Source organism: Trichoplusia ni, chromosome 14 (genome assembly GCF_003590095.1).
Source record: "Trichoplusia ni isolate ovarian cell line Hi5 chromosome 14, tn1, whole genome shotgun sequence".
In the NCBI taxonomy this organism is placed as follows: Eukaryota; Metazoa; Arthropoda; class Insecta; order Lepidoptera; family Noctuidae; genus Trichoplusia; species Trichoplusia ni.
In genome coordinates this window covers 7,587,012-7,659,100 of record NC_039491.1, presented here as the reverse complement: position 1 = coordinate 7,659,100, position 72,089 = coordinate 7,587,012, and the positions used below count along the sequence as shown (strand labels likewise).

General features: G+C 33.1%; 1 protein-coding gene across 1 annotated transcript; it reads left to right on the top strand.

The window, feature by feature from the left end:
* The first annotated feature begins 14,851 nt into the window (after positions 1–14,851).
* Positions 14,852–50,320, top strand: LOC113500577 (lachesin-like). The gene is made up of 10 exons (XM_026881427.1): positions 14,852–15,527; positions 32,101–32,198; positions 34,943–35,150; positions 37,449–37,607; positions 37,906–38,034; positions 38,391–38,528; positions 45,313–45,462; positions 46,520–46,552; positions 46,902–46,964; positions 47,529–50,320. Exons 1-10 carry the CDS (start codon positions 15,425–15,427, stop codon positions 47,630–47,632), a joined length of 1,185 nt encoding a protein of 394 aa, XP_026737228.1. The 5' UTR covers positions 14,852–15,424; the 3' UTR covers positions 47,633–50,320.
* The last annotated feature ends 21,769 nt before the right edge of the window (positions 50,321–72,089 follow it).

The following is a 72,089-nucleotide window of genomic DNA, read 5'->3' as shown; positions in this document are numbered from 1 at the left end:
AGTGCAATGGAAATAATTTATTTTCAAATACATACTCGTATGTCGAATTGAAACTTAAATACAATACTTTTGAATAGGAGACGGGTGATACTACATACATAGACTGGCTATAAAAATGATACTGGGTTAAATTCACTCATTTTATCAAATTCAAAATTCAATTGTTTTATGTTACCAAAATATTGAAGCTTCAATATAACTTGTAGTTTTTACGTGGATTTTAAAGATGCCTTTGCTCAATTGTCTTTCTCCCTTTTGTCTGCTCTTTTGAGGTAAGCTTGCTGTGATCCAGCAAATGTTGAAGCACGGCTTTAGACGGTCGTTATTCTGTAAAGAATTCAGAGTTTCAGAAAATATAAGTACTGAGACAATTTTGCATTTTTCTGCTAATATAAGCTTGTGAACGTTTTGTTTATACTGGATTATTGTAACTATCTTCAATTGTTTTTTCACTGACATTTTCAATCGATACGATGGGAATTTTATCGCCTGAAACAGTTCATGATAGAATTAAGTCAAGAGTGTCTTTATTAGTCTGAATTTTTTAATCAACAGCAATATAGTATAAAATATTTAAATGAATAAAAGAAGCTTTTTGTGTACGTAGTCATGTTTTCTCTACACTATTACGGTCAGGCGTCCAATCTGCGTGGACTCTATAAAAGTGGAATAATACATGAATACACATTTACAGATTTCAAAATCTCGATATTTTTTCTGGGAAAACTATGTAACAAGCTCAGTTTTCAGTTTTTAAGGATTATTTTTAATATTAACTGAGGCATTCAGAAAAGTTCACTTCGTATTATACAGTAGATATATATTTTTTAATATACTTAGTTCGATAGCTAAGCTTTAATCTAATTTCTATTTGTATAAAAAATACTAGTAAAACATCCTGCGAAAACTATTTACGTAAGTGATGATAAAACTCTTAAATAAAAACACAAACTCAACATTTCTTTACAACTTTTCATGAAAACTGCTCCTTAAATGGCAATAAAAAGTATCTGGCTCAATCCGGTTGCAGTTTGCTTTTACCGGTAAAGTGTACTTTATAATATTATCCTGCGAGTCCTTCTGACTGCATTTTTCACCGGATCCCGGGAAAGGAGTAAAAATGAACAGCGGCCTTAACTCTGCCCGGGGACTGTAGATAAAAGTCCCGGCCTCTTATTTGAGTTATGGGACTTTGACCGAGCCACATCACTTTAATATGCTCGCTTTAATCGGCTGCTTTGCCAACCGATGCTAAATATAGCCAGTTAGTGTATCGATTCAGATATAGCCCGCAAATAGCAATTAGTTTTTCGGAAATGGAGTCCTTTATATTCACAAACGTTAACGTATCTCTTGATAAACTATCACCGTGATTTTTTATTTTTAGACGCTCGTAAAGGAATAAAGTCTAAACAATTCCAAAGAAACCTAGACAACTTCTATAAACTCAAAGTTATCTTCCTCTCGAAATAATAAGATACGCAGTTTACGACACGAGAACCATTCGCGAGTCAATCTCCACTTGTTCCGCGGATATGGTAACATTTGGATGCAGTTACGACTAAATTGGGCGTTTCCTACGTTTTGTAGAAGTTCCACCGTCGTATCGCTCTGTGAAATATAATCAAGCTGGAAACGTTAAATAAGTTTGATAAACGACTTCGGAAAGTAGTCGAGCGTCTGTTACTTAGGTTTATTTTTATTCGTCTCGGCTTGGATTTATACTAGATTTTGTTTAACCAGTCTTCCTTTTTATCAGAGTGCACATTGTTGTTTTATAATTTACGTTTTTAAGCTTCACGGGAAAAGAACTTTGTATATTTAACGTGTGTTTTTTGTGTTAGTGCAGCTTTTTAATATGTGAACCTATTTAGATAACAAAAATATTTGAGAAAGAGTTTGACGTTTGCAACGTGTATTATGTATTTGTATATTTTTAAGTATTTTCAGGATTGTTGTTTTTAATTCTAATAAAAGTGTAGTCAACGTTTAATGGGACATAAATCGATTTTATATTGGATTAGTTTTTTGGTTATGATATTATTCTGTTCATTTTCATTTAAAAAAATAGTATTTATTTCATAAAGCTGTCATAATATTGTATTGTGTTAAGCCAGTATAGCCTGTTGTGGGTCAAACAGTATATAAGTTATACGAAGTTATTTTATACTTGTTTAAAATAACCGTTAATACAGAGCGAGTGGGTTTAATATTTTTTGCTATATAACTATTCTCTTTATTATAAAAAATACTTACATATTTTTTACTGGCCACTTACAAACAAGACCTTACCAGACAAAGGCAAAGGATATTCCTTCTTAATAAAATACAGAAAAAAAATAACCCTTCAAATGTCGTGGGTTGTCACATCCAGGTAGTTTATACCGAAGCTTCGGGTATAGTGTGCGTTGCCTGTGAAATATTTTACGATTCGTGAGCCATAAGCCTGCGAGGCAGGGTTAAACATACCCGTATTTGTCCCTCCTCGCCGATTTGCGTAGGAGCCGACAAGATATTCTATTTCAAATCTTTGCAATACCTATATGTTTTTTGCATCTTTTAAAATGTTGTTGTAAATATATTTTTTTGTTTATACGGAATATATTTTTATTATTTAGCAAAAATAATAATAATGTTAAATAATAATAAAAATATAATGTAAAAATAATAAACGTACAATAATGTTTCCAATAATAATTCTTTAATTTCTTCAGAATAAATGTTCATTAATTGACTTCAGAGTTATGAGTAGCGAGAATATAGTGCTGTATTATCTTTAAGTAGATTAAATGAACACGTAGTACATACCACACAAAGATTTTTCATAGATTCTTATTTTTAATTAATACAGACGTGAGATAAATTAATAAGCAAGTTTACTTTATACGTTTATAGTTTTTGTGCTCTAGAACTTAATAAGTGAGTGAATTCATTTTGACGACCTCCGTGGTCGAGTGGCGTACGCACCGGTTTCAAGGTGTCGCTAGCTCTGAGGTCCCGGGTTCGATCTCCGGTCGGGTCAATGTAAAATTAACATTTCTACATTGTCTCGGGTCTGGGTGTTTGTGGTACCTTCGTTGTATCTGAATTCCATAACACAAGTGCTTCAGCAACTTACTTTGGGTTCAGAACAATGTATGTGATGTTGTCCGCATTCATTTATTCATTTAATTCAACTTTAAATTGAAATGAATAAGTAATACTTTTTATTTCCACATTTTCTCTTACAGATAGATTGCCAAGGTTAACATTCAGGTGAATTTCAAATAATTTGCTTTTACGGAGACTGATTTTAGATGGAAAGAGTGTAATCAATAAAAAGTAAAGGTGTTGTGTTATTTATTATAAATTAATTATTGCTTTCCATTAAAAATACTTTCGCCAAGTCTAAAAAACCAACCATTTTACTTTCTCTGGGCCATTTTAAGCGTATATTTAAAAAGGTCTGAGTTGACCATTTTTCAACCCAAGGCCTTTTGAGAGACCACCAAAATCTCTCACCCAGATATGACAGTATATTATAGTAATGTCCAAAGACAGGTCAGGAGTTAACCGCACTTGCATTCCATCCCTCGTAAACTGCTCAATCATGTTTACCGACTACTGAAGCGGTCTAATTAATCCCTTTGTAATGTGGCCGCCTTGCATAGTATGGGTCTACTGGACCATATACTTGGGTAGAATGTGTTCACGTATTAGGAAAACGTCATATTGTTAGCGTTCTACAGGTATTCTAGGCAATTGATTTAATTAGTTAACTGTAACAGTATTGTCAAAATTATTGGGACAGTTTGTTAGATAGATTCATGAGTAATATTAGATACCTACGTATTTTGCCCGCAATTATTAAAAAAAAAATGGCATATGCTAGTATTATGTTGTTGATCTATTGTGTAAATATAGCCGTAAGCTCCCTAAATAAAATAAAATGAACAAGATACGGAGAGTGACGAAACTATTTGCCAATATTTTGGACGTAACTACATACGTCAGCTTCATACCTAATTTTCAAAGCACTTTAATAATTTTACTGCATAGATAATGGCAAAAATACTTTCTTACTTTTTATAACCACTCAACAGCGCCGTTGCATAAATTTTACCTCACATAAGTTTTTGCCCTTGCTACCTATGGTATTTTTCCTTATCTTGTTTACTTGTGTATAAACACTGCCAGGCAAAGCGCCGCGGAGCTTTTCTCTCTTCTTCTGCTAAGCCTTTTTTCCTAACTTTGTTGGGTATGACCGGTTCTTAGCACTGCCGCAGTCACAATAAATATGCAACTTTTGTATGTACATTTTAATGTTATACGTACGTGTAAAGTAATTAGTGAGTTGAAAGTAAGTAACGTTTTTCATGCCGCTGCGCTGTCGTTCGTTTCGTAGTAATATTCCTCACATACTTGTCAATATTTCACATTTACTGTCATCCGGGATCTGATAATTATCGAAGATAATAAGGTAGTAAATAAGTGCAGAAATATGGTATGATCAGTCACAAATGAACATATAATACTTAATATTTAAACAATTTGTAAGTAAGTAAACTACGATGTTTCTTAAACTTTTTATCTACTTAAAAATTCGAGGTCATTAAGACATTGAATTTGTAAAACCGTGTTATATTAGTCATTTATGGGTATTTTATCAACGCAAAAGGAAAGACAAAAACTAATATTTAATTCACCAAATAATATTACAGGATACATACACTCCCGCCTTGGGGAGAAACGGACAAATTGAGGTAGCAAACGTAAAAAATAATAACTATCAAAGGTTCCCTCTTTAACATTTACTTAAGTGGAGGCAGGGAAATAAATTGTTAGACATTTTTGAGTGAATTATTTTACCCGCGGGTGCATAGCACCGCGCCCTTTACAGTAATAAATATTTCCCCCAAAGTGCTTATTCCGTGTAGTTTTTACATACGGAACAGGTTATCAAGGGATACATATTAAACGAACTATTGCTTGATCTCCAATTTTCTTTTAGTCAGAACTAACTTACTTTCAGAAGATCGTAAGTGGCTCGAGACTCAATTGAATTCAACATCGGTGTAGGAAAACAGAAACCGAGATTAAATTCCAGATATAAAATGGCTCCTCCCATTAAAGTAATTGATTCGATAAGACATGGGAAAAGTTTTTATTGACAAGGGACCAGGCTGTATGAGTAACGTGGAATCCAGGAAAATTGAAAAGGGAAATAGATTTACACAGAGTTTATTTTACAAAATAATAGGAGGATTTGATGGTTTTCGTTGTAAATAAATCCGAGATTCCATAGAAATAAAACAGGTGTCCTTTGTATTTTTACCTCCACTTTATAGGTCTTTGCAGTAAAAGCGAAGCGCCAGTTTGCTTATAATAAAGTTTGTATGACTTAGACTAGAAGTAAAAATATACAAGGGGCTTTGTTTATGAAATGGAATAACCCATGGAAAAAACTCCTTTGTGTTGTATATTTTCTAATTACGTTTTTAAAAGATTCCCGCACTGAAGAATTTAATCCTTCTTTCACAAACATTCAAGTCGCTTGCAAAATGACATTCAGCTCAGAACTAGCATTTGTGAACCACACAAATGTTTGTCCTCATCGGGGTCATACCCGCGACTCAACCCGTTTTTGGCGTGGTGGGCACTGGCGGAATTACACTAACTTTTAAACACTACAAATTTCAATTATGGTTTCTGAGAGATAGAGCTAAAACATTTTTTGTTCGCCTAGCATTCTTACATTATCATTTGAGCTAATTTACTTTTTATTATTATTCAATTCATCAAGTTAAATGAACGATCTAAGAGAATGGAAGTACATTTGCCAACACATGAAATCAGTAGCGACAGTTATTTCAGTTAAAAGTTGTTATAAAAATGACAAATATCACGTCAAACCGAAAAACAGCGACAAAATAAAAACATTGGTAACATTAGCAGAATAAAAGAGTAAACTAACTAGAACTACAAAACGTGTGTGTTTTGAACGTATCTACTTTTGTTTTACGGCCGACAAACACTACCCTTTTGCGGAGCTGTACAGAAATGCAGTGAAAATATAAAAATATTGTCCGTAGTGAGATGCGAGTTGCATCGGCTCCCTCCGGGCACGATTTGGATGATGCACGCACTGGGCGGATAAACTGTCGCGTTTGACAGTACTGGTACGTACCTGATTCGTCACAATAATAAAAACTTGAGCAAAGAGTAATGGCAATAGAAACAAATGAGTGACGTCTTTGTATAGATTTCGAATAGTTTGGATTCAGAATAAAATAATTAAAATTAAAGTAATTTTTATGATTGTGTTTTGCCTTAAACGTTGACGCGGTTTGTAGGTCCGTTGTATTCTTTATTGGTGGTTGACGATAGGTAGGTGGTATTTTTGTTTCCACTTTATTTAAATGCTATACAGATATACTACTAAATAGGCACTATCGAATTGATTTGTAAAATTAGGAATATATTTTGTGAACCTCTATTACTATTCACTTTATTGCTGTTGTAAATTTATTAGAATATATAATTTGTTTTGTAAATACCAACAGTTGGTTATGAATGTTAATAATTAATTAATTAATAAATGGTAATTGATTTAGTTTGTAGCCAAAATCAGATTTATAGATAAACAATGCAATGCATGTTTCTATTCGCGTGTTTTAGCAATTAAAATGACTGTAACATTTCTCTGAAATTGTTAACATTGGAATTTGTAGTTAATGTAGTAATTTACGAACCAATGTAATCACTTAAATTAAAATTTGTAAAAGAACAAACCATTTAATACAAAAACACCTTAAAAAAAAAATCGAACGTTCTTATTTAATCTATATGAAACGGTAGCCAACGACTCCGATTTTCAATAACTAAAAGTTACTCAATGAACCCGCGTCGGGTGCCCGTCATAGTGCGTATTAGATATAGTCGGCCCAATGCGGCCGTAACTTCACGCGCGGCCGCCGACGGTAACGAGCAGCCACATAAAACAAAATGCCAGAGAGAAGGGATCCTCTAAATTTGCTTAAATGCCAAATAAACTGCGAATTGCTTCGCCATTTATGAAAAAAAAGACCCTAGATTTGGCCTATTTCACTGCCAAGTGATCTTGTTTCATAAAATTATCGCGATAACTTTACTCGGAGGACATAAAACCTTAACAATCTCAGATATTTAGATGTTAAATGTTTTGTAGTCTGGAGAAAAATGGTAAAGGAAAGTGAACGTGGGGGAATAAATAAAAGTATTTTATTACATGAAGGTAAGCAAACTACGTGTGCTAGGTTAAATAGGATATTTAGGTATAATTTTGAACTAAGATAAACGTTAATCGCGGCGTAGGGGTAATTAAAACGTGAACGGTTTCATTTGCCTGTGGTTATTTTCCAAGACTTGTGAAGGTTATTTTTATATAGATTGCGTGCTATATACCTAAAACTGGGTGGGTAAATTAGTGGCAGCACATAAGCGGCAATAAAGCGAAAATAGACGTATCGTAAATACAAAGCGTTTTATAACGCCCTTCCCGCGTGAACGGTGAACCTGCCCCGCGATTTGTAGCACAGATAACGAAAAACTTGAGCGGACTAAATACAGAATGAAGTTTGCCAATCTGAAAACTGGAATATCAGGTTTTCAATTATTTGAAGTCTCGTAATTGTTCTCCATTTCGATATCAATACTTTTTCTTAGAAATTTGCGAAATAGTTTCTTAATTAAAATTTTATTCTTCACCATGATGCGATATTTTAAAATAAATTTACCGTGTGGTCATAAAAACACGAGCATAATTTTATGTGCCCTAAACAGGTAATAATTTTATGTATGAGTTGATTTTTTTAAACATAAAGTACAAAATTATTTTCTATTTTCAATAGATGTAAACAATATGCAGCTATAGCTACTTGATACTGCTTCGATGTAAGAAACAAAAACCCTGTTATCATTTCATAACCCAAACAATATGGCTTTTCGGTATCGTAATCGGATTACACTGCGATTATTTTTAGCACACACATAGTTCACCCCTATTCACCATCGAGGTTAAAGGAGAAAAGGTTTTAATGTTAACTGTGAATACAATGCACGACAGAAATGTTTTTATTTAATATCGAAACTACTGCACTGTAGTACTGAGTCTGTCACTATTACCTTTTGTATGTTTTTATTTGATAATATCTTATAGAATAATGTTTGCTATGAGGGCTTAACTCAGGATTCAATCATAAACAGTTTTGATTCATGGGATGGGTGAACAAAGGTACTAAATAGGAAATTAGTGCAGAAACCATTCGTAGTACTCGTAGCATCGACATTTGTAGCGACGTAGTATTAGTAGCAAATATATTATTCGTAGTTAACGCGCTTTTCGTAGCAAATTGGCATTCGTTGGCAATATGTCCAATGATTTAATGGGCAAAAAATATTTATCACAAAAAATATTTGTTTAACCATTCCAAAAATACTGCTTATTTATATCATAAAGTACATTATTATTCACTTAAAGGAAACATCAGGAAATTGCAGACGGCATTTCACTGTGACAGAGAAATGCAACTGTTAATACGTCTATTTTTATATGATACAGCTGAGTAAGAGTACATAAATCATATGGCATAGTTTAATAACGCTTGACAGATTCGAGAGCGCAGCAGATTCAAGCAATATGTCACATATTCAGGACGTGAGGCACTTCTCTATCTACAACTGCGAGCTACGAAAACACTTGATATTATATCGAGTAATATTAAAACTCGAATTGCAATCGTTCGAATTCAACTCAAGTTGTCGGTTCATTTAATTGAAACTCTTTTATCAAAGTTTTATAGGTTTCTCTATTCGAGGATAAAACGTAATTAGAAACTGTTAATGAATGCAACGTGTCTTATTTCATTGGTTCGTGAAGAAGTCTTATTAAACTTGTATTTTTGTTTTGCTAGTTTTATTAGTACCTATAGCCAATTGTCTTAAAAATAAACTTGTTCTATGATAAATTCTAATATTTCATGTTCGTAAGCTGAGAAAAAAAAAAACAAAAACAATTCAACATACTTCTTTATTTAAGCCTCAAATTCTTTTCAAGGGGCTACTAACATCACAATATCACAGAGCCTATAATCCGCATAGACCCGGCACAAAGTTAAGCCGTTCTATGAGCCGTGACGAGTACTGTGTTACCTCTGATAAAGGAACGACAATCATTCAAAGGATGACAGCCTACAGAATGTGCAGAGAAGCATGTGCGTCTTCCTACTAATCGATGGAATCGAGATCAAGTGGGTCTTTAATCAATTTCGTGTTGCATTATTATAATGGACTAGAAATTTGATTATTACTATTTTTCTATAACAGGACATGGAGAATTTTATATGCTAAAAAGTTCGAAATACTATTCTTTATTTGTGTATATGTCTTAATCTTCTTTTTTTGTTAAGTTAAAAATATTATTAAATACTTACATAAGATTTTTCTGTATTTTTCACAAAAAAATCCCCTCGCTCTTTTGTTCTCTCTTGGAGTGTAAAAAAACCCTAGTTATAAGTTTTATGAAAAACAGTGTTTTTCTATTTTATTATATCAGTTTAGATTTTTAAACACTTATCCTGATTTCTTACATTCCTAAAGAATACATTAGTTAATAACAAGCATATTTATTATAATCTCAGTACAACTCCATTTAATTTGTAGTTTCTTGGATGAGAACAGTACAGTCAGCAGATGTGTCACATTCTACTGAGCACAATCTAGATATTTAGATATTATTAACAGTTAGACTGAACGTAATTACGTTTTAATTTGTAATTTTAGATATGGAATACGCGGATTTGATTTTGTTTTTGTTAACTTTTTAATTTGTTGTTTCCGATTTTAAACTAAGAGTCGATTTCAGTTTTTGTGGGATAATATTTATTAATAAAAATGAATCATTATTTAATAAAATACATGCCAACGTGTCATACATGTATATGTAAATACATTTACGACCCCAAACAAAACCTTTGACATTTATAATTAATTAATAACGTAGTTCTCTCTCTAAATATTAATTCAAAATATATTTACTATTGAAGATTATTACATGTCATTGTTCTAGACTTCTCGATAATTGGTATTGTTAACAGTCAATATTATATTCCAGATATTCTACGAACGGGGGACTTACCATCGTATCACTGACCAGGGCCGTTGCCGTTGTACGAGGGAGATAGCGCTCTACATTGCGTATAGCGGTGTCTTGTTCTACAGTTGAAACGGTCCTGGTTAAAGATGTAGGCTGTTACTTCATGCTCTTCTAGAATCTCGAATAAGAACCGCATTGTACACCTTATTTTGAAATATGTGCAATAATAGATATTAAAATATTGTAAGCGTTGTTTAAACAGAATCTTGGAATGAAACTTTAAAATTAATCGGATAACGTGTTTGAATTATTATGTGATTATCTTGATATTTTTAGTCTAAAATCAATTTCTGTTCATAAAATACTATGTTTATAAACTTATTTGTTCATGTTATTAATAAACCCTTACCAAATAAACTGATTTCTTTCCGAATTTGCGGAGCTTAAAACAACGATTATTTTTTAATTTGAGAAACAAAAAAAAGAACGTTATAAGATCTAGTAACGCTCAAGAAAAAACTAACTATTAAAAAACAGGCTTCAACATGCACGTTAAAAACGACTTACAGAAATTCCTTGATCCTCATACAATATTATTACAAGTACATACAAGTCACGCGGCGTACAATTTCTGGTGTTATGTGACACGCATGTATTGCGGGGTTGGGTTTGAATCAAAGCTGCTAGATGATAGTATTGTTAATCAAGTACATTGTTTAATGTTGCGTGCCCTCAAGTGAAGCTCTCAGAGATTTGCTTACAACTCCAAGGGTTACTCACTTTCTAATTACATGCTAATTCTTGGTTTTAATGTGAGAGAAATAAGATACTCGTACTTTACTTCTATCTACTTGAAGATTGAGTCTTCAAAATCTTGAAATTTAGTCACTAAGTAGGATTGAGGAACTCTACAATAGTTATACACTATTGTGATTTTTCTTATTAACGTAGTTTTTGTGAGTGTTTCTAAGTGTTTCATTAAAATCAAATCTTGTGAAAAATCTTTGATGCAAAACAAGACTGAATGAAAATAGTAGTAGTTAATTTGTCTACTTTAATATTTATTTCGGTTTATTATTTATTTATGCAGTTTAATGTAACATAGGTACTTGTTCATCGGTACTGAATCTCAGATATAGAAAAACATAATTAGCTATAATAGAATAAAAACTCGATCAAGAATCCGCTGAAGTGTATAACTTGACACAGGAAAGCTACAATCAATTTTGATTGCGTTTTCGTGCATAATTAGCACCAAATACCGAACACCAAAAAATGTTATAGAGAACGTCAACACATCGAAATCTATGTACCTATGTATCGTCATTTATTCGTTTTCAAGATTCCACACAATGTTAAATATACTAACCAAAGATATACTTTATGCAAACAAAAAAATATTGTTCAAGAAACAAACCAGGGTTCATTATAAATTTAATGACATCTGACGTAACGTTATAAATATTTATTTTTTAAGTAATTGGAATCGAATTTCGTATGACCGCATAACGTGGCCTCTTTTAAAGATAATGGCGGCTCTGCTGATCTAAATATTCGTTAGCAAAAATGGCAACAGTAATATGTTTTATTTTAGTATCATTAAGGTCTTAAAGTACTTGCGGAGGTCAAATAAAGTATTGAGTTAAATATGCGATTTAAGGCAAAAAATTGCTAAGCGTACGAAAATAACTTTAGAATGGATTACGTTTTTCTTTTTTTTTAATCAACTTCCGCAATAAGGATTTGAATCTTTGTATCGACGGAGGATTTAACAGGGTCAAACATTCAAGAGATATAGACGAAAAAAGCCAGTCTTAGAGCCAGATTTAGGCAAAAAGTGGCTTGCTTTGCCTACAATAGTTTCTTAAAAAAATAACATTTTAATTTCATATAAATAATTAGTATAACATTCAACTGTTCTAAGAATCGAGTACAATATTAGGTTAAAAAATAAACAGACACACAGAACATTTATTTGTTTCTATTGTCAATAGAAATGGGAACGGTACTTTGTCGCCTTGTTATGACTTCTGACATTCGTAGGGCTTCATCCATATTTTCTACTATTGTCACGACGTTATGTGTTTGCACGTCTACTACAAATTGAAAGAAATGGTAAAGTATTTTACTAGCTCATGTTTTAGTAATATGGACTATAAGTTCATTAACATAAGATGACTTCTTGTTTACTCTTTTTTACTTATTGGCGATGGTTTTCAAATCAGACTGACCTAAATTGATTGCTCTTTGATTAACTTTTTAAGACTTCAGGTGTCCGTTATAACTTCTCGTGTTTATCACTTTTGGTTAAAACCGACCTCAATTTGCGAGTCGGATTTGCACTAAGGTTGCAAAGGAAAAACTTGGCAACAATAAAAATGGTCACCCATCAAATTCATGACCGCACAAACCGTTACTTAACCTGGATGATTATTTTCATTATCTTATTGTTAGCTTTCGTGTTATGAGATACAGCTTGGTTACAGGACAGCGGTTAACTCTAATCAAGATCTTTCTACCTTAAATTAAACTTGTTTTAAATAGCACTGAAAATAGCGTTATTTGTTGTATTGTTAAATTGTTTGAATATTGTTATGCAGTCCATGTTGAGGGCCGGTTTATTTTGTGTCTGTACTCCGTCAAACAATAACAACCTTATGATAATATCTCAAAACTCCTTAAAATTACATAAATCAATAATTGAATAAATTTCACGGGTCGAAGAACAGTCCGTTTGTTCGCTTGCAGGCCGCTGTGTTTACTTTGTCATGAATTTTATTTCTCAACTTTCATTATAAAAATGCCTTATGATGACAACAGCAAAAGAACTATTTAACAAATTACAAGATGGTTAGTTCGCTCTACTTTTCAAAAAAGCTAGAGCCAACATTTTTTTTTCATAGTCTTATAAGGCCAAGATATAAATAAGCAAGAGGCACCATATGTATTGATATTGTCGGTATTGAGCCAGCATGACGTATATGGTAAATATTAATGAGTTTCCTAAGGCCACTGAGTACTGAGCAAGGGGAACTGCAAGGAAATGCCCGCCGTTCGCAGAACTCAATTCTGTGGCGCCGCCTCGTCGGACATTATTTACTAGGAAACAAAATAAATAATAGGCACGTTTTTAGAATCCATTTCTACATACAACGAATGAGTTTTTTTTCCTTGAAAATAAGAAAAATAACGTCGCCTTTCGTACGACAGTGGTAAGTCTCAGCTTTAATATTCAACAGAGAAACGGCTTACTGATTATTGTGAAATGTGAAACCTACACGAGGCACTATCAGATTGCTTAAGTATTATACATGCTCCGTTCGTTCACATTATATCCTTAAACATAACAAATATCTACTAAGACGTCGCGATATGATCTTATGTGGTCCTGATTTTATATTATCGTTATTTGTATTACAGATTTCTCGACTTCAACATATTCTACATGTAATTCTATATGCGTATTTTTGCCAGGGTCGTAAAGCGGATTTACAATCAGTATTGACCAAATGCTGGTGTAAATGCTCATGACAAGCAACAGCGCGATACTTTAAACAGCAAAAGAACAAATGAAGATCTCGCTCCAAAACGTGAGTTGAGGTCTGCATCCTTCGTCAACGTCGTCGCCAAACCTTTCCTCTACAGACAACTTGGACAAAACATAAAATCATTTTTTGGAAAGTTCTGTCATTTTTCACTTTTACAATCTGTACCTACTCAACACACACTCTTAACTTGCTAATATTCTAATCATACACAAAAGTACTTAAAGTATAATAAATACGTACGAGTTACTACATGTAGCAGTACTTGTAACCACTAAAGTTCATAAGTGTGGGTGGTAAATTATTATTAAAAAATCAATGTTCGAACTCAAGCATTTGAATGGTTTCCCGATGTGGTCGCGGTTCAAGTCTAATGAAATATTATTCGTCGATGGATGTTATCGAATTACTAACCACGGGCAACACCACACGAAACCTTTGGAAATCTTAAAAGTGGTGACCATTGAATGTTATTGTTTAAACTGTTCCGATATAGATGTAGTCCAATTTTATGACCGGATAAATATGACCCACACTGAGGGTTTTCTAAAAATAGGCTCAAGAAAAAAAATCTTATACTTATTTGTCACTCATCAGCAAATTTATGACCGTAACAAGTTTTAAGTAACAGCTGTGGCTTATATATATAATAGCGACAAGTAGGTATATCTGTTAAATTCTAACTGTTACGATAGTTTAACGGTTCGTAAGTTAGCCAGGTGGCGGACTGACAGCGGAACCTCAGTAATTTATGCTTTGGATATGGAACCTTATAAATGAATAATATATTTGCAAGAGCATCTTTATGGATACAATAGAAACAATTATGTATAAGCAGATATGTTTTCCAGTCAAACGAAATTTTAAGTTTTGTGGAAACATGTCACAACGCCATAACTTGTTCACGACTGCGTAACAAATCCTTAAGCGTTAGGATTGGAACTTTCCCGTCAGCACCTGGCTCGCAAGACCTTTCGCCCACTGACTTCTAGTTAGTGGAAACATCACTGTAGGTTTGCTATGAATAATATAATCTTCTAATTTGAAACTAAAACTACATCCTCGATATTCGTAATAATGAGGCAAAGCTATAAATTAATTCAGTAAAACATAACTTTTTAGTCGAGTTCTGTTTCGTTCCCATTTGATTTTTTTACTAAAGCGACGAATTTTCATCCAAATAACAACGCTACATTTGTGATTGACAGTTGATTTACTCGGATTGGTATACAATACGCGAGCGAGTTAACCAATAAACTCCGCACTTTGACTGTATTATGAAAGCAAATGTCAGTATCAGAAGGTTAAAGCCAAAGCTGTTTTATGAATTGTGCGCGTACCTATTTGTGGGAAAGAGATGGCGATAAGGAGGAGGTGTCGCGTTCCGCGAGCACCAGTACGACGCGGTTGCAACAGTTATCTTTGAGACTCCAGCGGCGGCGGTCGCATGCCAGCCGCGCTCCGAATCTCTCGTAACAAACTTTTCACGGGATTTCGGGAAACTATTACACGCTCTCCGAGTTGACCGCCCCCTTAATCACTTTTTTGCGTGTGTCCTATGCAATCTGAGGGATTTCTTTCCGTATGTTTTACGGTATAGGCAGTTTGTTGTGATTTTTATTTCCGAAAAAATAATCCGGTTCTATGAAAAAACTGTATTTAAACTTGATACGTGACGTGTCGACTGATAATTGAATCTTGATTGGAATAACTTTTCTTGGCGCCCGACGTGGGACTTCACAGAACTTTTCAAAATCGCATTGTAATAATGCTATTATTATATAGACTGTGTTTATGGAAAAGTGGAAAACTGTTATTGGCGCTGTTCTTATTGGATTGGCTGTTCGCAGTATCAACAGACGCAACAACTCGTAAGTATGATTTATTTATAATAATTGTAATTACACGATAAAGAATCAGTTTTACTTGTAGGGCCCTTAATAGTATAAGTTTTGTTATAATGATACTGTCGACATAGAAGTCGTGAAAAAAGTCTTGAAAGAAATGACCTATAGAGTACTTTATTATTCATACTATGATTTACTTACATTTTTTGAGACAAAACCTTTACAGTTATTTTTTTATTAATTTACGTTACCTTATCAGAAATATTTCTATTACCTGAATAAAGTAGCATCGTTTTTCAAAAGCTCTTAATTGTAAATATTTTTCATAGCAACAAATAAATACGCCCATGTCTTAATTTATTGAAATTATGCTTTTCAAAAATTTCTTTTTTCTTTTTAATCATATTATTTATGAGCCAGTATCCTATGGAAAAGTTGAAGACAGAGCATACTACATCATACCATTAGAACTCATATAACGAATGTCACACTGTAATAATACTTAAATAAAAATTTTTTGTTTGTTTAAATTCGTATTTACATGTTTGTTGTTACTAGATGTTTACAAATCAGCTGACACGTATTGCTTTTATACTAGACACCTTGTAACATTTTTCCTAACTGTTTAAGAATTGAAATAATCAGTCAAATGATTAGTTTCGTTAATTAATTGACAATTAAATTTTTAACATTATGCCAATAACATTTTTTCAACTACAAACATTTTTAATTAATTTTCGCTGTTCAATATAATTTACGAACTATGTTATAAATTTTAGATGTATCGATAAATATAATAAAGTTTTTATCAAGTCAAGGACACATTAATAATTAATAGTAATCTATTTGAAAACAAAAACAGAGGATCCATCGGGTCAATAATACAAAATGGACAGTCATGATCACCATCAATTGTAAAAAGTGGTTAAGTACGAGTCGGACTCGCGGTACTCACAGTTCCTGCTGAATAATATGATTTACAAAAAAAATGGACGTCCATTAGTTTTTGATTGTATCAATAATTGTTGATTACCACTTTTTTATTTTTGTTATAGATTATGTAAGTTGTTATAGCGAGTTATACACGTCACAATACATTATCTGTGAAAATGACAACTATTTTGCTATTATGGTTTATGAACCATAAGGTACAGCCTGATCACGGATGGACAAAGGGTCAGATATTTGAGCCTTAGTTCGTATATCCATTTATGTGTGAAACCTCTAAAAAGCCCTATTTTAATCAAATAATATTGGGGCAATAACATTTTTCCACAAAAATATTTTTACAACATCAGCACACAATCGTTAATTGTCATTCGAACAACTTTCTGTTGTCCAGTGATTTTTAATCACTCTATTAACAAATGTTATTCATTAAGATCTCGATGGGCTAGATCTAACTAGATGTGTAGAGCGCAGTCAGCTCGTTAGACTGATTGTCTAATCGTCTTGACTATACACTATACATTGCTTGCACAGTACACCAGAATCCTGAATGTCATTGAACTTAACAAGCAGTGTATTCATTCATTAAGTCAAAAGCAAATCGAACAAAAGTTCGTGAATTTCGAATTTAGGAGGACAAAAAGGTTTTTCTCTTTATCTGTTATACTAATAATAATTCTCCACAACGTTCACACAACTCCTTTTAGTCTCAAAGTAAGCAAAGCTTGTATTATGACTACTATAGAACTGATTAACATATATATATTTCTAAATATATTATTACACATTCACACACATTTGTCCTGGGTTGGAATCCAACCCACGACCTGCGGTAAAGCAGTCAGAGCCACCATCCACTTCACCAGCACCGCTATATACCCATCAATTAAAATGAAATAAATGTAGATACTATCAGTCGTTTTTTGTTTATCCAGTGATCAAATGACGTAATGTAGGTAGTATTGCTGTAGTAAATATACCCACTTGACACAACATTGATTGTCGATTACACAGAAAAATGTTTATCAACAGTTTTGTGAACCATTAGTTGAAACCCTATTTTTATTTATTTACTAACTAACCCCGCAAACGTTGTTTAGCCATTAGAAATAGTTCTAGCTAATAAAAAAAAAAAATATATACATACTAGCTGTTTCCCGCGACTTCGTCCGCGTGGTTAGGAGATATAAGTTATGAATTATATCTGCCCTGCTTTTTCCACATTTTCCATTGTATCTTCGCTCCTATTAGTCGCAGCGTGATGGTTCATGGCTTAAAACCTTCTTCGATGAATGGTCTATTCAACACAAATAATTTTTCAATTTGAACCAGTAGTTCCTGAGATGAGCGCGTTTAAACAAACAAATAAACTCTTCAGCTTTGTATTAGTATAATTATAGAAGTATAGATAAGATGAATCGTTATCAGATCACTCGCTTACTGCTCGTTTTTAAACAGGTACCCTAGCTACTAATCAAATTTTAACCGTCCAGGGAGCGAACCAAAGCCAGACAAAAAAAAATCCAGCTGTTTAGAAGTTAAATGGCATACACTCTTGAATTATAATATAACGAATTATGTAATTTAATAACGAATCATATACCATAAATATATGTGAATAACATAATAATAACGGGCCTGCTGGAAGAAATTTCTGTTGAAATAAGCGGTGCCTATGTACATGAACTATTAAATAAATAAATAAATAAATAATGTATCCGATGTCGTTTTCAGATTATTAAACTTTCCACTGGCGAAATATTATTTTAACGGTTTAATTGCAGCGTTACAAACAAATGCTTATTCGCATTTGAAATGTTAGCATGGCAGTGCCATAATTAAATAAAAACAAAAAAATAAAGCGATTGGTTCCTTACAAATAGGCTAAAACAAAACAATTCAAAAGAAATACAAAACATCCAATTTATAACTGTACTAAAAGTTGCTGAAAATTGATTTTTATTTTAATTACAACAGAAATACACAATCTCCGAAAATTTTGAAATTTTTCAACAATTACAACTAGGTGTCCGATGGACGGACGAACAGTAAGGCCTTATAAATAAAGTTCCACTTTTACCCTTCGTTGTGGAACCCTTAAAACAGTGCACCTAATATATTATACAAATAATTATAATCAGTGACAATATAACGTGATGTTGCTCTTTCTTTTCTAGTAACCGTGTGTTTTAAGCCTAACTATCTTTTGCAAAAGGTTCAGTAGTTTTTTCGTGAAAGAGGAACAAACATCCATACATACAAACTTTCGGGTTTGTAAGCATTCATTTGGTAGGATAGGAGGATTCATATTTCTAACATTATAAATGAACACTCTTTCACTTACCGACAAGAGAAAACAAGTCTTTTTAGAACCACTGCTCAAGCACATAGGAGGCGGGTTCGACCCCTGCCGGGGAAATGTCTTGATATTCATAATCATTGCACTCTAAAACTCACGCATAATACTTGCTTTTTCCTGAAAGGAAAGTTTCTTGTTTATGTTCATAGCGAACATTTCTTTCCAACATATAATTGAATGGTGTACTCGTAATAAGCTTTCATATGACCGTATTCGTGGATAGGGTTATTGCTTATGAGACTATAAATATTTTGTATCTCTTTTCATTTACGGACTAATTTCATGGGAAAAGACCTGGTATTTTGTACAGGCGTACACGGGGACTTAGTTCTAACGTGCCAAGACCGTGTCAAAAAGTTTCATCTTAAATTAGATGTGGATTCCAATTCCCATTCATTCCTGCTCTGTAGAAAGACAGACATGGACGGCCTAAGGTGACTACGAAACTACTGCAAATTGTGAGGACAAAATTTGTTTGGACTATTGGTATCACTGAATGGAAGCGTTTCTTTTCTAATATCATGTTTATTATTAGGTACGCGAGGCAAATACACAAAGTTGTAAAAGCACAAAAGACACCAGCGGAACTAAATGACTGCAGTCTAAAAAAAAACAGAGACGCCACTGTAACACAAGTATTGCACTGTCTCACCATCTGCTACTGACTTTTTTGTGACTTCGAGATAAGGCTCCTAGTTAACAGTAGATAATAATACGAAGAAATAACGTAATCGCTGATCGCCTTTTGTTTTGATCATCTCACAACAATTCGATTGTATTGATACGACCTCTTTGTTACTACAACGACACTCTAGGGATCAGGTGTTGCCCATTCTTTATAACTAACAATTTAATATCAATTTATCATTTCATACTCGGCACTGGAAACACTGAGATACAGAATAAACTAGGTCAATGGAAGTTTTACAGTTCTGCACTAGCCAATCACGAACTTGGGAGTTAATTAAAAAAAGTCTGTGTTGTTAATTGATGAAATTATTATACTTCATAGAGGAGAAATTGAAGTCGTAGCATTGATTTAATTGCTTCTAAACTATTTACCACGTTCTTTAATATCTATCTGTTTGTTGTGATTTAATGTGATAATGTTGTTTGGGTTTTCCCATTAGTAAAGTTTCTTCCAGAAAAATGCATCCGCGATATAAGAGACATTAATATTTATACGAAGGAAAGAAAGTCTTCATAAAATATTTCCTTTTACTGACAATGAAATGTCAAAGGTCCGTAAAGTACTGTAAAAAGGATTTATAGAAGTGAAAGCGAATGAAAAAGTGTTTGAAACTTAATGGAGAATACTTTGAAAAGCAATAAATAACTCGTATTTTTTCATTATAATGAATTTTATTCATGAGTTACGGAAAACTTTGCCCCACTCTCTGCGTAGTTGGAGAAAGTGCATAATTTGCCGATGTTTTATTGTTTTTTTTTTTTACGAAAATCGGAATCGATTCAGGGAATTCGATGTAATATTGACAATAAATTAGGCACATTACACGCCTAATATAACACAAAATGTATTGAATACTAATGACGCGAATTAATTGGACTGTTTAGCTGTAAGTAGGTCAAATTTATTTGTACAATATACTACCAAAAATTATGGTTTTAGTTGCACTTTTGAAAGAGATTTTTGTACACTGCATTAAAGAATAATGGAATAATGCAGAAGTATGATAAATTTACATTTTTAGCTTACAAAAATCTATTAAATCTTAAGGTATGTATAAAGGTAACAGGCAAGGCCACCCAACTACGAGTATTTTTCTTCTTCCAATTTCTGTTTCATAAGTCGCCAGTTACAATAGTTAGTACAAGGAAAATAATCAAAGTTAGATGTTACGAAATGCAAATTTTGTTTAGCCAACGGCACCGCCTACACGAACGCGTGGCAACGCAAACAAACCATGTCCTACAGAGTTCAATTTACCTTTGTATTATAACTGCCTCTAAATTTCCCATTGCTGGGCACAGACCTCTTTCCACATTGCAAAGGTTTGAGTATTGATAACCACACTAGCTCATTGCGGATTGGAGATAGAATCCAATATTTGGAATCCAGGTTTCCGTCGGGTGTCTATCAATGATGTCTTGCAAGAATAAATGAAGTACCTATTGTTTTTAAAAAGTCACACTGGTGATAACACTGAATGCAGGCAGTGTTGGGATCGAACCGGCAACTTTGTGCAAACCCTGCATAGGACCGGTAGGACTTTTAGTTTTTTTTTAACATGGTCTTTTCATATAATATTACTTTTTACCTTACAAGTTTTATTTTCGTTGTCTCTTTAATAGCGTAACAAACAAGTACCAATAATAAATACCAAGCATATTTAAAAAATATAACTTCGCTTTTACCAAAAACATATCTATCAACATTGCTTTTCTTCCCCGTATCATTACGGGGTCTTTCCAATCAATATCTTAACGTTAACTTTAAGGATTTCGAGCTTAAAACATTATTAGCTTCCTTATGTTCATTCAGAAATGACTTTTAAGTATGTTTAGGTAAGAGGGTGTACCACTTACTTCTAAAGACATTTGAAAGTGAGGAAGGGTGATAGCGCGATTTCCAGTGTACAGTGGTGTCTCTCTTCAACAATTGCAATATTTTTACTATATGAGATAGTGGTAGGCGATGACGAACAAAGACTTTGTAGTTGTATTTGTGATAAAAAAAAAATCAGTATAAAAATAAATATCGATTCCTCTTAGCGGCCCATGTTTCTTGGACTTGAAAAGTTCTTGTTTCGGTTCTCGTATTTTCGTAGCTTACTATATTTATTTTTAACTTTCCGGCTTTTTGGTTGTAAGAAATATTCTTAAAATAAAGAAACCCACACAGATTATCTTTATTAGGTTATTTCTTAGTTATCCCTAAAAAAGAATTTCCTTTAAAACAGTCTGTCTATTAAAATATCGACACAAAAATCGTTTTAATAACAAAAATCGTTTTAAAAACGATTTTTGTGTCGATAACTATATTGTCATAAAACTCATATTTATATAAAAATATAATGATAACTCAAAAAATATATACCATGTTGGATGGTTGATCTTGTATACTTAAATACATACATCATCATCATCATCATCATCATCACCATCATCATCATCATCATCAGACCATTTTCAACCACTACTGGACATAGGCCTCAATAATTGCAAGCCATCGAGATCTATCTTCGGCTGTTTGCATCCAGCTCCTGTCAGCCATCATGCGCAGATCATCACTCCGCCTGAGGACGTCCTACACTAAGTTAAATACATTATTGTCACATATTTCTCGACGACAGGTTTGTGAAAACAGGTGCACTTAATTTACAGATGGAGAAAATTATGTTATAGTTAGCGCAGAACTTTCGAAGCAGTTTAGTCAGAGATTAATAGTTCAGCTACACATTGTATCTGGCTTATCGTTATATCAGTCCTCTTATTCATGTTGACACACATGGTTATATAGTGGTTTCTTAGGTTTACGCGAATGTTAGACATTGAAATGAAACTACTTTTACGGATTGAAGGTAGAACGAGCAACATATTCTGTCAAGACGAACGCCATCTCAGTCTGCCCGTGACCATGATACCTGCAAAGGTTTCGAAACGTCGGGAACTAAAATCTAAAATTAAACCGCGAAAAAATCCGTAAAAGTAGTTTCATTTCAACACATGGTTATGTAGCTTACTCTAAAGATTTGTGGTTCAACATGAAGCTTACGCTGAAGATTTGTGCTTCATCATCATCATCATAATCAGCAGATATTAATCGACTGCTGGACATAGGCCTCCCAAATTGCTCGCAATCAAGATCTAATCGAGATTTATCTTCGATAGGATCATCTTAATCTTATATTTGTGGTTAAGATTAATATTGTATTTAATAAACAGAAATACAAAATTAAATTACAGAAAACAAATGATTCCAGTATCTCGGAAGTGCCTTAGCGCGTCACTTGATGCAACTAATTAACAGCTTACGTGGTGGAACTAATAAATAAAACAATAGAAAATAACAAATGTTGGCATTGCCAGTTGGTTTCAAGAATCTATATCTAAAAAACAGAAGATCTGCTTTAGCATGTTCTGACGTAAGAATCTAAAAATAACCATCGGGGTTGATGAATGTTATCAAGCAACAATTAAACAATATTGTTTATTAGAACGTTTAAGCTAATTAGCTATAGAAACGGATGTGGCTACCTTGGAGTAAAGCCAAGGTTTTGCTTACCCGTCGCCCGAGCAACTTTAGGTCATGTTTGTATCATAGCTGTAGGTAACAAGTGGGCACTATGCTAATAATATACGCAGCCCTGCTTTGCATTTAATCTAGCGGTTTCTTATTCTTTGTTAAATATGTTACGTACGACAGCAAAATGGGTTATTTGCATGACGAAAAGAATGCATAGGAAATTAATTTTAGAACATTCAACTATAACTAAAACTAAATAATATGTGCTAGTTGCTAATTTTGGTAATGTAATGTGGAATAAGAAAAATGAAAAAAAGCTTTAAATTTCTCCCAGTTGAGTCCATTATTGGATACACCACTATATTATGGTTGTGTAAGCGTGAAAGCGCTATACATGGCGATTAGTGCCATCTCTCTTCAGCACACGTAACAATATTACTTAAGCACAGGGCGGTAAACCTCCAGAGTTTTTTATCTGAAAATATAAAACTGCGAGAAATAATATAACAGTAATTGTTGTTGTCATACTGGTTAGTAAAGGCTTAACATTATATGAGACTGACAGACGAACAGAAAAAAATAAATAAAGCTATTTTTTCTAAAACTTTTCAGTTATATTTAGCGTTTTTAGAAGGGGCACCGGTGCGTTCTATGCTTTAATAGGTACGAGTCTAACATAACCTTTTGGTCGAGGTACAGATAATCCCCACTTGGAAAAGGCTGTATTTGCGAATGTTTTTATTACCACAGACTAGGTAAAAAATAAAGCCGAGGTCACCTTTACCGTTGCTATGTATAAATTGTTGGTTGGCAATGATTTTATACTGGTCTACGTTATACAAAATATGAAAGTTAAACAATTATGTAGAAACCTTTGGACTGGTCTCATACTTAAGTAAATAGATTCAACACCAAATCGACCGAAGTGTAGCGCGTTCGATACCCGCGTAATCCCGACAAGCTATTATTATGTAATCAAAAAATGCTTGTAATTAGTCTGGGTGTTTTTTTTTGCTGGTATCTTGTATAAAATGTTTGTAGAACTCCCCTTGCTTAGAGGAATAAACTTACAAAATTGGGAGCCATTTTTTTAAATAAAAAGAATCAATTATCTGTTTAGCTAATGGCTACTTGGGTATATATGTGATAATAAACAGTTCTGAATGAATTCAGTACCATGTTATGTTGTATGTAAACACGTTACTATTCTCATAAATTATATATATGGTTATGTTTAAAGTTTTGTCATACGTTGTATATCCTTGTCCATATGAAACCGTTGTTGATGTTATAGTCTTGTGACTGGTTACTAAGTTACATAGCCGGCTTCTAAACTCCATTTAAAAGGCAGGTTCTAAACCAAATCATTCTTCGCTTGTATTTGGATTATCGCGGTAAAATTTGACGTGCAGTCAATTAGTGGGGCCGGGAGTTCGCCAGGGCGCGTTCGTAATTTGTCAGTGACAACGTCGGAAGTTTAACAAGCCTAGTTTTAACAATATCAACCACTATAACGCCATTTAGAAAACATTAAATCAAATTGTGCTGTCATGGATTTATATAGCTATTATATTTATGGCACAAGTTCCCATTACGTCGATAGTTTAGGTATTTAGTGGGTGTGAATTTTAGTGTTTCGAGTTCCTATTGTATTCACTTATCTAGTCCGGTATTCCGATGTATTGTGTTTGGGTTGGAAAGTTTAGACCGTGTTTATTTATTTTGATTGGCTATAATACTGAAGTGTATTTCTAAACGTATGACGCAAATTAATTTACTTTCATACGATATAATCGTATTTAGTGAATTGATAAATCGTATCTAGTATATTATATATATTATAAATGTGAAATATTGTGAGTGTGTTTATATGTGGGTGTGTGTATGTTTGTAACCGCTTCACCCCCAAAGGGGTGGACCGATTTCGATAAAAAATTGTTTTTAATTTCGTTAAAAGGAGGTATTTTAAAAAACATTCAGGAAAGTAAATCAAAGAGAAGCAGCGAGTCTTTTTAAAATTTGTGTTTCGTGTACTCAACAGTAAATTATTGTGAAAATGACAAAATACAACCTACTACATGTACTCGTGTGTGATTGCTATGTGTTTCCACAAGCCTAGTCGCTGATCACAATCAACATTGGTCGTAGCTGTATGCGGGTTGATAAATCAAAGTACATTAAATGAATTATACTATTCTGTATCTTATAGTAAACTAATCTCGTGTTATAGGGACTTTTTTGGAGGTAGCGTCTGTCCCTATATACGTCCGTCTGGTGGCGGACTGTGTCTCATAAACCGAACTGTTCAAGTTGAAATATTCACAAATGATGTTATTTTTTGATAGTTAAAACAATCGCCAGAACAATTTTTTTTTCAGTTTAGTTCTGTTTTAGCTTCTGTATTGAAAGTTTGACTTACAGTTGTGTAACTCGACCAGTTGTGTTTCTAACGTATTTACCTGAAATACCATAGTATTTATATTTTCGTTCGGATATAGTGCAACGTCTCCCATTCAAAGATTTAGCAATCTACTTTAAAACTAGTGCAGGTATTGCTTATAACGTAGAATTTTTATCTAACTGCAAATAAAGAGGCAAGCCACAAATGAGTTTCTCGTAGCAAAACGTAAATAAACTTGTGTGTAGTGGTTCAGGATCCAACGAACTTGCTAGTTCTTTTTACTAGGGTACAGTGTACCAAAGAGGTGAATATGCAGGTTCTGGTTTTATTTTTATTCGATGGTTTAATATAGCATTGGGATATTGTAAAACAAGGTATTGAGTGTAATATCGACTTTCAGATGTTTCTTTTCGTTTCGATTCACTTGAAATTATTTTGTTGTTGTTTCTCACACTTACGAGTGGGTCTCCGGTAAATTGAGATTACTGAAAAATAATCAATGCACGCCTGAAAATAACTTTTTTTAATTAACATTAAAATAATAACTTTTGTGAAGCGGTTTCATTATAATTATTATTCGTTTATGGTTCACTCACACTGGTCGACCTCTACTCGCATCAGCTCATGATGAAAGAACTCCGGTTGGGTCCGAAACTAGTCGGACGATCCCAATAAATATGCGTCCCGATAAAAACCGTTGCATGATTTACTCATGTTTCATATTCTTTTCCTTGTCCGTTTGTTTCAGTTTTTCTTCAAATGAATGAAGCGATATCAATAAATTCAACTTCAATAACGTCTTTATTTCAAGTCTTGCACTGGAATTAGAAACTAAATTTTATTTCGATTAGGGCTTCATTTTAGGTAACGAAAAGTAGTGTCTTATAAATAGTATAGATTTTTCTATTTAGAAAAACTATTTTATTTTCAGGTATGCATAAAAAAGCTATAGTTACTTATTTATTATTTTCTTTCCTTTATTGGATAGCAATTATGAAACAGCGACACGAAATATTGAAAACACGCCCGCGGATTCAGATACTGGCATTGTTTTGTTTTAACATGGATTGCGAAAATTGAATGGCTCGACGTTTATTTTTGCGAGAATTCGACACCACTAGTTTTCGAACGAAGAGAATATGCAAAAAAGAGTTTTATTGAACACCTACGCAATTTCCCGTTGGAGAATATAAAATCTGAGAAATTTTGTTGAAGGTCAATTTTTCGGTCTCGATTTAAAAATAAATAATATTCTGGAAAAATGTAAAAATCCTGTTGTAAATACATTAGTTTCTTCAAAGAATATAATGCCTTTCATGGACTAGCCTTTCATTTAAAAAAGAAAAATTATGTAATATGTCCAGTAGACTTGCGCATAACTTCCATTCTTGTGGACTTGGGATAAAAACTTGCCTATTAATATTCAAATTATATCTGTTCGCTACAGAAATATGTTACACTTTCCTTTTTGTATACATTCTATATATTTTTAAGACGTAATACCGTAACTTTCCAAGCCCCTAAATTTTCCAAGCTAAAGTCATGTTAAGATTTCAAAATATAAATAAATAGGTATATATTTTACTTCTTAGTTCTCAGCTACGCTCAATAAATGGGCTATCCAACACAAATGACCGGGACTATTCTCATGAAGTTATCCAAAGAAAAAACAATTAAAAATTACAATTATCCCACTAATAAGACGCGAAAGTTCGTATGTATGGATGTGTGTTTCTCTTTCTCGCAAAAACCATTGAACGGATTTAAATGAAACTTTGTACATAGATAGTTTATAACCAAGATTAACATATTATCCCAAATTTATGTTCCCCTGGAATCATTTTCTATTTGTAGCAGGCGGGCTTGCAGGCAACAGCTAGTTAGTAAATATGTGGAGCAACAGAAAACGACAGAACGATGGTAGTAGATGCTTCAAATCTTATTTACATTTGCCATCTGTTTCAAAACCACTGACAGCTATTTCTTAAATAAATCCCAGTTTTTGAAAGGAAATCCCAGTTTTTGATTGATGATTGTTTTAATGACAATCGTTTACGAGTATCTTACAAATACCATAATGAGTATAAAAATAGCAACAGAGATTCAAATTATATTAATGGTATGATTTTGTTTTCTCCGAACATGGAATAAAATACTTTTCCTCTTTCTATCTTTTATAAACTCACTCTGGCGATCTAATTTGAGAAACATGGAAAAGCAAGGAACATTGCAAGAAAAGAACTATCAGGCTCATTTTTATTAGTGATAATATACTGCACGGATAGCAGAGAGGTTGAGGTCGCCATGCCAAACATCCACTGTGGGCGATGTGTCGCGGGTTCCATCCCCGCGTAGGACAAGCATTTGTGTGATCCATTAATTTTTGTCCTGAGTCTGGGTGTCTTCGTGCATGTGACTTGAAAGTTTGTGAAACTGAAATGCGGGTGTCGTTTTTTTTAATTGTTAGTCTGAAATAACGAGCTGATGCAGTAAATTGAAGGGCCCGGCGACTATATGTGGAATCAAAAGTGACCGATTATGAACGGTCATGAAAAGCGATTTGAGCGATACTGTCGAAATTTACATTTTACCAAAACACACACGTCATTTGGAAATAATAGAAATACTTCAATTAATTAATTATCATTCTCAAACTCCATCCGTAATGAAGTCGTATTTATCCCTAAGTTTCTTGTTACATGTTTCAATTCATTCTGGTTATTTTAGCGTAAATGATTTGGGATCTAGGTTTACTCCGAGAGAAAATCTAGGTGAATTGCCGCTTTGGCTACGTCTTAGTGGTTTCATGTTTATTTGGGGAGTACTGTCCCAGTCATTACTGTTAAATCTTTTAGTACACATTTGAATTTACATACATATTTTAGCTCTGACTTCTGGGAAATTTAGTCACTAACATCTTACATATAGAGTGTTTATAATGATTAAGGAATCAGTTATGAGTCAGAACTTCAGAATAAGGAAAGGAAAAAATCAATATTTGTACATACTTTCGTAGTTGTAGCGACTACAACATTGTCCAAAGTCGACATTATTCACTAGATACGCATAACAACCAGTAACACAAATTAAAGACCTAATAAATCAAACTAGCTCATGTGAAACAAAACACTATCAAATCGAAAAATAAACAAAACTCTCCATAATATTATTATAATCGTTCGTATATGTCAGTTTTGACCTGATTCTGTTAGTAAGTTAGTATATTTCAGTTTCGTGTCGCGTGTTACGGAACTAATTTAATAAAAACAACACAGTTTATTAAAGGGTATTTTGGCATTAACGCTCAGATTCATGTTACACAGTAACCTTCTTAAATTAAGCGCTATATCTAATTACATGTGATAATAGTTTTAGTTTATACTAAATGGTACTGAGACGAATCACGTAAAAGGGTGAGATTATAAGGAACAAATAAGGCTTAGTATTTATTAGATAATGTTGGAGCCTTTTCAAGTATTGTCCAAGTTTCTGACAAAGGATAATTTCATGAATTCTAAATAGAATTATAGCTTGACAGAGTAAATAAAAAGGATTCCTCTTTCTCGATACTATTTGGCTGTTCCTTCGCTATTTGATGAATATTTAAAACTGTTGAGATTCAATATTGAATTGCTTTCAATGATCAATGATTCAGATGTCTTGTATTCATTTGTTTCTTTTTGAAGAATCTCGTAATTTTACTTTTTAGTATTCATAAACAAAACTCATCGTGTCATGCTGTTATCAATCATTCTCAAGTACCAATTGATGAAAACAGTACTGGATAGGGATGGTTAGATAAATATAATTAAGTGCGAGTAGGACTATGATATTAGTTAGTATATAATGGCCTACAAACATATAAAATAAACTTGACGAAATTAATATTATAATTTGTTTTACCAAAATTGGTACCGAGTCGATAGGTTTACTTTAACTAAGTAACAATTTAAATATTAGCTTTAGTTTATTATTCTCTATTAGCTTAAACTCTGACAATAACAGACTCGTTGGAACTTCAATAGTAAACGAAAAGGAAACGCTAAATGTCTGTTTTGACGTAGATCAGAATACAATTAAAATAATCGGTTTTATTGTGATGAAAGACGTTACAAATTTCGGTATTTAAGATGGGTTTTATGCCAACTTATTACAAATACCTTTTTGTAAAGGCGTTCAGGTGTAAGGTTTATAAAAGTTGAATATTTAAGTTATTTGTCAATTAAATTCGATATAAAGTAGCAATCAATTTAAAAGTTAGAAAGTTCATGATTTTTATTTTTTATTATTTCCGTACCTGTTCAAAATCAGCTAAGAATATTAATATTATTTTAACATACCTAGCATGGTAGGTTTTCCACATTCATTTTAGTGAACCAATCAACGAACGTAATGTACTTCATACCATCATGGCATTTTTATCCAAGTAAAAAAAAATGTATCTACTTTATATATAAGAAACAACACATTCCAACGTCTAATAAAAACAATTTTAATAAAAGCATTCTAAACGATGGTTATACAAACAGGGCGGCCACTTTACCTCTAGTTGCTAATTTGGTGCAAAAGCACAGCGTTACTTACAAATAATTTGAAACTGCAATGTGGCTTCCTATGCAGTCTTGTGGGACTACTGAGGTAAAAACATACAGTACTACTGTAATATTAACGTAAACGTTACATATGATAATATTGTTTATATAGCTGAGCTTCATTTTGGTTTATTTTATTAGTTGTTAGTGTACCGTACTTGGAATCCTTTAACTGTAGAAGCCCTGTCTATCCGTCACTCTTTCCGTCACGTCACCAGGCTGAATGTCATAAATCGTGATAATTAGAAAGTTGGAATATATTTCACAGACGTCATGTTTCTGTTGCCACCTTAACGACAAATACTAAAGAAAGAATTATTTTTAACCACCCATTTGCATCCTATAGCTTATATGTAACTGAAGCTTTAATTTCGTAGGACTTAACGTATTATGAACTTAACGTTAGTACTAACTTGTCATAACAATTGAAATTGATGGATTTAATTTGATATTATGTATTTGGCATGGAGTGACTTTTGAACTGCTAATAAACCACTATCGGAATTGAAAATCAATGTAATTTCAATCGCATAAATATGTAGCTTATCCTAAATATTACACTGTGGAGTTCTTCTCTAACAGGATTTTAGAATACGATGCTTTCTCTGTGTAAAATTTAACAAGGTATTGTTAACAAATACAAGTGTATCTAAGCTAAACTGCACCAACGCTGGTTTACTCCGGATTTAGCTTATTTTAAGAAAGTCTCACTACCAAAGCATTTTCTTACACAAAGAACACGTAATTAAAACAATGTTGAAACATAACCTTAAAAAGGTTGGTGTAACATTTTAATTAGGCAACAACATGTTAAATCAATAAGACCCCTTTGAATAAATGTTCTTAACAGAATTGGTTAAATTTAATTAAATTTCTGCTACTGTTGTTGGTAACGAAGCGAACACGCATTCCCAAAAGGTGGGAACATCAACATTTATAGACGAGGTGTGTTGCTAATATTCATATCTCTACCCTCCTTTAACATTAAAAATAAATCTATTTTGCTACTCGGAAATAAAAGACACGGCATGCATGATTTACTGCCCCAGTTTGTGAAAACTCGTAAAAGAAATAATGACATGAATTTTGTTAGAGCTTCGCTACGTTAGTCTTGATAAAAGTCAGGTGTCAAACCTCTATAAATGTACTGCAGGCATTAATACTGTAGGTTGCCATGGCAACCGGCAACAGGGCATTCAATGTTGTGTTACGGGATGGTGTAGGCTTAGTTTATGGATCGATGCTAATAAGATGCAAGTGAAGCTTTGATGAATCAGCCTGTCGATATTGGTCATCACCCTTTATCGGATTAACCAAGTGTTTGACCTTAACATCAATAATATCACACTGTGTTACTTAGTAACTTACACAGAATTGTTGAATAAGGGTTATGAAACTTGTTCGTAGTAAACAGATAGGAGTTTGACGTTTAAAAATTCAGCTACTCTAGAAATGATTATATTGTTGAAGTGTACGGTTGAAGCTCTTTGAATTATTGATCTGATCAAATTGCTACGTAAACTTTACGAGAAATTTAACGTTTTTTTACAACTGTACCACACTTAATGCTATATAGCAAATCACTTTTTTTAGGGTTCCATAGAAGAAGTAAAAATGGAACCCCATTATTGAGTGTTCGCGGTACATCTGTAGATCCATCCATTCGTCACTGAGCTGTATCTCGATGTCGGTCTGCTATAGACCGACGGTAGAAATATTCGCAAATGTTCAATTTCTGTTACTACTGCTATAACAACAAATAGAATGATAAAAATCAAGGTCAAGCAACGATTGTTACGGTCATATTAATTGCGTTTTTGTACGATGCTAATACTAAATGGGTTGTTAATACATTAACAATGTAAAAAAAATAAGTCTTTTCTATTTATGCTTAACCGGAAGGTTGGTGATAACGTACAAATACATAGATAAGAAATCTACAAATCTTACTCACGGTAATGGCAATAATTCATCATAAAATTGTTTTTAGCTGAGAAATCTTGAAAGTCCAATTTCGTTCAGGTGCAGTGTTGAACACTAAAGCGCCTTGGCTATACGATGTGTAGTAATAAATAATTTGATTGTTGCAGATGAACCTGGCTTCAGTGCGCCAATAGCGAATGTGACCGCCGCGCTCGGCCGGGAAGCGATCCTCGCTTGTACAGTACACAACCTCTCTACGTATAAGGTAAATATTACACCTCTTTTTAGGTTTTAGAACTTTTTGCTTGTGTGGTCGACATTAAAGGGGTATATCACAAAATCCTTGCGGTTGTAAAACAGAGAATTCGCTTTAAAAGACATAGAGCGACATCGCTGCAACACAATTGCAACTATTTGACTTCACAGGGTGGGCGCCCTATTTATTTTTTGCTCATAACATTTTTTCAGAAGCGGCTTTCTATTGAGTTGTTGTAAAGGTAAAATATGGATTAATTGATGGCTGTCGTTCAAAATTTCTAGAAAACCACAAAAACCAATACAATTGTATTGTGAAGATATTTTAGTCTTTTTTGATAATTTATCAGACTTTGTGGAATTGAAATAAACGTTTATTATTGTGTTAATATTATTTAATGCACCTAAGAGAACTCAGAATAAAAAAATTCGTACTCTACCTTCTAAATCATAAAAGGTACATACAAAATATAAAACTGCTATGGATTTACACTACGGTATCGTTAAAGCTAAATCGTAAAGGCCGAGCTTAGCATTTGTTAAATAAATTAGAGCGAGTTCTAAATATGAAACAGCTATGTCTGTAAAGATTACAGATTATGACAAGGCCGTCTGTAAATCGGACTAGGTTGATATTATTTTCTTTTTAACCTTTTGAATTGTATATATTTTTTAGTTATTTGAAAACTGGGGATATTTTTTTTAACCTTTATATCTGTTATGTTGTTTAATCTTTGAAATTCACAATACTGACAATAATATATACCTACCGAATATTGAAAAGTGTAAGAAAATAACGTAAACAATACCTACAGCTGTTACATTTTCACATGTGACAAGATCTAATCAGGAACAAGATTTATGTTACATATACAAAATACGAAATAACTTCAATGTCGTAATGACTTCAACTTGTATCGGATTTCGAGTCTACCCCATATCTGCATTTCGAAGCCAACTCCGAAAAAATTCAATAGAATGTAGAAACTTCTAGGAAGTTTCTCTTTTGATACTTTGTATGAGTAAACGAGGAGGTAAGAGTTTAGTTTACTGATTTTCTATCGAAACCTGTTCAGGTTTTATAATAAAGCTTGTGAGCTTTTTCTTGATGCAGGTCAGTGACCTACATGTGTACTGCCGGACAGCGGACATAAAAATGAGCCACCGTATTTATAGTTTTTTTTTTTTTAGTTTATTTATGCATAATACAACGACGACCTCCGTGGTCGAGTGAGGTCCCGGGTTCGATCCCCGGTCGGGTCAATGCAAAAATTCACATTTCTGCTTTGTCCCGGGTCTGGGTGTTTGTGGCACCTTCGTTGTATCTGAATTCCATAACATAAGTGCTTCAGCAACTTACTTTGGGTTCAGAACAATGTATGTGATGTTGTCCGCATTTATTTATAATAGAAATATTAACAAGTTTGCAGCAGAATCTGTACTGTTGGCCGAGTGGTTGAAATCACCTTGCCAAACTCACTGTGTTTGTGTGATGATAATGATGATGAATATAAAATACCGTAACACATGCATTAGGTATAGTTTCCTTTAATAAAATAATGATAATGTCGATAAAATTAATGAAATTGATTAAAAATAATAAAAGTACAAGAAACAAAACGGTGAAACAAGTGAAAGCTGATAAACCACAGAAAATATATTAATTATAGTCGAATTTCAAAATGAGCTTTAAGATGAACATCTATGAAGTTGGAATGTCTAAAAATTTAAATCTATTTATTGATAGGACAGTCGATAATTAAAACAGATTTTGCAATCCAATTCATTTTATACAAAAGACACTATAAGACAAAGAAAACAACAGTTAGTACTTCAATAGTTTTTTTTTAAACCAGTCTTTTTTACCAGCCATTATTTTACGAAACTGCTATACAAATTGAATTTTAATATACTCGTGACATGCGTTTGGAATTTCTGCGAACACTATTCATTCGAATGTTCAGAGATACATGAAAGTGTTCAGTTGTATTGTTATGGATGAATGGATTCAGATGAAATTGACTGCAGAAGTAAAATATATCTTTTCAACCAGAGAAACGTAAAAGTTAAAATACTTCGTTTTTTTCTCAGTTAAAAATGACCTAAAGTAGGCATAGTCTGTTCTATAAATAACATCATAATTGATAAATATATGTATATACTCGTATTTATATATATTTTTTAATAACACCCAAATTTAGAAAAACACAAATGCTCTCACAATTTTTTGTATTTGATGAGAATTACACTCACGACCTTCGGTTTAGTATTTAGCATAATTGACGATAACAGACTAGTAAAATTATAAACATATTTAAAGTGCTATATTAGTAAATTTGTTTTAAATTGACTGTATAACATAAATGGTTTGCCAAACAATAACTACAATTAGTTGAATAACTAAAGCTGTGGGTTGTCAAACCTCATTACAGGAATGTTTCATATTTTGGTTTTGATTAAATTATATCATTTTCGGCAAAACAAATGAAATCTTTCCATAATTGGTACAGTTTGTGAAACCATTTACAATTGATACAATAAATTATAGATATAGTAGCTATATTTAATCTTTTCATAGTTTCATTCACATATTTCATATTTCATTAGTTTATATAGTTTCATTTATTTCATAACCGAAAACTTTTTAATTACAAAACATTTTGTTGCCTCAAATCTGAACCAAACGGTCCCAGACAATAAAGCCTTTAGCGGTCGTAATGGCGTTTTAAAATGGTAATAAACAATTTTTAACAGGTTGCGTGGTTGAGAGTTGACACGCAGACAATCTTGACGATCCATACGCACGTGATATCCCGAAGCCGAAGGGTCGGAGTCACACACAGCGACCACAGGACCTGGTTCCTGCACATTCGAGAGCTCCGGGAGACTGACAGAGGATGGTACATGTGTCAGATCAACACGGACCCCATGAAGAGCCAGCTTGGATATTTAGATATTGTTGGTAAGTACTTAATGGCTTAGTATCTCTTAGTAATATTATTTCAGTTATGAAAGAGAGATGTACTCGTAACTCTACCCCGTGGAGTGTGTTGTCACGCGTCGACCAGAAGCTTGTATATAAATACTAGCTGTTGCCCGTGGACCCGCTCGCGAAAAAGATCCCACGGGAACATAAAGTCGGTATGCAAACTATATTGTATTTGTTAATCCTGGTTATAAAATATCTGTGTAAAAGTTACGTCTAAATCCGTTCAGTGGTTTTTGCGTGAAAGAGGAACAAACATCCAAACATACAAACTTTCGTGTTTATAATATTAGAAGGATTCTTTAAAGTTTTCTTCATTATTTTACGTAGGATAAGGAATTTAGATATCTTGAAGACATGTAGACTCGGACGGTAATTGAATCGCTCCAATGCAAATGTATTGAACTGACAAGTCACGTCGCTTGTCGAATAGGAATTTCATTCACATACCTCCGCAGTTTGTTATTTATTTTTTATTGTAAACCCTAACGTGGTTTTGGCGCTCTGAATATTTTTAATAATTTAAGTAACTTTTTATAGATTTTTAAATAATTTTACTTTTAAGTAAACTTGAAAATGAGTTATTTTTACAACATTATAAATGCGAAAGTATGTAAGTTGTTTGTATGTGCGTATATTTAAAAGTCTAGAACGATAGCTGATCATGGATTAGCACAAAACCTACTCTTATACGATTTTGTTAATGACATCGAAGTTACAACCGATATCAATCGGGGAAACGCCACGGGCAACAGCTAGTTTTAATATAAAGTTGACAGTTATAGAGCCACTAGAACATCGTGACTAACAAAGGCATACGTACACTAACAATCATAAGCTGCTATGCGTACCATATTTCTCTTTTATACTTTCAAGAACTTTACATTCACTCAAACACCGGTACAAAGAGATCTAAAATACTCGTACGCTCTTAAATTAATTCTAACGTACAGTCAGCATCAAAAGGAAATGAATTTAAAAAGTAACACATATTTTTAAGTGGCATGAAGGAACTAGTTTTTAGAATATTTTAACTATACTTAATGTATCAAGTCATTTTGTTGCGTTATAGCCCAACAGTAATCTTCGAATTTTACTGTGTGGGGTTTTTTTGTAATTTGTCTAAAGCGTATTCTGTTCCTTCCTGTACTAGAATTCTTAGTTTTTCATTCCTTTTATAAGTCTAACATTGTTACGCAAGCTTCCTTTTACATAAGTTTCTAAAGTTAAAACTTATGAAGTAAAAATAATGTATTTTAATAGTAATAACAATGTCAGACATAAAATCTTTTAAAAGAGAGCGCCTTTGTTTACTTAAGTTTTAAAAGGAATGTGAGCTCATACCATTTGAAAACCTGCTTTCAGGAAACAGGAAAGTCAAAAACTAAATGATTTTATTGCCTAAAAGAGGCTGTTAAGAAACGTAAATTAGTTAGTGAGTAGTAGTTGCGTCGCTTTTAAAACCCATTGTGATAATTTTGAAAGACAAAAAAAATTGAAGTAGAATAGGTACGTCATCGCTTTATCACGTATTATATTTTTTTGAGATCGTCGGTCTATATTAGTATAATAGATTTTTCTCAAACCCAAAAACGTTATTATTGCATGATTTCATTTTACATTTCAAAAGGGGCAGTCATATTTAGGTAATTATATGACCCAGTGAAATATATTTGCGGTGAATACGTTGGGTAACGTATTCTCTGAAACAATTGAAATACCATATCCAACATAACCGCATATTTTGGCCCGCATTGCATCTAATATCTATGCAGGCTGTTACTGGTGAATCATAAATAATATTGTGCTTTAAGCTTCATTCACACTACACACCATATATATTTTTTTGCTTCAAAAGAGTCGGATTTTATTCTACTTTGTTTATACTTTACGATGTGTACAGTATGGAGATTGTTAGCCTTCATTTTCAGTGAGGTACTTAAGAGAGAATAGAGTAACCAAATTTATATAGTAATAATTCCAGTCGCTTGGGGTCTAAAAGCTGAATTAAAAAAAAGATTCATAGATTATAATTTTACCCATAGGGGTGGAGAGTAAAGGAACGAACATGGGTGGGAATTAAACAGTAAAAGTCTGACACTCCCTTCCGTCGAACCCAAAGTGGGAGTAGAAAATGGTGTCTTTATCAAGTGGGATGTAGAGGAACCAACATTTCAAAACTCTATTTAACCAAATCCTTTTTATACGAGTATTTTTTTCGCTGTAACTGATAGCTTCAGTATCCTAATTTTTCTATCGATGTTTTCCCAACAGTCCCACCAGATATCCTTGATCGTGGGACAAGTCCGGACCAGATAGTGAGAGAAGGAGCTTCGATCAATCTGACGTGTGCCGCGACGGGATCCCCACATCCACAGATCACGTGGCGGAGAGAACATTCCAAACCCATAACAGTCTCCGATGGCATGCAAGGTAATATTGGGGAAAAACTTATTATTTTGTAAGTTGGTGTAAAGACTGGAAAAATAAAGTCTTTATTGCTGTAGCAAATGGTGAAACAATGCAACGTTTTAATTGCAGTTTTGATTACTTTACTGAAAAATCTTTTTATTGTTTGGTGGTTTTTGAGTATTAACGTAACTAGAGTATGTACGGCTGCTCATTTTCAAAGTATATGCCAAGAATATTAAATTAAGGCCTATGTCTAGTTCTCCTTGAATTTTATTGAACTGTGATTAGTTAAACATGGAATCTTTCAATGTGTGTGTAGTGACGTCATTCGAAGGCCCGATGTTGAATATAACTCGAGTGACAAGACAGAGCGCGGGCGCATACTTGTGCATCGCATCAAATGGCGTGCCGCCCACCGTCAGCAAGAGAATCATGCTAACTGTACAGTGTAAGTAACATTATTTTCTTCTCTAATAAATATTAAACAGGAAGATTAAATTCATCCGACGGCAACAATTGTCATGAAATGATAACATGTAGTCATGAAGACCAATTAAAAAAAAAATCCCACTTGTTTTATCTCTAATGAAAAATATAGATAATCATATACTTATCATGAAGATAAAGGGAACTGGAATTTATAAAAAAAAGAAGTTTTTTTTTATCAGTTTGAATGGAACAAAATATTTTCATTTTATCCACGACTATACATATGTTACATAATGATAAAAAAGTCTTATTCCAAATTTCAAAATACTTTCTTGAACATGCTCTTTACAATAAACAATGATTTATTTCCAACAGTTCCCCCGGTTATAACAATAAGGAATCAGTTGGTGGGTGCCGCGCTTGGCACCGATTTAGTGCTGGAGTGCGAGACCGAGGCGTATCCTAAACCAGTCACCTACTGGAGCAGGGATAATGGAGAAATTGTTCCCGTTGGTGAGATAACACACTTTATAATTATATCCGTGTTTTTACTACCTTATGTTTTCAACAACAAAAACGTACAACCCGCTCTAAATAAAAATGATTGAAACACAGTTGATAATGACTTTTTAGAACAAAACCAGCTATTTTTTTTGGAACAAAATCCGTTCTTCCAGTTCGAAGTTCTGAACTAGAAAAAACCTAGAAATTGAGAACCTCCTCTGTTATGAAGTCGGTTTGAAATAAGACGGTTACAATATGTATTGTGTGTATCGAAGAGTGATAGGACTATACGGCGGAGAGTAGCGTCTGTCTCTCACAACTCTTGGATTAATAGTTAAACTGGTAGTGATCGGGAGGATACGAAGCTATTTTCTACTTCAAAGCAATTAATGGCCCTGTTCATCATACATTTGAATTTTGTAGGAAGATTTTATTATTTGATTGCGAAAACTTTAAAGAACTTTATAAGAAGGTTGCTTAATTTCTAAAATTCGTGTCTTTAGTCGTTAATTCATTCACGCAGACGAGGATTTTTTTTATGATACTTAATTGCTTGAGTTATTGATGTCATGGAGATATTTCATTTGGATATTAACGGCTTAATAAGATATTAAATTTGATTTTGAACCAGTCAGTGTCTCTGTACTATCACTTACACCGTATCTCATGAACTTAGTTATGGAGTTCCGTCTCCAAAGACAACAGCTCCTTGCTTCATGAGAGTATGTTACTTTACGGAGTAGCTAAGTTCTAAACATGTACACCTACATTGGGTATGTAGGTAATTAGAAATAATTATTCCCGAACGATTACGCAACAAGTCAACTAATAACAAAACATTTGGAGAACCAAAAGGGCCAAATCGGTACCCTGTTACTGAGGCACCGCTGTCCGGCCGTCTGTCTCCAGGTTGAATCTCATGAACCATGATAGCTTGGCAGTTATTTCTTTTGCGGCTATAACAAGAAATCAAAATTGAGGTTTAGGCAACAAACATAAACGTGATGGGTGAATTTCTAAATTAGTCAAACTACCCAGCTAATGATGTAGGGTTAGTAAGTAAACCATTATTATTAATTAAATTAAAAAAAGCTTAGTACTGTTGTATCTTTCGTTAATTTATTGATATGATACTTAAATGATAAACGGTAGACTTCGGTTGCGCACTCTGCTATTTAAGTAATGCCGGCAGTAAAAATCCCAAGATCGAAAATATAATATCGGATACGAAATCGAATGTTGCAATGTCGAAAAAAATTGTAAAGGAATTTTAATTTCGAGAATTTAAAATGGCCGCGTTCCGCCGATGTAATTTTATCTTACAGTGTTGTTAAAGTTTTTCATGTAGGCGAAGTGTTATTTTATTAATATTTAAGTACCTATGTTTTCTTTACTTATATTTATTAGCGTTTGCAAATTATATTTAGTTTCGTTGTAATAGTTGGTTTTGCACATTGATTTCTAAACAAATATTTCACCGAAGTGATACCAGTTCACATCTACGCTCAACCCTTAGAGCAAGGTCATTGTGGTTGTGGAAGAAAGACGTTACTATACTTCATGTAGAGCGCTATCACGCTCTCACAACTATATCATAATAATTTTAGACGTGGGTATAAGTCCAATGAGTCCAACATTGGTGGGAATATCGTTTAGGGAAATACATTTCTGCTGTTGGGAATATTCATACTTTATTTGTATATTTTCAATTAGTTTCAACCAACTACATTCTTTGGTTATAATAATTTTACAGTTCGCGTCGAAGGGTTTGCGAGTGGTGCTTGTTAGTGCTATATTTGTAAATACGTTTTATAAATTCAGCAATTTGCAGTAAATAATATTTCAAATAAAAATACGTATACGACACGTATTTTTTATTTGAAATATTATTTATAGTGCATTTACTAGCGGCAATCCTTTACATTTTAAAGGTTTCCATATACACAATACAATTCCAAAAATTAATTGTAATGTTTTCGAAACACTTTGTTTAAGTGCTCCTCGCTTTTTTTTAATATGAGGCTTTCTCCATATTTTCTGTAGTGAGCTTTAGTTAACTTTGAGTTGTGAAACATCAGTTCAGTAAATCTGACCATCTAGAATCGCACCAATACATCCTATCCCGCATGGATACGTTTGGACACACAAAGACGTTCGCGTTCAATATAAATAACATACTAATTACAACATTTACAGTAAATCTGTAGGTATTATCAAAACGTGTACGTGTTGTTAACTTAGTTAAATATCTAAAATAAGTATTGTGTGTTCAGCCTTTTATGTTTTCCGTTTCCATTGTTGGAACAAAATAACAAATCCTTTGTTTACCTTCACACTTTCATTACTTTAACGTTTTCATTACGGGTATGTTCATTTTTTAAATGTTATTAAGTTAGTTGGAATACACACTCCAATGGATATGAATATGGGATTCTCAGCAAAAGGTAAACAAATATTGCTGGTTGGTTTCTGCTTCGTGGGTTTTGCCAGAAGTAGAGGAAAGGCGAAATTAACATTCTTTGTCTTGCGATTCTGTCTTTGGACTTGTGATTCCAAGAAAAAACTATATTTAGGTGCAAACAATATTTCTGTATCTCTGGAGTAAAACGCTATGTGAAACTCTAAACTAAGTTAGATCCAAAAGTCTTCTACTGAAATCCCGATGCCTTTTCTCCTGATTTTGAACTTTCAATCCAGTTCCTAGCGTGCGAATTTTAATTCTTCTTAACCAGAAAAGTTCACTAGTTCCAAAAATAAACAGGATTCGAGTCTGTTTCCAGTTTCAGGTGAAATTTCCTCGATCGCGTTACATGTCATTGTCAACGGCGATTTGTCTCTCACTAACAGAAATTCCTAGTAATCGGAAATTCTATCGGATGCCAGAGAAGTTATTTACAGATTAGAAAAATAAATCTGGAAATAACTGAAGTTTGCACAGGATTCGTGACTTATATAAAAAAATATAAGCAATGACTGTAGACCTTTGATGTTGAATTTGGTAACACATGGTTTTTGTGTTGCATCGACAGGGTTCGCACGTTACGCAGGTTTAATTGTTTGCCCCGGCTGATATTCATACATCTTTGACAATCGTTACGCGTAATCAGAAGCTAGAATGTTTGACAACAAGTCTAGCTAAGGGGTATCGTGTTACCCAGGCAACTGGGTTAAAGAGGTCAGATAATCAATCGCTCCTTGTAAAACACTGGTACTGCATCGGTTAGAATGAAAGCCAACCCCCACATCGTTGAAAAAAGCCAGGACGATGTTGAATAACAGGTTAGCAGAATCATACAGTTTCTAGTCTGTAATCTTCAAATAGAAAATACGTATCAAGCTATAGGATTTGTCTTCTCTGTCAATTAATAAACTGATAAAATTATTGTCTTATAATGTTCCTTCTTACAAGCATAAACTCTTTTGTTAAAAACGAATTCCAAGGGTTCAACTGGTTTATTAGACTGAGATATTTTAGACAGGAAGCTAGAGAAATTTTGATTAAATTTAACGAAATAGGCTTCTAGTTTTGCTTTTAAAAATCGGTTCGATGCGGAATTCCCAACGACGTCGGTTATCAAGGAATATTCAGGAAGAACTAACGTGTATACATAAAAATTCTGCCTGCCATTTTCGTTGTTTTTACTTCCAACATAGTAATCTCGAATATTTTTCGAAAAATAACCATCGACCATCAGACGCTCTATATTTTCCCGTGGAAGATACATATAGTTTCAGTTTTATTTTGTAGGTACACATATACGGAACACGGTTTTTGATAAATGTCGTACGTTGGTTTAGGTAAATCGTACTTGTATGAAAAATGTTTTTTTACAGTCAATGATTTAGATACTAAACCAATTCAACAAAAAGTGTTATAATAGAAATGTTTCACATTATGTAGTTTTAACGGAGATAGCTTATTATTTTGGAAATGATTTGAATAGCGATTAAGGTTCTAATCCTTTTGGTGACCTTTATCATGAGAAAACCTTGATGCTGTAGCAAGATACCAGTGATTTAAGGCATTTAGATTTACCTACATGATAATCTTTTAAAGCAAAATTAATTTCACAGTTCACGAATATTAATTTTCTTTTGTTTTTCCTAAACAATAACATTTCCCACGTTTCCTATAAGACTGCTTCTGAAAAGAAATGCCGAAACTCACAACATGCTCGTGTCTTGTCTCCTAAACTCCAGACATGCGATATTTTATGTGCGAACAATACAGAATGACGACTGAGCTGGTCTTTAGAAAGGGAACTAAAGGGAGAATTTAGTTTGTGTTACATTTCCCTACCCAAGAAGTTTGAATAAGAAAAAAAAATTTCCTTGTGACATTTAGTAACTTGAATTATGTTTCATCGATGAAAGACTTCGTTGTAATTGATTCCAAAGATATTTTTACTCAATCAAAATTAATAGTCAGCGTATAATTTTAAAAGGATGTCTTCCTAGAACAGCTATTTATTTATTTATTTATTTATTTATTTAATAATCACACTAATCTACCATTACAGGTTACTTAACCTAATGCGGTAGCTAGGACTTAACAAAGGTTTCATACCTTTCATAATTCATTACAATATTGTCAATTTAAAAATACTGTTTTAGTGCGTGATTAAGTTGGACCGTATAGATACCACTAATACTTTACGAGATAAAACATTGAGATTTGCGAATTGAGCATTCAAGTAAACTATGTTGTTTAAATAATTATGTGACAATTAATGCAAAATTAATTATACATTTATCAGCTTTGGTTTTAGATGTATGAATTACCAATAATATACCTATGTAAATAGATACAAGTGAAGTTAAATGTAGTCAACACTTACAGTAAAAACATCGATTTCTGCCCACACCATTATCAAAATAAAGCGTGGGACATAATGATGTGTTTAATGCTAACTTCACACGTATAATTACAAAACAATCTATGTTAAATCAGCTTAATTGGGCAATCAGGTCGAGAGTTTGTCGTGACACTACTGTGTTTAACTTTTTTGTCGAATTCGAACGTTCGCGTCAATTTACTTCCACTAATGATAGTGTTAACTAAAATAAACCTTAATGCGTTGAATTAAACGTTGTGTTGTTTTTATTGTTTGCATTGAAGTTATTCTGGTTTGGTACGACAAACTTTCTTTTTAAGTGTTTACGCGGAATATGCTTTACTTTGTAAACTATTTTGGTTCATATTTATGTATCAAAAATTATTAACTATTAAAAGTACATTTCGAGGCTAATTGTATTCATCGTCATTATTTTAAGGTTTTAAATATTAATTTCATTACGAATCAGAAAAATTAAAATCAACATTTTTCCTGCTATTCTGTAAGAATAAACACTTAACATTTCATTCCAAAAACACAGCGGAAAATTACAATAAAATGTCTCATTGACCGAGAGACTTCCAGAGCTAAGAAAAATGATAAATAATGATTAATGATTTCGTACGAGTATATTTTCATGCGAAAAATAATATTAGTATTACATCTAAGGTACACGATGATACTTCAAGTCCAACCACTTATTAGATTACGTTCCCTCAGAGTAATTCTCAAAATTGATGTGTATACTTGTAATATCGTGTTTTATTAAAAGGAATGGACCATAAATATGGCTACTTTAGCTGTAAGTACTAGAGGGCTACACATTTCAGCTATATTTTATAAATAATGGAATTATATTTTCGAAATTGTTTTCTTTTTCATGTCTCAATGAGTGTGTGGTTGTTTTTCGGTTAGAATAAAACAAAACATATTAGGATGTGGAGTCGATATTTTTACCAATGAGGTATTATGCAGTCACAATAAAAAAAAGTTATCAAGAAGTACCAATTTATAAAAAAGACATCGATCGAAGATATCGCTTACAATTATTTAGACGCGGGTGTTATAGCGAAACTCTTTTTGAAGATCTTTTGTAATTAAATCTTTATTGCAAGATATTTATGTAAAACTTTACAATTTGTAAAAAGCAATTCAATTTTCAAATGTGTATGTCCTATGAATATATAATTACTTTTTTATATTTCTTTCGTGTCTCGAAAATTTTCATTAGTATTAATTCCGATCATTGTTCTTTAGTATAGACCGACAAGTATCAATTAATTGACATCAATTTGTTTTCATACAGGTCAAAGCCCTTTGCTTAGGATAAGAATTATTGATGACGTCATAATATTGTTAGGTGCACGCGTCTTATCCGCTTAGGGACCAGCTTTTGATTTCAAAGCGCTCGTATCCTTTGGGATATAAGCAGAGCTGTATGCTACGTCCCGGCAAATTTGGTCTCGGTTGAGCGAAGTTTGATAACAACATTTTGATGTAAAAGTAGTTGTTTTGATGAGTTTTATAATTGTAATTAATCGTGTGACAATTTATCACACGATTACTCATGCTATTTAAAATGTTTAGTTAAATTTTATAGATGTGGGTGTAAGAGTTTTTTTTTCATAATCTTTCATTGTAATTGGTACTCTAACTGTATACATAAACTGGTTTGTTACGCTGTTAGGTCTAACAGAATAAAAAAAAGACATTTTGTCCATGGAGAGCTACATTACGTTATAAATTTTCTCCTCATATTCCCATGAGAAGTAGGGTAAAACCGCGGCACAGAGTAGCTTTTTTAAATAAAAAAACGAACTAGTAGTATTAGAATACTAACTATTTTATATAAAACTTTTCAAGGTATACTCCAAAAAGATCTACTTCAGAATTTCCTACGGAAAGTTTCCTTGATTTATCGTATTTATGTAATATGTTAAATACATTTTCGTGTTCAGGGGGAGGTCTCGAGCCGCACAAGATAGATGGATCGTATCGATCAGTACTGAAGCTCGCTATACAAAGGGTCACAAGTTCCGACTATGGGACGTACAAATGTGTTTCCAAAAATTCCCTCGGTGATACTGAGGGCACTATTAAACTGTATCGTAAGTACTATTTTTCAAATTATTTATCGTTATTTTTTTTAAAGTATTTTGAAGTGAAACTTCTTTAGCGAAAAAAAATTACGTCACATGTTACCGACGCGCCATCTTTTTATGTTTGTGTTCATGTCTGCATACAGTGAATCAATTTCTTAAAAATAAGCTCATAAAGAGGTTTCACACTTACATGCTTACACAAGTACACGCGCACATGCTTTTTTTCTAATTTACAGCAACTAAAGCTAATGAGAAAGTCAAATCTACAAAATACTTTTGAGTGACTTAGGAATCTGGTGTTTTGTGAGATTTGCCTAATAGCAAAACAGTAACCCATTGAATTAGATTGCCTTCAGTGGTTTTGTAAAGCTGATTCTGCTCAGACCTTTGTTTACTTACCGTACGGTAAGTTACGCAGTTAAATATTGTGTTTATAATGTTAAGACTGTTATTGAAAATAGATAGTCTGAGGGTCGGCATATTTATCTTCTATTCTGTCCTATCACTATATCATTAACTTCCTTATGTTTCATATCACTTTCTAAAGAACTGTTACTGTGTCCCCGTTACTCTTACTAACAATTTATTCAGACAAAACTTTCTCATCGAAACAAATATATTCAAAACAATTCAATTAATGAAATATATTCATTAAAAGTATTTCAAAACAGCATGCAAATAACAGTCGACACGTTACAGTTTTTATTGAAACACATATTTGTTACGAATTTTTAAATTACAAGCCTACGAATATTTACACCTGTCATTTCGTAGTTCTCATAAAGCACTAAAGTGTACAATTATTTGATTTTTCAGGGTAATTTTAATGTTTTCCTTGGAATAGGTTTTAATTCCTGAGTCGTTTCAGAAAAAAGTATTTATGTATTAATTGCGTAAATACTTTTTTTACATGATTGTTTGATACTCGTATTGAATTCTGGTTATTTGAGTTTTACAAAGAGATTTATATAATTAATAATTATAGCCAAAGTACTCTTGATAAAGATTATCACGTTATAAAAAGCAATTGTCGCGTAATTAATCTTTAATTTTGTCTCAACAGCTATGCCTCTTCCAGCGATGGATAATAAAAATGGTAATTTAAATATTAATTAAAACATTCGTTATTTAATTTTCGTAATCGTTCCAGATGACAAATACATTATATCTTTGTATAACTTTATCCTTGGAATGATTGTAATAGGAGTGACGTACGTGCTATTTTGATAAATGACATTAATTTATTTAATTTTTAGTTCAATCGAGACACTAGAACACTAATTAATTGCTTTGACCTTGTTCACTACTATATACTGATAAAACTGCATCACACTGAAACCGAATGAAGAATAAATGTCACAAGGTGTGGTACCATAAATGTACTCACACCTATTTATTATTGATTTTTCGTACGTATACCTATAAAAATATATTCGTTTCGACAGTTGTCCAGAGGTTAAACATCATAGCTGATAAGTCATCAGAAAGCACGCCCTTCGGCACACAAGGTACGTATTAACATGGACGGTATTTAAATTAATATCCGGGTAATCGGCTCATACCCAATGTTTAGAACTTAAATGTCTCGATTCAAATTCAGATATAAAGGTTAATGGTTTTTTTATATTAAAACAGTATAAATGTGTATGTAGCTCGTATCGCTTGGAAATAACCTTTAAAAACCGATGTGGGAAATATGAACTCATGCAGTGCTCTTATACATTTTTCTTTGCTTTACAAACAGAATACTGACCTATTTTTTCGTTTCTGTTTAATAATATATACCTACACTTTTTTTTAACAAATTGTTAGTAGTAGATTATTTCAAAGAATGCAAAGGTTAATGTTCTGATAGCTGTTATTTGGTTCAATAATAACAAGAACGAACACAGTACAAAAAAAGCGTCTACTCCTACAATTTCATAAACTCTTTCATTAAATACCTATATTTCCAAGAAGAAATATTCGTTCACGTTACTAAAATCAAGTATTTGGGAAAAAGGGATAATATAAAGAGTGTTCTTACAATAAAAAGAAAAAAAAACAGTGCCTAATTAGCGAAATGTTTTCAGATTTCAGGTTACAAGATTACAACAGGGCGGCGCCGAAAGATCTGTGCCGCTATGGTTTTTTGTTCTCATTAGCAATTTTAATCAAGATACCATCTTGGGGGTAATGTTTCCATTTGAGTAAATAAGAAAATAAATTAATAATACTTTTCCGTACAGTACAATCAGATAGATCGGAGTCGGATCGCTTTGATGTTCTATAAATTTTCTGTATTACGGTAACATTGAATTCTATTTTCGGTAAAATTATTGTAATGACAAAAACAAAAGGATGTACAATTTTGAGTGATTGAAATCACTGTTTTTGAACTGTGAGCCGCTTCGTACATTGCTGTTTCGTATCCATATTTTGAAGTCGCAGATAACTTGTAAATAATCAAATAATAAATATAGATATAGTATGTTTATTGTCATTTGATACGGGTATCGAAATCATATGAAATTAGTATTTACATAACAGTTCCTCATGTTTTCTAGATTCATTCAGCGTTGTGCATATTTGTCCTAAGCTAAGGCTAATCGAGTCACTTAAATGTTTAAGGATTACAAGTCTCTTCGCCGTGTTCACGGAAGATGCTCAGTCACAAGCCTTACTTGGTCAGTCATCTTTATTAACTATTGGCATCCAGTTACGTACATCTTAAATAATATTACTTCTACTGGTTAACACTATTACTTCTTAATTTATGATACTACCTTAAATTGCTGAGGCGTGTGCTTTTCCGAATATATTTTGTAGCAATCAAATGGCTGAAAAAATCCTATCCTTATAAACGGTTTTAAAGAGATTTAGATAATCTAGATGGTCAAAAGTTTCGAAAAAAATTCGACCCTCAGAAAACCACATTGTAACATTTTAGCAATTTTGTTGCTCAATCATCGGGTACACCAAAAGGAACGACATTCTCATATGAATAGATATCTTTAAATAGATTTAGATTGCTTTTGTTTTTGTCTAAAGATCAATAGATATTGATTCTTATTTATATTGATCATCCTGATGAAACAAGGCAAAAAGTTATTTCTTAAAATCTTTACGTCTTTACCGCTCTAAATACAATATGATTAGTTTCATGATACTGAAAAATACACAATAATGAATTCATGACCGAATTTAGTATACCTCTAGATTGCATTGTTGTCCAAGCATGTTAAAGTTATGTTTACAGAAGTAATTTATTTTCAAAACACTAGAAATACATCTTGATTGAATAATTTACGTTTAAATCCCGTCTGCTATGAACCTCGCATCCCCAATCTGGAGGTAATGTAAAGTCAACACCTCGGAATACGATCATTCCTTGAACAAACTTTATATAAACTTACGAGTTACCTGCGACTATGTTTATTTGAACCCATTCGCGTATATAACACAACCTGTCGACAAGTTACCGTTCTCTGACGAATTGTTCAAATGAGTTGAACACAGAACAAAACACAGTCACAATGTGTCACATTGTTTTGTCTAAGGAACTACAAAAACCTTTTACCCAAGATCAAATTGTGCTTTATTGTTTCATATTTTATTTTTAATATACTTTCGCGTAAGTATACATTACATACATCACAGTTCTTTATTATCTTCTTATCATTCATCCAGGCTTTAGGCATTTGTTTTTCTTCTAATTCCGATACCGAAATAAGAAGCAATCGATTCTAACTAGCCCACTGGCCTCACACAGAGCACCAATTAATCTATCAATAAGACTAACAAGAACCGCAGGCTAGACCATCAATCAAATTACCTAACAAAGTATTTAATGAACTGGCCGAATCACGACCGCTGCGGAATCAGACAATTTATCACTTTATGCCGTTTTAGATTCAGAAAAACACTCAAATCTACTGTGATACGAAAATTTATAGAACATTCAGAGCGTACCCTTAAACCGTTGTGTTGTTACACGTGGAATACTCAAATGTGTAATTAAATTAATTTAACCTTATTGGAAATTCTGTAATAGGTTATGACGAAACATATCTCTTAGAACTCATTATAGGCAAATTATAATTGTAAGTAATTTTAGAAAAATATATAAATTATGTCAGAATATTGAAAGTATTAATAAATATAGACTGAGGTTCATGAACATAGGCTTGTATATATAAAGTTAATTGTAATATGTAGGTAATGTTTAAATTATTTACGCTTAAACTTTAATGGAAATCTGTTGAGGGCAGTCAATTACACCGGCGTAACGTCAAGTAAGACAATGGGATCAGTTTGCTTCATTCGCTTTTATATTAGAAGAAGTTATTTCCAATGTGCAAGGGCCTTACAACTACCTATCAAATTAATACTGTTGCAGCTGTGGAAATAAAGCGCCACTCTACGCCTCGTAGCGTCGTAGCCGTCTTGCGTAGGCCGTAGGTTGTTCAAACTACGTAGGCCCTTTGTACATTGGAGTGCAAAAATGTTTACTAAAGAAGAGAAATATTATGCGCATTCTTCACTAGGCCGCCTTCGTCGTTACATGTCACCAATGTATTAGATGTGCATGACAGTGTTTATGTAACGTTTTCAGATGTTTTGGTAAATTATACTTTATTAGAAATAGCATTAGACACCAATTTCTTTGTCGCGGATGAATATTGACGGCTTCATTGTTGATGGTTAAAAATATTGTTTGTTATTTTCAATCTAATGTTATTTGTAATTGAGTAAAGACGATTAAATAAATTGTTGTATCGCGGACCACTGTCGCTTACAGTCAAATAAATGACTTTTAATTTGAATGCCGTTTAATTTATTTTCACAATGTATAGTCACGTCATAAAGTACAGTCAAGTTCAATAATAAGTTGGCTGTTTTAGACTTCAGAAATATATGAACGTAAAAATTTTGGATATTTTATTTATCTGTAAGTATCACGTATAGAATTTCAAGAACTTTCTTTCTTTCAAAATATTTTGAATCTTTGAGAGTGCCAATATTAATAACCTCGAGTGTAGATTCCACCGTATACAGTATCAAGTATGAGAACTTAGCAATAACTGTGGGAAGAGGAATTAACCACCCATTAGAGGCTGAACTAACTTAAGACTGGACTGGCGATCGGAAAGTGGTAAGTTTTGGTTAAGCTTCTAGATTTAGCCTCACTTAGGCCATTCAAGTGAATTTTGTTGAAAAGGTTTTTTTATCGTGAAGAAGTTGACTATAAAAAAAGTGTTTCTTTTTCATTCATTAGTTACGTAGGAAAATATACCAGACAAAATTGTAGATAACGTCTACACACACAGACAAATCGAAATGTTACTAACAATTTTTAGATACATTGATTTGTTGATGGGGATTAATTGGTAGATTGGTGGGGTTTTAGGCTTTACTGAAAAATACGTGATGAAGAAGTACGTAAAAACACTTATCATTAATCTGCATAACGAATATTGAAAGAATACAAAATTAAAAAAAAATAGTCATGCATCAAAATCATCTCCGTACAAATTTCTCAGCCTCAATCTTTATTTGAAGATCCTTTTGTTGCAGTGGCAACAGAACACATCATTTATAAAACTTTCAACTGTCCAGTTATCCCAGTTCACGAGACGGACAGACAGCGGAGCCTTAGCAATAGAATTCAATTTTTACCGAATACGGAACCTTACTGGCCACAACACCTCATTTTTCCTCCTCTCTTCAAAATATCACATTGAATTTCAGCTCTGCACCAATGTACCAAAGGTAAAGCTACTAATGTACCTCATAAAAGTAAGTCCGTTGAATAGAAGCTCGTTCTGCGATGTTATTGAGAAGAATATGATACCAATTGAATGAATACAAAGAAAATGGAGTTGGTTATATCATACAAAGTATAACTTGACCTGTATACGACTTTCCTACATCAAGATATAGGTCAATTTATATCAAAGAAATTCTATAGTAATTAGTTTTACAGAAATATGTTACCTACCTTGCTTAGTTACAGCATAAACCATTTATATTGGTCTCTGCACGACACGTATTTTCTAACATGAATGAGATGTCGCGAATTTTGAGTTTGGGTGATGGATAGTTGACCATCCTTGACTATTCGAAAATGTTTTCACTCGCTATCGTTTCCCTTTAACCCCTCAACACTATTTAACGCTAACAGAAAGACGTTCACGTGATTCTAATTGTGTTAACTTGGCGTAGTAATATTGGACAGCTTTTACTAAGTGAATGGAGAATAAAACTCTGTTCACGCAGACACTGATATGCTGATAGATCTATTTCATTTTTTTTTTCGTTATTAGCGGTAAGGATAGCCAAGTTGTATGGGTCACCACAGGAAAACCCACTGTGCACGTGATATTGAGAGTACGGTCCTCGCGTAGAACAAGCATTTGGATGAATCACTTATGTTTGCTATCAGTCTGGACAGTTTTCTACGTATAACTTGTACCTATGTGTACAAAAACTGCTGGGAGTAAGGGAGAGTAATTTAAAGCAAAGAAGACAAATTGTTTAAGTGTTTTTTTCTACATCCAATTACGCTATATGAAATACGTTTAGTAACAATATTAAACTATACATGACAGTAACAGCAGAGGCATCTTATCTATAATAATACAGCCGGAGGAAACAAAATTACTTAATTGAATGTTGCGCGTATCCAATTACAAATTTCAAAGCATGTTACCTAAAGATATATGAATTGAATTGTCTTCAGCAGCAAAATTGAGAATGTGAAGGTAATTAGCTGATATACGGGATCTGGTTCAAAACTGTCATAGATACGGGTATGCTATCACTGCAATAACATCCCCTAGGAATTGTTTATCTGATCGTAATACTAAACTGTAGCGATATTATTGCGAGTATAGTAGTAACACAAGAGAGATAATACTCTCAGAAGTAATAAGAAAAAGAAGTATTGGTGGAGGTTCTTTAAAGAACGATCAGGTGTGAATCGGACTCGATACTCGAACTCGGTTTCAAACAAATAGGCTAAAAAAAGATTAATCCTTTGGGTAACAAATAGATATCATAGATCTACAATGTATTAACAACGAATTGGCGACTGTAAAAAATAAGACCTTTTTTTTAGTACGTAAATAAATCATTTGTAAAAATAGAACTAGACATACTATTTAGCGATCACGGTTAATAAGACACAGATTGGTGATGTACGGACAGACAGACAAAATTCTCCTTTTGGGGAACAGGACCTTTAAAAATCTCAATTACTATCTTGTAAAATGTAAACAAATCGCCCATCGAACAAAAACTTTCAACTGTTTAACAATGCCGAATATGTGCCGACACATTGTTTCTAAATTCAAATAGTTCATGGTATTTACATTGGTCAGTCCTAATACCTTAGGGTCCAATTAGGTACATTAGTTCGGTTGCCGCATACACAGCCGTACGGTTTAAACAAATCCGACAACTGGTCTCGTTATTTACTCGATTACAACGCTGCGGGACTAGCGGACTAGCGTACAATCGTACTTACATTTTGATATGCTAGTATTACCACTGAACCAACGTCCAAATACTAGAATTTCTTCTGCATCTTGGGGCCAGTATACAATTTAACTTGGCACAAATGTTTGTGTTATATCGTCGGAGGTTCCCAAGTTGCGAGTACTGTGACAGGTACACACAAAGTTAGATATGGCAATGTGTTCTACCATCCTTACCTGTTGGAGTGAAATATGACTGAAAGTATTTTTGAATCGGGAATTGTGGCTCTTTCAGTTAGTAAAGCAAAGGTAGTGAAGTGAAGGTATCTTAATGGGTAATTAATTTACGAAGTTCTAGTGTAGGTCGCCAGTAATATTTATAAAGGAAAAAGCAATTAGGAAGGTAGTGAACAAAACTAAAAAAATAAAAAGAAATGGCATTCAATGACAGGCAGCGGTGGAGTCACGACGTCTAAGCTGATTAAACTTTTTCTGGGCTTCATAAAGTAAGTATGAACGGGTCTTTTACTTTGTTGACGTGTTACAAAATAATGTGTCTCAGTAGTGCAACAAATTTTATTAACTGTACTTTGGTAACTAGCGGTAGAGCGGTAGGTAGGTACCTGCGTTCGTGTGGCAACGTGCCCACGACTGTTCGCCTTCGCCGTTCAATAAGAATGCCTATTCTTGTGCTTAAAGCACTGCACAATGGCTCTGCAAATTATATTATTACAAAAGGTTGCGTTAATATAGTTTGAATGCAGGTGTCGCCAAACATTAAGAACTAATTGAATAATTAAAAGAGTTTCTTTGATTGAAAGCTTTTTTGCATGTTGGTGAGTACTGAAAGAATTGAAGTTTTTTTTTTTAATTCTTGTCATCTAGATATTGTTAACTAAGTTTACAAACGCACTTACTCACGCAAAATTATAATACGCCTAAGTGACAATCTAAATAAATGATGTTTTTCTAAATCTTTTGTTTAAAATTTATGCCAGAAGACAGTGCCTAAATGTAGGTAAATATGAGACACAGGAGTCTGTAGAAGTCATAAAGCGCTCTCGAGCCTGATTACGTACTTTAAGATTATTAAAAAGTACATTCTAGATCTCTTGAATAAAACTCACTTTCTTACGTTCCTGCAATATCTCAAAGAATATTCCGCTGGCTTCCTTTGATAAGCGAGCTAATATTAAAAGTATTTGCCATGCTTATATAACTGTTCTATATTATTTAAAAAGTAGCACGAAATATACAATTATTTAAATACATTTTCAGTAAGTAGGCTTTTTTGTATGAAAAGGATAATTTGACCGCAAATAAAGGTGAAAAATCATTTACCATTTTACATTTCTGATCTGACAGAAATGTTGCATGAAGTGCAAGGTAATTCAGAGGAATTATGTAACATCATGCGAGCTCGAATGTTAATCCGGTCGGGATAACATTGGGCTCATTAAACCAAACCCTGGATTATCAACTTGGAATTGCTCGACCGAGCAATATGAATATTGTAACGTAAAAAGCAATGAAAACTCGCTTTAAACCCTCCTGTATTTCACTTCCCATAAAAACTTGGGATTCTGTGAAATATATTAGGGAAAAAAAGGTCTACATGGCCGATCATTAAAGGTAAATTGCTCTGTTTTATATCCGTTGAAATGTAAAGTGTTAAAAATGTTTGAATAGCGCGGGAGTTGATGAAACTCTTCCGTCTGTCACCTCACGTACATTCATTGTGACTGAGTATCTTGACCTTAACTTCTTTTCCGTTTCCCAACACTTTTGTTTAATTATGTAAACGTAAAACTGGGTTTAAGCCCAGTGTTTCGAGTGCTTTAAATGTTCTTTGCAGCCGCAGTGTTCAAAGCGACTTACCATCTTTGAGCTTTCCAAGAATTGTTAATGAATGATTAAGCCATAGACGGTGTGTATTCAATAATAGGACCGAATATCAGAAATTGTTATGGTTTTAAAATATCCTTTTATGTAATTATTTGTTAAAAATACATGACAGTATATTGTTGTGTTGTCATAAATTAACCAAAAGTTGAAAATGATTGACTCACAGACTTTTACATATTTTCTCATCAATACAATATAGCCGAATTGAAGACTTAGAATAGCAAACAAAACAAACTTTTCAATAATTTCCTACACGTGTACTTATAAAGAACAAATAAAATAATATTAAACAAAAGCCGTAGACATTTTTTAACCTGCGAACCTTCGACCTAAAAGTCTTTAAGGGTCGTCAAAGTTTAAGTTGCCGAAAAGTCTATTCATGGTTCTTTACTTTTCAAAAGCGTTTACACACGCCAATGATTTCTTGGACTCGAAAATATTGAATTTCTAAATGCCCAATTCGGTGTGGAACAAAGTTAGTTTTCCCTCGAAGCATTGCGTATTGACCAATGAACACGTTACGTAGATGAGTCACCCCTAGGTGACTAGGTTCGTTTACGAGTACGTGAATAAATGTCTTTTTGTCTAGGTTTACGTGGTGCATGGTACTGAAATAGCTTTCTTTAGTAAACTTGTTTGTGGCTTGGGGTATTCTATGTTGCGAATTGTTTAGCAGGCGAGGTTAGTTAGGTTTATTCTTTTGTAAAAATATGTGTTTGTGTGCAATGTTAAAGCCTTTGACTACTGAATATTAACTTAATTAAAGAAACCATTTATTTTAAAATTTGTTTTAATTTTATAAGGGAATTTTAATTTGTATTGTTAAGTGGATTCAAATCTCAGTTGAAATTCTGTTTTTTATTGTTTTAAATCACAATAACCCTTAAATTCAAAAGTGAAGTATATTTAATTTGAAAAACATTCATAAAAAATATTGCATGAAATTATGATTCAGTCATAATGTAAAACATTTATGAGCGAATGGAGGACGCCGAAATTTTGCGGTGCGGTGTTGAAAATTTCTCCCCCGAGACCCGCTAACTCATGCGATTTTCGTTACGAACTCATATAAAATCATTGAAGAGATTCAAAAGACAGTTTGTTTATACCGTATTTACTTTAACTTACGTGTTAAGCAAGGCTGTTAACCAGAAATTGGTATAGAACCTATTTAGCCGTATCGTGACTTCCAAGTGTAATTAGTTTTTTAACAACGCCGTATAAATTGCTTTCCTTGAATGAGGTTTGAGGTGTGAAACACCGACAGCGTATCATGTATGCATGTATATATTTGAACCTTTGAAATGACAATCATTAGTCCATTAATCTATAAACGGTAGTGCTTGTCGCGTAAATCGTGCCAAGTGTATCATTTAAGGCGGTCGGTAGCGAACAATAGGCGGTAATCAATAAGAGCCGCCGGGCGGGCCATTGTGTCCCTAATGTGTGGGAATTAGCTATTTACTGCTGACGAAGACAAATTATGTCCCCACTTCGATTAATTACAGAGCTTAACTGTGTTGTCGATATTAACATATGAGGTGTACGTTGCCATTGTCCCTCGGAATCTCGGACACTTCAAATCACCGAGCTACGAATTTTGCGCGACATTAATAGGATCGCATGACTATACAGATTCAGGTCGACAGAACAGTAAAATTTAAAAGTAACTAGCTACAAAAACATTGTTTAGTATGATAATACCTATTATGTTACATAATAATGCAAGCAAAAACATGACACATTCATCTTAAGAAGAAGAAGACAACTTTAGAAGAGCTCTAAAATTATAGATGAACTACTGACATATTTTCTTGCAATTTCAATTCTTTTAAAGGTCTTGGCTTGTGAGATAGCAAGTTAACCATGCCAAAGTTCAGATTTATGGGCAAAGCTTTACTTATCTTCGCATGTTAAAACTTTAGCACTCCTAATTAACTAGCTGAAAGGAGTCAGATATCTGACTAGAAGGAGTAGGTGTAATTTTGTGTACGGTGGAAGTGAAATATTGTTTTTATTACATAATATACATGGCTAGTCGAGAAGTTGGACTCTACGCCATACCCACTGAACGTGACCTGTCGCGGGCTCGAACTCCGCTTGGAAAAAGTGTTTGTGTGATCCACGAACGCTATTTCAGAGTCCAATGTATTCGTGTGTTCCTCACAATGGAAATATTATGGAATAATACTTATTTGGTTAATTATTGTAACGGCCTCTGATTTATACAATTGTAGGGCAATAAAAATATATATTTGTATGTTGCCTGTGATGATTTTCAAATGAAAAAAGCTATTCACTGAAGTAGATAGGGACAGTGAGGATTACGCAGCGTGGCAAATTATCTGACCGGTTGCATTGTACGTCATCAGTACGCCCATTATGTTACTAAGGAATTACGAGTCAAAACTCGTTGCAAAAGAACTACGATACAAATCAATCAATACAATTACAAAATTTAAATCATTTTACGTGCTGCATTAAACAATAGATCTTACTCTTACAGCGACATAAATGCACTGAAAACGTACTACAATAGAAACATTAGTCAAAAGTCAAAATCGCTAAGGTCGTTTTTAGAGGGGTAAATGTTTCAACTTACTTCAGTAATGAAAATATATAAACTTTGATCAGAACTTCCTACCTGTAGGTATAAATTTATCGATAAGACAAAGATAATTATCAAACAGAAAATCGATTACGAAAAAATCTATGAAAATTTCGAGTTTCCGTAGTAGGTCACGGTGAACCCAATCAAATCTTCGTGTTTGTGTTCAAGCTGTGTGTTTTGTAATAACTTCGGCTATCGGCAATTAAGCCTTGTTATGATCTCGCTTGAGCGGCGATATTCCCTGAATTGTTTATCGCAGCTTTAAACACGGATGCTATTAGCAAGTTTTGTTTGGCTCCTATAGTGACTATTGATTAATTAATTATCAATTTTAATTTAGTTGTACATAACAGATATATTGATAAGGTGAGTTTAATGACAAGATAGAAAAATTGCTGAAACTTTTCTAAAGATGGCCGTTGTTTGCATATTGTAAATATTTTTTACTAGATAATCTACTTTTTACTTAGATATACTGGTACTACATTCTGCTATAAAAAAACCTTCATCGACAGAATAGCATATGAAATCAAGACTATAAAAAACAAAGGCATAAAAATTTCAGAACCCAAAAATAAATTTAGACAATTTGCCACGGACTTATTTCGAACCGTTTCTTGGTAATTACTAAACGAATGTTATTTGATAATGACCTTTTGAATAGGCTATTAAATGGCTCCATTAAGCGAAAATTGTTATTTCACATAACAAACAAACTTTTGAAATTCAAATTTGAAACAGGGTCAATATAAAATTACAACAAAGGTAATGAAATGGCTCTTATTGAGAAATGTCAATTGAAACAACTTTACTGAAAACTTTTTGTTGCTAAACTCTGTTGTTTCGTTTGTTTTGTCTTGTTTAATATAGAGGCCATAAATCAAAATTTAGATAAGGTAAATCATCAGAGAGATAAGGTCTCTCTTAGTTGTAATTTATTTTTTGTGCATTGTATAATCTGTCTACGGGCACATTTTTTCGCACACGTTACAACTTGTATGGGCTGGATTCTTTACTTGTATCCTAGTTAGAAATAATTGAGCATAGATTGCTGCCAATTTCATCTTGTTTAACCTAATTATTATCGACATTATTACCGAAAAAAAAAATAGATGTATCGCCCTAATAATAGTTTCACTGTCCTATATATTATGTGACTTTTATACAAATCGCGAAATACTATTCTTACAAAATAAGTTATAGGCATCATAATAATAATTATTCAGGTTTTAGAATAAATAATTTTAACCTTAATCAGTCCTTATTTTCTTGAAACCTGAAATATGACTGACTTAAATAAAAAAAAACCACGAAAGAATTCCGTTACAGTTGTGAGATTGGAATTGTGTCTGATAAATGGCATTCGGGTCGTCCCCTATAGCATTTGACTTAATGTCACCGATAAGGATGCTATTGGAGACATTTACCTAACCATTCACAGACAAGGGGATAATAATTATGGCTTTGAGAAAAAAATGCGCGAGTTGATGGCACGAATGATTCACGATGCGAAAATATGTGCGAATACCACATACCTACTTTAAGTCCTCGCAAGTATAGGAAATATAGTTTCAAGTGGGTGGAAGACAGTTTTTGTATCCTCTACCAGAATGAAACATTTTGCGCGATTTGAAAAACTACATTACAATTGGCAAATTAGAGTCTTAAAAAATTACGTCAATAATGCTTTTTTCAATTGTTTTTATCCGTTAATATATAGATGAAAAGGAGTTCCACCTGCAATACGTTTAAAATATAATAAAACATTGAAACACCTCGTATTGTGTTGTGTTCCTATCACCACATCTTAGGTAATATTATTGTTGGTAAGGAAGTGAGATGCTGCTCTACTAAAACGTTTTGTGCTATCACACGTCCACAACCATAATAATACGAGTATGACTGTAAAACCTCGTAGACCTGCCAAACATAAATGTCTACAAAATGTTACCAATACCTAACCATTTCGAGTCACGATAATAATTACGGCGTATAACTGCGTGGGAGTACAACAAGGTGTTTTACCTTTTTTTGTGTTTGTTGGCGGGCCATAAATTTGTTTCATGATTTACTGTGTTCTTTGCTCGTCCATACCTAAACCGAAAAAGTAAGAGCCTAGGTTATATAACCCAATATATTCAAGGGAAAAGAAAATTAAAAAAGGCAAGTTGACCCTTGGCCAAACAAGTTTAAGAACGATTCTTTCAATCTTTTATATCACAACAGCTAACAAAACGTCGATTTTCTTTGCGTCGTCCGTAAACATTTGCTAAAAAACTTTGGACTTATGGAAATCCCTCTAGGATAAGTTCGGCAGTTTTCTAAACACTGCCCTTTATACTATGTAGTATTGCACTGGTCATAGGTACTTGTGACTAGCTGAATTGTGACAGTTATCGCCTTGGGACTCATAAAAAGAGATTGCTTCCAGTCCGGCGACGTTTTATTGACTTATTAACATTGATATCAGATCGTAACACTTGATTCTTTGATCTTCGTCAAACATTTACTTGAGATTTTTTAGTCTTTAGGGGTAATTTCTTTTAGTTTTATTTTAAATTTTGCCTACATAGAAGACAAGTGTACTTGTTTTAGCTGATGTCTGATGATCATTTAGTGTTTTTACACTCTCAAATAGATTGTATTCAATGAACTATTTCATATTTAGTACTAGTCAATGCGACTTTTCGTATTTTGTTTCTAACCTGATTGGAGGTTCGGACATTGATTGTTTAACATTATTTGAGCATTCGTAATAAATAGAGTTATTTGTGTTCACGGCAACAACAATCTGATCTTGATAAAAGTTTCGTCTGTAATTTTCCAACTCCTTCAAAATGTTCGAAAAGCTTTTGTGAACACAATAAATTACGTTTGATACTCCAAAAGAATAAACCACCAAGGATAAAACGCCGTTGTGTATTTGATATAATCGTTGAACCATTTCATACTTGCATTATAAACTTTCGTGCAGACTTAATTGGCTATAATCGTATTTACATGGAATAACTGATCGTTTTATTACGTTGGCATATTTATAATGAAGTCTTGAAACAAAATTTTGAGCAGTAAAAACCCATAATAGCAAAGTGCACCGATACGTACGGGGAAAAGAAATTGTATGCAAATAAGCTGACCAAGTAATTTGAGCCACGTTCGTGAAAATATGCGCGGATATTCTAACGTCGGTTATACATTACATACTTCTTTTTATGCTAATGTGAGGCATCCGTCTCCGCAAATATGTTATGCATATTTTCTATGGGCAAAAACGCCTACGTTTAAGGTAAATACTTACCCAATACTTATGAGATTTAGCTTTACGTACGAATATCTGATGACAACAAATTTTGGAGAGGTAATAAAATTTCAGATGCGCATTTCTTTTTAATGTGAGAAAATGTGAGAGCAGGAGAGCTTAAAACAAGAATGAAATGGAGCGATTTTTGAATAAAAGGAAGATGAAACAAATAGGATTATCGACGGTCGGGAGTTAATCGTGCGTGTCCAAACAAACAAATCGTGGAAGGCGGGTGGCGCCGAGTAACTGCGTGGAAACCGTGCGTGCATACACGAATTGTGGTATCCTTTACTATTAGATAGCTTTTAACATACATTTCTTTACTATCTTTTTATTTCTGCTACATTTATACAGTGTTTTACTAAATTCAATATTTCTTTATGAACGTTAATGGTTCATGCCTTTTTAGAACTTCGTATCGAAAGGGTAAAAAGGCAACTCCGTTACTGAGGGTCCACTGTCTTTCCTCCGTTTGTCACTAGGCTGTAGCTGCGGAAATGTTCACATTTAATACGTGTGGCCGTCTGTGGCCGATGATGAATTTTGTTTAATTTATTTTTTCGTTAGCCTCTTTGCGTAAACTCTCAATGTACCGGGTTCAGCACACATTTGCACAGTTTTTCATTTGTTTTATATGTTTGTTCCATTCGGCTATTGCTATATACTTTCTATTGTCATGCTTATATTAAAAACTACAATGTATTAGCTTAAAAGCGAATTTGTAAGTAGCCTTCTGAATTTATACTTTGTCAGACCATGTTTAGAAGCTTTGTAGCGACTTGGAAAGTCGGCAAAGTTTGCGAACGCCCGTTAACGGTAAGTAGATGATAGGGCAATTTGCCGGCAATGTGCAGCACCAATAATATTATCTATTCCCATTTTCCTGTTTTATGATATGTAATTTGTGACGATTACCTGGAGGAATTTAAGTACTGTTTGAATTTTTGCATTCGTAATTCAGGAGATTGCTGACAGGAGATTACGAATTGACCAAGGTGGTTAAAGCCTTTTGTTTTTTGTTCAAAACAAGTTTTGTAATAAAATTTATCAACATATTAGTACCGTAATTTTCATTTAAGTCACACGAAATTATAAATTCATTGATAACAGAGGGGTAATCTATACACGTAGGTATATATGTGATCCACGTACCTATAGAGACAAATGTGTCCCGGAGTCCCTCAGGGGAGCATTCTGTAACCATTACTCATTTTGTTTGACGCTCATAATTCAGTAAACATATTTTGCACCAATGCACTTTTTACAAATAAAACAAACAACATAAAATTAACACAGAGATTACAAAATCTGTGTGTTAATTTTATTGTACAAACGGATTAATAACGCGATGCAAAAACAAAAGGCGAGCTAATTTAATTTTATCATTTCGAAGTGCATTATAATGGAGCGATAACATGAAATTCAGCAATTCATTGAATTTTATTAAGTTAAACAAAATGTTTTCATATTTTATTACTTTGACGTATCGAAGGGTACGTTATAAAATATCATTGCAAGTTAAAAATCGTTGCAAAATAGAAAGATATATAATTTTTATTTACAATAATACGTAGGTACTTGTGTTTCAAACTGGTTACTAACATATTACATGGACTTGCCTAATTTAAAAGGACGAACGCTTATTCTGGACATACTCAATACTCAATACGTTAATTGCATTCCGCAATGTGAACTTATTTGGTAGTTACACAAGATACATTAGTTTTAGAGCATAATTCATAGCACATCTGGTAAGTAGATTTTTATCAGTAATTTATCTTATCTTGAAATAACTCAAGACTGAATATATAAATCTTAGTCTAGTTTCAAAACTGACATTGTCATATTGAGTTCTTCTGTAAATATTTTATCAAAGTTTTAGTCGCTTCATTAGTCTCGCCGCCAAGGAGACTATAGAGCGGAAACTTTTAGGTTTCCAGGTTTGACAGCGAAATAATAACTTTTTGTTTAAAGAATTAATTGTTTTTTGAATCTCAGCCGAAGGTAAAAAGCATAAGAAGTCGATTTTTTTATTGTATATGTAGTAAAATATCGTAAACGTTGCCTGTCGATGGGTGAATTGGCTTATCCTATTTGTTTTTAATTGGGTAAGGTGTTTGATCACTAGTGGGAAAGCGTACTAACAAGTACATTTCTTGAAGAAGTAGAAACGTTAATATCCCAGTTTTATCGACCTGAAATCTGCAGTGACCATTAACACTTAAAGAATGGCTGTAAGATCTTTACTGCACTGCAATGTTATGCGGAGATCTGTTAGTGTGTTTGCACACCTGTTCGAAAATGTTGTCTAAGTCTTTAGTGTTGATAGAGATAGTAGATAGTGTTCAGGGTTCATGGTAATTGTTCATACCATCAAACTATCAAAGTATTTGAGTGAGGGCTGTTTCACGCTACAAACCACAGGATTTCAGAAGTACTGCAATGGCTCTCCTTTCAACTGTCTCCATTACCAAATGAAGATCACAGGTTCAAATATAGTAAAGCAAGCATGTAGAAAACCCAAACATTGTAGCCGAAGTTATAAATATGGAGTAATTTAGCTTTATTCCACAATTAATGACCATAAAGATTTCTTTCCAGATTTTATTGCGAGTCTTTAACAATTTTAAGGGTAGGCCGTTAAGTGTTAGTTGTGAGGGTAACATCGTAAAATTATTTATTTATACGACCCAATTTCGTCGGTATGCTGGTCGACAAAAGTATTTCGGGGCTTATCGAGACCGAATCAAGGGTCAACGCTTCAGCGCACACTTGCGGCTGGACGGGGTTATGCCACCGTACCTATGAATATTGCCAGTTTCAGCCATATTTTACTCTGTCATATTTTATGCCATTTTATTGGTTTATATTTTGTGGGTTGTTTATTTTTTTTTCAGATTTGTTGTATTTTTCTTTTGTTTTTTTCAGTACAGTATGAATATATATTTTTAATCTGTACACGTTAAGAACGATTTCTTGAGTATTCGGTAGGTATTTAGTAAAATGTTACGATCAGAGTATGTCACCACAAACCCTAAGCTAAAACTAATACTATTTAAGTAATAATAAAAAATACTCGTACTTATACAAACAATTCAGCTATTATTATCAGCAACAAAGTACTTACCGAGTAATTGTTAAATATTCAAATATGGCACAAAAACTTGGAACGAGTTGTAAATAGTGTTTATCGCATAAAGCGGTCCACATAACAAGGCCTATAATGAGCCGTAACGTTCGATCGCAAGCTTGGAAATAGCTAGGTGAGCTTTCGTGTTACAATATTACTCCGAATTTGTGGTCACTATATTTTTGCTCTTACAATTAACTGTGATAAAACCATGTTTGGTACAGGCTGATCGTTTTATGTTTCAGGAGAAACAAAATATTTGATTTTATTTGTGAGAAATCGTATCGGACTCAATTGAAGGGTCGTAGATAGGGTGATATTCATTTTTAAGATGTAATGAAATAAAAGAAAACAAAAATTATAAAACTACACTAAAAACTATAGTAAAAAACTTAAAACTTATTAAGGCTTTCATTTAATTTACACATTAAGTTTACAAAGTCATTACTGCTATTTATAGCCTAATAAACACTTACTAATCAATAAAAAGAAAAAGTTTTAAAAAGCTATGAAAATAGCATAGTCCATGAATCAAAGTTAACGACCTTATTAAAATAGACTCACGTACGAAAATAGTGTTTCACGTCTGATTTTACCGAACCGGTCTAAACTACTTTGCACATGAAAATATTTTTGAATGAGATCCGAATAAAATAAATTGTTGAGGCTTAAAATTTAACTTCTGCTTTTATGATCCAATATTTTTTGGATTATTTCAGATTAGGTTTTTCTCTTTCATTTTTAACATTCAAATCTTTAGTCATTCATACAAATTTAAATTGTATTTTTTTCATTTTTAAAGTGTTGAATTTTAAACAACCTGTATATCACCAGACCACTGTTTATGGAGGTGTGTTTTTATTGAAACAGTTTTTCCGTTACATTGTACCTTCGTAAGCAGAAATTCCCTCTGTATTTAGATTTCTGAATATTGCCATAATACAAGTTGGGGTATAATCGTGTTCTGTTTCTGATTGGGTTATGATATTGTGTTAGCATTAAGGTTATCTTAGAGAATATTATCGCTATTTGCAGATACGTTTGTGATTATATAGGATGTAATGTGTACTGGAGAGGTTTAGTTTTATAGCTTTCAGCGTTATATATGTTTATATGTATTATATATATTTATTATATGTAATAATGTTTTACAACTTGTAAATATTTCAAAGTAATTGAATTAAGTGGTAATATATATAAAAAAATATGCAAATTGAGCATTACAACATGATGCTGAGGAAATGTTAATGTTTTGCTCTTTTTTTAATTAACTGTGGTTGGTATACTTTACAAATCAGTTAAAGAAGAATATACGTTACTGCGAAAACATACAGCATTTTGCCGTCAAATAAAATAGTAAAGAATATTTACAATACTCTTAAAAGTATTTCAGCGTTTACTTCATTACAAATTCACTTCACATTCACGCGGAAAACTATACGTATAAACTTTTTATGCCGTTGACAATAAAATTTTGGTATAAAACAAGCTTGAAATACTTGTAATCATATATGCATATTCATTTCATTTTAGCGTACGAACACACAAAATTTCTGATATTTTCGCCGGTATTCGTGGCTATAATGTATAGCGCTTCTTCAAAGTAATGAATATTCATTAAAGAAAGCTTATACGAGACTGAGGGTACCTATTGCTTTTCGCTTACCTTCGCTTACACAAATAGCTCTGAGAGACACTGACACGGTTCTTGTTTTACCGATCTAACTGGCGCCTACTAATATGTAAGTAGACGTATCCATTACAGATGTCTATGCCATTTTGGGCGTCTACAGATAGTTAATGTTGTAAATTTAACTTTGGATAGATTTTGAGAAGTTTGTTTAATGATTATGAAGTTTCGTGATATGACGTATCCGTCGCTATAGTTATGCTTCTGAAGTTATTAAAGCCATGACGCGGCTTAGGCATTAATGTTACACTGAGCGTACATTAAATTAATCAATCAGGAACGGGACGTTAATATTGTTAATTAGTTTAACAAAATTAAAAAAGGACATCTCAATCAATGTTAAGCATTATTTGTACGATGTGTTACAATTTCATATAAAGTTATATCAATGAAAAAAAAATATTTTAAACGATCAAACACGGAGGTGCCTATAACAGAATTTTATTTCCTGCCTTTGTGAATTTTTTGGAAACGTGATTGAATCCTTTATCTGGAACAAAAATAAAACTTCTGCGGTGCCGAAGCAACCACACACATCGTTTTCAGCGCTAACCCAACGTGATCATACTGCACAACAGCAATTCAACAAATAACTTCAACTAATCTAGCTTACTTTTTATTTTAAGATGGACAGGAAATTTCGAAAATGCGATCTGATATTACAGAATAGAGAGGAATTAGATCTATTAATTTTTATTTCATTATTACTGAGAAAAAGGCTTTGATTAATCGCTTAACCCGGCTTCAAGTATATTCCTGGAATGTTTTACTAATGTAAGTTAGTATAAATCAGGTTCAGTCGCTTATAAAAGATTGTAAAACAGCGAAAACTAAAAACGCTCTTTATTTTATCAAAGCAGTAAGTTTGTAGCTACAACGAAAAAACAACAAACGATCGCAACAGTTTCTTAAACGGTAAACGTTATCAAATAAATAACTAATAAAAATGTTACTTAACAAGAACATCTGACAATCAGAAACACATTACTATAGTAAATTAATATGATTTCGCCCATTTTCTCTAAGGATGATAGGTAAAAAGCGGTTTTCCGGTAAATGTGATGATTCTCGTTCCATTAAGCATCAGTTACTATTCGTGGTTGGTCACGCGATGTCAGCATTATCAAGGTAAGCATGTTGTTTTGGTTGGATGCTTTATATCTCTTGTGTTCACGAAAAAAGGGGAAATATTATAGTAAATGATATTCCTTATGTTAACTTGGGTTTATTTTCTCTTCCTGTGTTTTTGTTTAACATTTAGATGTGGACATCATTGGTGGTGTGTGTATTGTATATATGTTTGTCAATCATTGGCTTAGGCTTAGGTCATTTTATGAATACAAACATATCAAAAATACTTTAAGAGACTTATAACAACGGATAAGGCTTTAATAAAGCACAAAATTCAAAATACATAATTACGGAAATAACTTACCCAAGTAAGCATTTTCTTAACATCTTTACAACACCTCAAAATACTCGAAATCCTTATTCACAAATGAATTCAAGGGAATTCATAAAATCATTACAAACGCGCCCATTGATTGTCAATCACACTCAACGCGCAAACAAGTTGTCAAACAAATAAAAACTCAGCCACGTTGAATAATATGACTTTATCCTCATTTCAATCATTACGTGCGAAGTAACACCTTTTTTTAACCGACATGCAAAATGTGTGTCGTTACCAGAAGGCCTGCCACCACGTCACAACGTAATATTGCTTTAGGTGTGGAAGGGAGATAGCGCATTCCGCAGTGTAGAACGGCATCTCTTTTCCTCACCTCCAAAAACATTACCTTAAGAATTGGGGGTAGGGACTCAGTACGTGTCAACATGACATCAACTTTATGTCAAATAAAAGGGCTGAAGGGTTAATTATGACGTTATTCTTCAAATACACGGGTATAACGTTGTAATGTAACAACGAAATGTCATATCGGGTTAAAGGTGTTCGTATGGTTATGAGACACTTTTGTGAAATGTTTGTTAGAATAAATTTAGTATTGTGTACCAGTGAAGTAATCAACTCTTATAGAAAATTAATAAAACGATTATCGAAGGTTCATCATTTCTGCGTAATTAGTAATGACAAATGAATACTAAAACAAGAACAACAAATGGTATAATCAGTATCTATATAATCAATAGTCAGAATATGTTTGGAACGATTATGTAGTTTGAAATTGTTTCCATGTGCATCAGATTCCGGTACTACAACATCTAGCAAACTGCATGAACTTACAGGTTATGGGTATGTCTGGCAAACAGAGTGGGAGAAAACTGAAGATACTTGTCAGGGTTTTGCAAGAAGATATCCAAATAATGTGCCTTTAAATATTGAACTTTCTTCGTATTATTTTGCGGTAATCTATATCTATACTAATATATAAAGCTGAAGAGTTTGTTTGTTTGTTTGAACGCGCTAATCTCAGGAACTACTGGTCCAAATTCTTTTTGTGTTGAATTGACCATTCACCGAGGAAGGCATTTAGGCTATAAACCATCACGCTGCGACTAATAGGAGCGAAGATACAATGGAAAATGTGAAAAAAGTCAGGGCAGGTATAAATCATAACTTATATCTTCTACCCACGGGGACGAAGTCGCGGGCAACAGCTAGTGTAACTATGCAATGCAATGTATTTGTACATTGCATTGAGTACCGTGCAGACCGTTCTATAAAATGCTATGTGAAAAGTAAAAATAGTATATATTTTGACGTTTTTTTACTACTGTTAATATCTTGTCTGTGATTTCTAGGACGACATAATTCTACAAACAATAAAACTTATACATGTGTGTGCCTATCTTTTATATCACGATGTTAAAAAAAAAAGAATTTACCGAGACAATTACAAAACTATTTCTGTTATTATAAATACCAGCCAGCTTGATCCTAATCGATGGAACTCGCATTTAAAGATAAGAGAGAATTGTTATTGTAATAGCGTACCCAGAAAAGAAATGATAATAAAATAATCATCCTCCATAATATAAAGATAATAAAAATATAGAGGACGACAAAATAACAGTCGAAAAATAATGTTTTTCCTGTATGAGTGTTTGATACGCCTATGAAAATATCACGTAAGCTGAAAGTTTTTGAAATGAGTGGGCGTCGACAGTTTAATGTTTAATTTTATTCATAATTATGTTATGTTTACCTAAATCGTAAAGTTGATGAGTTAATTTTAATAGCTACAAATGTGATTAATAATTTGCTTATATCGTTTCGTCAATATTCCGCCTGTCGTTATAGGTGCACCTAATTAGAACTATTGTTTTAAGTAGCGTAGCAATGATACTTGATATTACTTATACCGCTGAAAATAAAATACTATACTATTAAAAAAAACTTCCAAAGTTTAGAATTTATTTATATTATCACACATGCAAGTCACAGTCACAAACACACCCAGAAGCAGAACAAGAGTACTTAAAAAATCAAAATCTCACTGCTAGGTCACTTTACTACAAACCATGTATAGTTACGAATTTAACAACGTTTTTCAACTAAACACATCGCAAGGCTAACAGCTTAAAGCGTTAATTATGTTAATTAGTACGAAGCATAAGTAATATTATCTTGTGTACTGCATAATATTTTGTGCATACAGCGCAAAGTAATGGAAACTGATTTTCATGAAATTATATATATACATGCATGATGTAAGTTAGCATGCCCTTTTGGTTAATTTGATTTAATGTAAATATATATTATGTTCATATAAGCTTTTGCTTCTGGCTTTTATTATAGGTAGACCCAGACGAAGATAACGGGATGACCTGGATTTGTTCTTACCGAACATGTCACTCGCGACTCATGAGAGAGATAGGTGGAAGAAGAGTGGGGAGGTCTTTGCTTAGCAGTGGGACATTCCAGGCTTGTGATTATAACTTTCTCTCTTATATCCGCGTATAGTCCGAGACAGCTTTTTAGGTCATCGGTCTATCGGTCTGGAGGGCGTCCTCCATGGCATCTGCCAATTCTTGGCTTCTACTCAAGGACACGTCTGCTTCGACGCTTTGGGATGCGGATGGCGAAACACTGGGTGTTGTGGAGAAACTTGTTGGAGATAACGGTTCAGCACTGGACTGCGATAGAATCCGTTGATTGATTAGTTAAAAATGTTTTAATTTCTTATGTTACGTCAAACAAATAATACATATATGAGTTTATTAAATGCAATTAAGCTGTTTTAATGAACATTATGTAGAATATTAAATATTTTTTTAAAAAAATGTCAAATTACCTACTAACAATATGTAACATATTTAAAGCAAATTAAAATAACGAAAACCACAGTTTATTATTTGTTTAATGATAATATGAATTATATAACAATTCGTCAAAGCACGTTAGTTTTAATTATAACAAGATACACATTGTCAAAACGTAAAGCTTCGTTTGAGTGATACGACACTATAATCGTATTTGATTTTTACACAACAAAATTTTAGAAAAGTTTTTCGTATTGTTCTACTGTTTTAAACTACAGAAAGTTTTGATTTTTGTTCGTATGTGCCTTTTGCACGTGAATATTCCAAATGGTTTATGCGATTTATTTATGTCCTGAAAGGACACAGCTAGTTTCATTATATAATTATGAAATCCAAAAAAAAACAGGAAACGCTTTCATAGTTTGTGAAGTACACAAATTAGTTAGAACGAAATGCTTAAAAATGTAAAGTGAAGTGCAGCGCTCAACATAAATTGATTTGAGACGCAAACATTAAGTCGAAAAGTCCTCTAAAATTCTCGGAATGAACGAACGCTGGAGTGAACCGTAAATCTCCCGATCATTACCATATTCTAATTAACAAAGAATTCGTTACTAACTTCATGCCAATTTACAGCAAACTATTGCTAGACAAGTTTGCTCCCGTGGCTCCGCAATTGTTTCGATGTATCTCGCTGGGCCGAAGTTGGGTAGACAACCCACAGTAATGTGCTTAAGTGAACGATGTTACCCCAGCGAATTCACCCAGTTCTGGCCACATTTGATGTTTTGTTACGTGTTTTATTAATACTTTTTTTTGCCCTGTGTTTGTGGGCGCTAAATTTAAGCAGCCTTTTAGAGTTTTTGTTTGAAATTATACGCATTAAGAGACCGCCAGCAGTGCTGTGTGTTTATAGAGCTGAGTGACTTCTATCTAAGCTATTCTGTATGCTCTAGGAAGAGTAAATATAGGGATTTTATGTTGTATGTGATAACGCAAAACTTTTATTATTTAAAATTATTTTTTGTTGTAACTTTATCCACATTAGTTCCTCTTTACTAATAGATAATTTCACATCATTTACTGTGTACCGCGTAACAGTTTTACGTACGTACAAAAAGAGTTTAATGAGTATTAGTACACATAAAAAAAAATAGATAACGATGCCATTAAATACCCAGTCATTTACTAAATATCCCCATTTGAAAAGCCGAAATAACTTTTAAACGCCTCGGGCAGTCGCGTTTTTTTAATTTTTAATTAGCGGCTTGTTATATTTTGTTTCAAATATTTTCGTTCAGTTCATTTCAGCATCCGGGCAGCACTTTCATATTCAAGTTTCAGTGGAACATGTCATTCGCCTTAGGCATATTATATTCCTGCTGCCTCTATTTTTAATTTGAGCATGCGACAGCTTTTTAAGGTGTATAAAATATGAAAGCTTGTAAATATGGTTTTTGACCAAACAATTATTTATTTTACTTGTTTTTGTGGTCGCCGGAAAATAGCTAATTCTTACTTTTTACTTAAAGTATAAACAAGCATCTAGCTTATGTACAAAAACGATCACCTTTACGTAATTGAAAAAGGCTATTTTAAATTAAAAGCGTAGGTTAGGTATAACCAATATCACATATTTCTTAGAATCAATTTCCATTAATTGTAATCGGGTCATAATTAAATTTACATATATTATATACATATGCCAGTTATAATTTTATAAATAATAAATAATGCTATATTTGGCCAACTTGTTGGTATTTATTTTCAGCTTATAATACAGAATTCATCGAATTTTCTTTATACGTGTATAATTCAATATTTTGTTCTAGTTAACGTGAACGATGAAATTAATTAATTTCTAAGAAAAAGTATACGAGCTCTTGATCACAGTGAATTTATGTGTTATGGTTATACATATGTTTCAAAGGCTTTTGAGGTTTCTGTACCCAAACGGTAAAAACGAAACATTGTCAGTTCCTCACTGAGCTATATCACATGAAACGTGATAGCTAAACATTTGTTTTTTTTTACAGATGCTGAGTTTTGTTGAGCAAGCGCCGGCAGATTTGTTTGATCACCAATTGATTTTTGCAAATTTGTTTAGTCTCTGGCTACAAATTTGCAAAAATGGCTGGGTACTGTATTTCTTCAATCATCCAATGATAAAAAGAAACGGAAGGAAAGGAGACACATATCCCTTGACCCTTGTGCAACAAATATTTACGTATTTTTATACGACAATACTATCCATACTCAAAGGCACTTATTCATTATTAAATATTATTCTTAGTCTTAATTTTTCTAGTGTTATT

Coding starts and splice junctions, on each gene's coding strand:
- LOC113500577 (XM_026881427.1), top strand. CDS start 15,425: ATGCTATTATTATATAGACTGTGTTTATGGAAAAGTGGAAAACTGTTA. Junction 37,608..37,905: donor AGTCTCCGATGGCATGCAAG/GTAATATTGGGG, acceptor ATGTGTGTGTAG/TGACGTCATTCGAAGGCCCG. Junction 46,553..46,901: donor AGCGATGGATAATAAAAATG/GTAATTTAAATA, acceptor TCGTTTCGACAG/TTGTCCAGAGGTTAAACATC.